Genomic DNA, 72,089 nt, shown 5'->3' with positions numbered 1-72,089 from the left:
GAGAGTCTTCTCCTGAACTTACCGCCGATATTCACGCTGTAGAGTCATCTACGGCCAAATCAAAAAACGGTGGAAAGAAGAAAGGAAAGAAGAAGGCTAAAGCAGACAAGGCTCCGAAGGAGAAAACAGAAAAGTCGGAAACCAATGACGAAAAGCGCAAACCTCGATATCCTTGTCTTATTTGTGAAGAGGATCATTTTACGAGAGATTGCCCTCATCGGGCCGAGGTAGTGAAAATAGTCAAAGGTTCTCCCACTCCTGCTGTGTTAAAAAATCCATTTCCGGAGCAGGAGAATAAGATGATAGGTTCTTCCTCGAATGCCAGTGAAGAACCCATTTTGATGATGTCTCATGTGAGGATTGCGACTCGATCGCAAGATTATGGTAGTAAGAATCCTGTTGATGGTAAGGAAGCAGAATCTTCTCATTCTAATCCATCAACCTCAGCTCCTGGTTCCGATCCACTACAGATCGAGAAACCTAACCCAGACTTAGTAATTAAACCGCCCACCAAGGGTGTACTTCGAAGGTCTGCTTTCAATCCACATGCGAGAGCGGCCCAGAATTACAACATTGTTGAGGACTTAGCTGTTTCACCCTCAGCAATGTCGGCGTTAGAAGTGCTGCAATCATGCCCAGCACAACGAAAATTGCTTTTGTCGGCTATAGGAGCTGTTGACGTTCAGGATCCGAATCTAATGATCTTCGATCTAGAAAATAGTACGCCGCGTCTCCCCCATCAAATGGCTTTCCAAATTCCAGTGATAGTCAAAAACAGGCCTATTCATAGGACTGTGATTGATGAGGGAGCTTCTACGTGTATTATGTCGATTCAATGTTGGAGATCCCTTGGTTCTCCTTCGTTGAACCAATCCCCCACCATCCTTAAGGCCTTTGATGGCCGTGGGTTCCGTCCGTTTGGTATTCTACAGGAATTGCCTATAGGGGTAGAAGGTAAAACCGTTAGTCTGGATGTGGAAGTGGTTGATGCCCCTCTAGACTACAACCTTCTTTTGGGTCGAAGTTGGTCATATGCTATGACATCGGTCGTTTCATCGGTCTTCAGAGTAATTAAGTTTCCACACAACGGTAAGATCGTGACTATTGATCAGCTGACATACTTTTCATCCGACCCAGCCTCTTCAGAAAGTATCCAGCATGTCGGTAAGACGACAATCCCTTATAGGGACGTTGGTGTAGGTTTAGTTAAGGATTCCGGTTTACTGGGAACTTTTCCTCTCCCTCCACTCAGCGTAGATCCTTCGTTTGCAACAATTCATATGATTACATCAGAAAACATTATTTATGATGATCCTTGGTTCGTCCCATCTGACTCTGAGATAGACTCACTCGGTAATGCTATGCCCTTGAGTCCATATGAAATTGCTTATGAAGCTCTCATGTCTTTTACCGACTTTCATTCAACCGAGGTCGACCAAATGAATGTGGTCAGTGAAGAGTCACTTTTCACCTCACCTTTAGAACGAATAGCGTTTCCCGAAGTCGTGTCATCTGACAAACAACTTCGCGAAATCCTAAGTGTAGACGATCTACCATGGGAGGATCTCCATCACAGATCTTCATTTTTACCTAAGGATGATGCATTTGAAAATGATTTTTCATCTATCTTTACCGCTGAATATGTCAAAGACGCTCAGGATCCAACGAAACATTCTGATTCAGAGTTGAATTTAGGGAATATTTCTCGTACTATTCCCGTTGATATTTCAGTGAAGCCCAGAATTGAGGAGAACATTCATATAGGTGCCGCATGTACTGAAGAAGAAATCCAAATTTACAAGGCCCTATTCCAAGAATTACGCGATGTGTTTGCCTGGTCTTACGAGGAAATGCCGGGAATCGATCCTGCCATTGTTGTTCATGAAATAAAGACCTACCCGGATGCTAAACCCGTCCGGCAACGGTTGCGTCAAATTCACCCTCGAAAAGCAGCTGCGATTAAAGCAGAAGTCGAAAAGCTGTTGAAAGCAGGTTTCATTTATCCGATCCCGTTAACGGATTGGGTATCGAATATTGTTCCGGTCAACAAGAAACAAGGAACAATAAGAATCTGTATCGACTATAGGGATATCAATCGAGCTTGTCCAAAAGACAACTATCCTACGCCTTATATCGATCAAATTATTGATGATTGTGCCGGAAGTGAAATGTTTTCCTTTATGGATGGTTTTTCGGGCTATAATCAAATCAATATTCTACCTGCCGATCAACCAAAAACGGCATTCATTTGTCCATGGGGGACATTTGCTTATTGCAAATTACCTTTTGGGCTTAAGAATGCCGGGGCCACTTTTCAACGGGCGATGTCTTATGCATTTCATGACATCAAGCACATTGTGCAACCGTATCTCGATGATTTGCCTGCTCATTCTTTACATCGAGCTGATCACCTTGTCCACCTACGAGCAATCTTTATGAGGTGTAGGCATTATCGAATTCGGTTGAATCCCCACAAGTGTGTTTTCTGTATAGAAACAGGTCGATTGCTGGGATTTGTTGTTTCAAAAGCCGACATTCGCGTCGATCCCTCGAAAGTCGAGGCTATCATCAAATTGCCTCCTCCTTCGAGTTTGCGCCAACTCCAAAGTTTGCAAGGGAAAGCGAACTTTTTACGCCGATTCATCCCAAACTACGCCGAGGTCACTAAAGGTTTTACACGGTTGTTGAAACAGAACGTTCAATTCTTTTGGGACGAGATTGCCCAACAATCTTTTGATGCACTTAAACACGCGTTGACCCATGCACCGTTGTTGCATCCTCCCAACTACAACCAGGACTACTTCTTATACCTCGCAGCTTCGCATTCCACCATTGGAATGGTGTTAGTTCAAGAAGATGAATTCGGAGCGGAACATGTGATATATTATCTCAGTAGGACCTTAAATCCCACTGAGTTAAAATATTCGCATGTGGAGAAATTGGCCCTGGCAGCCGTTCAAGCTGTCCAGCGTTTTCGTCACTACATTCTTCTCCGTAAAACTACAGTTATTTCGGATTGCAACCCTATGATTTACATTTTGACAAAACAATTTCTAGGGGGCAAGTACTCTAAATGGATCGTTATCCTGCAAGAGTTCGACTTGGAGTTCAAGAAGTCCAAGTCTAAGAAATCCTTAGTTTTCGTGGAATTGATGTGTGATTTCCCGAGTGCTGACACAGAGACTGTGGCAGAAGAGTCCATTGCGGACGAATCTTTGTTTCTTATCAGTACTGTAGATCCGTGGTACGGGGATATAATCATCTATCTCCAAACCCAAACCTTTCGACCTGAAGCTTCCAAAGCGGAACGTCGAAAAATTCGGTTTCAATCCCAGCCATACAAAATTATTGGAGATACACTTTATCGTCGGGGGGCAGACTTAGTTTTTCGACGTTGTCTAACTCACGAAGAGGCTGAGAGAGTTTTGAATGATTGTCACTCTGGAGCATGTGGCGGTCATATGTCTGGGTATGCCACAGCTCAGAAGGTGTTGCGCGCTGGTTACTTCTGGCCATCTATGTTTAAAGATTGTATCATTGCAGTCCGGAAGTGCCACAACTGCCAAGTGTTTGATCGAAAGATGCGCGCACCACCTGCTCCTCTCCACCCTATAATTGCCATTGGTCCATTCGCCAAATGGGGTATCGACTTTATTACTTGTAACCCTCACTCGGCCGGGGGGCATGCGTATATCATCCTCGCGGTTGATTATTTCACTAAATGGGCCGAGGCGATGCCTACATTCGACGCAAGCGGCAAAACAGCTGCAGTTTTCATATTCAATCATATAATAACTAGGTTTGGTGTCCCACAAGCAATCATTACTGACCATGGGAGCCATTTTCGAAACACCATGATGACTGAACTTACAAGCCAGCTTGGTTTGCGCCATGACAGCTCTACTCCTTATTATCCGCAAGCCAACGGCTTGGTTGAGTCTATCAACAAAGTTCTAGTTATCATGATCCGACGAACCATTGGTATTCATCGGTCGAATTGGCACAACATGTTATTTTCGGCGCTATGGGCATACCGAACCTCAGTGAAAACCTCAACAGGGTTCACTCCTTTCCAGCTAGTTTATGGCTTGGAAGCAGTGTTACCCATTGAATGTGAAATCCCATCACTTCAAATGGCTGTCGAATTACTTCCAGCTACTTCCGAAGAGGAGAAACGTTTATTGTACTTAGCTAAATTAGATGAGACTTGACGTGACGCTGCATTGGCAATCGAGACTCACGCGAAGCAAATGAAAGCTCAGTATGATAGAAATGTGACCCCTCGAAGTTTTTCGGAGGGAGACCTAGTGCTTTTATATGATCAAGCTAACGATAAGCTAGGTGCTGGAAAATTCGTTCCTATGTGGCATGGACCCTATATTGTAAAGCGAAAGCTAGCAAAAGGGGCTTATGAGCTGGTAGATTTTGATGGGGACTCTTTGGGTAAACCCAGAAATGGACTTTACCTAAAGAGGTATTATGCTTAAATGAAGGGTATGGAGAATTTTTAGTTAGGTTAGGTTTTCTTTCTAGCTAGTATGATTGTTAGTTAGTCAGTGTGCTTAGCTTAGTGAGTGTGTTTTTCGTCGTTATTCTGGCTTATCTTGGTTTTACTCTTGATATTACAGATGTCGACGCCTCTCCAAACATACATTGGATTTGCTGATGGTGCTTGTCGTAGTACACAGAATATCTCTTCCGCAGCTTGGGTTATCTATTCGCCCTCTGACGAGTTAGTTTCTATGCATGGGGTAAGCCTCGGTCAAACAACGAACAACATTGCAGAATACAGTGCAGTGGTTGAATTATTATCCGAATCTATTTCATTTGGAATTCGACGTTTGATAGTGAGGTTAGATTCTGAACTTGTTGTATTACAGCTTAATAGAGTTTATGCCATTAGAAATCCTGTGTTATTAAGGTTGTTTTTGAGAGTGCGTCTCTTGGAACGTGAATTTGATTACATTGAATATCAGCATATTCCAAGGTCTTTAAATACATTAGCAGATGCAATTGCTTCTCGAATGTTAGAGAGACATTTACGATAATCATGCAAGTAAATTTAAAAACATTTCATCATACATGTTAAACAAGATAAGCCGGTAATAGTGATATATATAGATAGGAGTGTGTCAAAAAATATACATCGTCTTCGATCATAGGTTTAAAAACACCTTATGATCGGCAAAAATGATAGAGTACAAAAAGTCAAAATGTCACATGTGTCTACAAAGTGACTAGCCAATCACTGGTGGTGCTCCCTGTATGACACCACCGCACGGGCTACCTTACGCAAAAATCTCCTAAACGGTCCAGGGACTGCGACTACAAAGCGCTGAAACCTGATAGGAATGTCATCCATAGTAGTCTCAGGCATATCTGCCGTCAGACGCTCTAGATCATGCTCCAACTCAGCTAGTACTTCTGCAGCCGCGTCCTGTGGGGCCGGTACCGGTGCAGCTGGATGTCTCCTTTCAAAAGGCCGGAGGTTGGCTGGACGCTGTGGACCAACATCTGCATTTTGAAACTTTTTCTGTCAGTTTTGAGACGATATATATAAAAACAAAAAATACATAATTTGAAAACTTGTGAAAAATAAAGTACCTCTGTCATCCCATTGTTCTCCCTGTGGAAGAACCATGTCCGGATCATGTCGAAAATCTACTCCGGCGTACGGAAAGTCCTGGATCGAGAAAACCTGGTCCTCCAACCAGTGAAAGTAACTATCAGAAAATCGAACAACTGCCACGCCCTCGTCAGGATGCCGGGCCATCACCGCAACCCATCGTACCAGCTTTGGCTCCCGAGGACCCAAGATATCAACAGTGAGTTACTGAGGGATCAGCATCGGAACTCTCTCTAAGGCAAAGCTCACGACTAAAGGCCCATATCCAAAAGTTTTCAGTCGTCCGTTCTTTGCCTTAGTCAGTTGGCTCTTCATATTAGCCGACACAGCATCACACCAGTTGAAAATGGTGCCTTGGTAACAGTCAATTGCCATCCGCATTTGGGACCTAGAAGCAATGTGCAAAGCGGCCGCGCCGCAAATTCTGGTAACCGTGAAAGCAATAACTTTGAGTTCACGCAGAGAGATGTGTTTGATCTCCACGCCTTTCGAATGGTGTGCCCCAGGTGTGCACCACTCTTCCCGGAGACTAACAAGGGATTGGCCACCCGGCCTAGTCCCGGCTAGATTGAGTTGCTCGCCTCTGTTTGGCAAGCTAGTGAGAAAGTATACATCCGAGGGCTCTATCTCGAGCTGGTGCCCTCCTATGTAAAAGCATTGCTCTTGAACGTTCCATCTCTCAACCAGCCATTCTAAGAATCTTACCTGAGCCCTCATGCCCGGTATGGCCCAGTATTTGTATAACCCGCATGCTTTTAGGGCATCCAGGGAAGGTTGGTGTTCTATTGCAGCTTCATCAACCTCTTCGTGCTCTCTTTCTCTCCAATCCAACATGGTGAGTGCCCTACACACCAAGAAATGATGATTAGAATTAATTTGGGGAAATTTGAATGGTTATTTGTGAGGATTGGGGTTTCAATTTCCGCGTTCCACGGAGGACGCACCCCGCGTTTGTAACACAGGGCGTCGGGATGCAGCTGGCCTGAAGGTGGGCTGCGTCCCCCGACCATTTTCCTGTATAGGAAAAAGTTGGGGGACGCAGGTCACCCGAAGGGCACCTGCGTCCACCGAGGAGCGCATTTTGAAACCTAAACCCTCCCAAAAAACAAAACTAAAACCTAAAAAACAATTTTAATCGGATAGAAATGAAGAGTAGGATGTTGTAAAATACCTGGAAGAGACGGCGTTCGATTCTGACGGTCGGATTTTCCGCAGCGACCACGGGAAGTTTCTTGTCAAAAGCTCCTTTTTCAACCTCAACAGTCAAACGGTAAAAATGACATGGTAAAAAGTCTTTTTATAGGTTTTTTGGATGAATTTGTTCATTTTTCACCATGGAAAGATGTTTTTCGATGTATTTTTGCCTATCTTAAACAGGTATGAGTAATGTGTCGCTTTTGTGCAGGACAAAGGGACTTAGAGAGAAATTGTCATTTTTTCACAAACAAAATATCAGAGTCATCTTTTAAGCCCTTTTCTGACTCCTAAAATATGAAAAGATTGCCGAGCGTTTCTTTTACACTCGTTAAAACGGAATTAAAAGACGGTCCCCTTATAGCTCTTTTCTGACCGTAAAATCAAGAAAAGATTGCCGGGTTTTTGTCGTTTCAAACTCGATACGGAAATAAAACGACGTGTCCTTGATCCCTTTTTACTTTTCAGGTCAGTGGCACTAATTATGAAAGTACTCCTTGGTCGCAAGATCAAGCGGTTCCCCTAGGTATTATTTTATACTTTTTCGGGCTTGAGGGACACAAATCTACGAAAAAGTTCAATTTGGAGTCTTCTTAAGTTTTTCAGACTCTCTAAAATTGAAAAACACCGAGTTTCTCCTATACTGGGCTTGTTAAACATTTCACAGTAAAGGACCTGTTCAATTACAAACAGGAACGAACCACTCCTTCCTAGGGTTCGAATCAAAACTAGGTTGGACTCATCCGAAGGATGAGCTTATAATCAAGCACATGTTATCCTCCTCAAGCTTGTTAAAAATAAAGAGGTACTTGCCAGAAATGGTGGGGGAAAAGAGAGAAGAATGAACCTGTTTGTTACCTTTTGTCTCAGAAGAAACTTTATTACCACTCTTGAACACGACACTTTTCATTCACCTGGGTTGGGAAATCTTTTACCTCACAGTTGATCAAACCACTTTGAAAGTCTTTAACCGGGTTCCGGGGATTAACTTTGAGTTATTCGTCACCAAGCCATCTGTCGTGTCATTATGTGTTCAAGAGGTCTGCAAGCAAAACTTTCATCTGCAAAATACTTGCCATCCATTTGACCATCCCTGAGTCAGTCCTTACAGCAACATTTCTTCAACTTGAACAATGATTTCGTGTTGCGGGCTTGCCTGCAACGGGTCGCTTTCTATCGACATCAGCACATTATCTAGAGAGATGACTTAGAAATCGTCAGTACCTTGAAGTCTGCATGCATCAATGGCAGGTTTCTCGCCTTTGACGTCAGTTTACATCATTGACTTTCGATCGAAGGATTCCGTGAAATGTTCGACATCAACTCATTCATTCACATCTCATGGATTGTACTGGGTACTTTGAGAACCATTGACATTACTGGTGGTCTCTCTCACGCTTGTTAACAATTTACATCATTGACTGGTAATCAAGTGGTTTCTACCATGTTCGACATCAACTCATTTATTCGCATGGCTAGAATCGTACCAATTCGGGAAGTAGAGATGAAGACCCTGGATCTAGTTTCCACCATCCAGGCTGCGAGGAGTTTTGTATTCATTATCTAAGTAGACTAATCATAAACAGATGGCTGTGTCCATACTGTGTCTACAAAAGTCTATGATTGTGATGTACTGCAAAATCATTCCTGTATCAGAGTAGTTAGTCTGTTAGTTAAAGTTTTGATCTGAGTATGGGAATGCCTACCTCAGTGATGATATAATCTTATACATGTATTTTGTGTTGAAAATTGCAGGTTCTGACCAGGCTCTCCACGAGATAATCCTTGAAATGATAAAGCGCTTCACCCTTCCTAGATATTACAAACCCTAATCTATTCCAGGCTTCGCACTTTAGGGGGCAATCTGTTACACTAAAAAATGTCACCATGACTATTTACAGTTAGTATGGCTCAATCAACAGTCATGCTACCCTCTTAGGCAAGTCTTATGCCTCTGCTCTCCATGTCAAACTCCAAAAAGAGAGAAAGTCTTGTATAAATGTATTTATCTCTGGGGACGCAGGTTCTCTCAAACTTACCTGCGGGGACGCTTCCAATGTTCACAAAAGCTGCGTCCAAAGACGCTCTGTATGTAAAGGGACAGGTGCGTCCCCCTGTAAAAGTTAGAATGCGCAAGTTTCATCTTTAAAAAGTTACTTGTGGTCATTTCTAGAGCATTCTAGAAGGTTGTTCGACGTGTATTGGGCGCCTCCAGATGGTTCATGCACTCCTATCAAAGAGGAACTTATCCCATCAATAAGGGAGTGATCCCATCCAAAGAGGGGACTATCCCATTGATGGTGGACCTGATTAACCTCCTCTTGAGTACTATAAATACAGGCATTGGGCCAGAAGGAGGGGAGGTTGAAGCTATACATTTTCTAAGGGTAAATGCTGCAGGAATTAGGACTCCCATTTAGAAGCTTGTGAGGAGAGATTGCCATCTTTGCTTGTTCTATTTGGAAGTGGGTGAGCTTTGTCAAAGTAGAGGAAGACTCTTGTGGACCCTGGAAGGAGCTTGCACAACACCAAGGCTCAGGTTGTAATGGTTCCTTTTGATTACCTTTAATGCAAATTGGTCCATTCTTCTCAATAACTTGTTGTTTATGGGTTATTTCATGTACTCCTTGGTCTATATGTTGAATATGCTTTGTTTTATGTTATAATCAGGTGCTATTTAATTGTTTGACTGTTGGTGATTGCAGGTTTTGGAGAAAAGGAGGAGCTCATCTAGATCAACAAAGCTTAGACTTCTACAACAGCGTTTGGACAAAGGTAAGAACGAAACACTTGATTTCTCATATCATAATGCATGTTTAGAGAAGGATAGCTCCAGTTTGTTTTGTTTGTCATTAGAATGTCTTAGACTTCTAGGAAGGTCGGTTGTGTCCGCACTTTTGACTGATTCCGTGTGACACATCCAATGCATTAAAACCTGTATTCCTCATCTTATTAACTAGGATCAAAATGAGTCTCTAATGAGGGAAATCTCATTTTTAGAAGTGGAAGACATAGTTATGACAATGCTGATAAATAAAGCATCGGGCCCCAATGGATTTACCACGTATTTCTTCCAAGCTTGTTGGTTAGTCATAGGTTCTAAATTGCATTCTTTGGTTGAATAATATTTATGCTTTCAACCAATATGGTTGGGTCTGAATGCTACTTTTATTACCCAAATTCCTAAAGCAGGCAAAGCAGAGGATCCCAATGGGTTTCGCCCCTTAGCCTTATATAATGCCACTTATAATATTATTTCCTCTATGATTATAATTTTTCTTAAGCCTCCGATGAACAACATCATCTCCCCCAAAAAGACTCGTTTTGTAGAATTCCATCAAATTCTTGATGGTATTGTGATTTCTCATGAGGTTATTCATTCTCTTACGAAATCTAAAAGAGTTGGCATGCTTATTAAAATAGATCTTTTGAAAGCCTATGACAAACTTAGTGGGACTACTGCCTTCATGTTGTTTGTGATTTTGGATTTTCCCCTATGTGGATCTAATGGATTAATTCCCTCATTCTATCCCCCTTTTACTCTATTATCCTAAATGGTTCTCCCTCCATGACTTTCAACCCTTCTTGTGGCCTCTACTGCACTTTTGCATGAATGGAAACTTAGGAAGCTTGTTTGGAGTCCCATTAGATGTTTTATTAGCAAGCTCTTTCCTAAGATATACAAGATCGAAATACCTCCATTAATCTAGAATTGGACAAACTATGATGGGGGTGTCAAACCAAAGGAATATTCACATTGAAGGAATCCTACTCACTGATAGATGGCCATCAAACACTACCCCAAGTGCCTTTCTGGAGGAAAATATTGATTAACTGAATATGTCCCAAAGTTTCTCAATTTCTCTGGTTAGTAGGAAGGTGCAAGATCTTGACATGGGAAAACATACAAAAAAAAGGCTTCCAAGGCCCATAATTTTTTCATCTCTATAGATAGTGAGGGGAAACTATGGATAATATTTTAAATACATGACCATATTTTGAGGAAATATAGTCTAAGGTTAGTGCTATCTTCGGTCATTTAGATCGATCCCTGAAGAACTTGATAGAAATTGTGGGGAAGTGGCACCCTAGCCTATTTTCCAATCCCTTAGTGCATATAGTCGGGTTGTTAGCAGCTAGATTTTTTATGTGGGCCTTTTGGAAAGAGAGGAATCAATGGATATTTAAGAACCAAAAATAAATAGTAGACTAGGTGTGGAAAATTATCAAACAAAATAGCTGAGAAACCATTTTGGTAGAGATCTAGTCCCAAGATGACTGAGATATTCAACTTCAGGAAGAAGTTATTTTAAATAAATTATATCTTTCACTGTCCATGCTTGTGCCTTCCTCTCTCAAACCTAATACCCTTAGCCAATCATCTCCTACATAATACTCTCCTCGTCTTGAGGGATTTGTGAAACTCAAATTTGATGGGGTTTTGAAAGGGAACCCAATGCCAACTAGTTACAAAGATATATTTCTTGATCATGGCCACAATATATTATAGATTTATCCCACTGATTGTGGTACTACAAGAAACAACATTGCAGAGTTTCTAGCTTTAGAGAGAGGCCTATAGATAGCCATATTAATCAATTATTCTAAGCTTCAAATTCATGGTGACTGTCAATTGGTTTGTTGGAAATTTGAGGCTCTGGTACTACTTGTTGGAAGCAATGAACAATACTGAGAGAGGTGGGTGAATCAGTAATATTCTCTACAATCAACTTTTACCATTTGTTTCCTTTCTTTTCACAAACCCCGATTCATTTATTCATTAGTAGCATATTATACGAACATATCTAAATATGAAAAAGTAAACCACATGAACAGTTACAACATAAGTAAATAACCATGAAAAGCAACACAACAAAGCACAACCACACATAAGAACACTAGATGTAAGATGGAAATCCAAAGGGTAAAAACCACCATCGACAGATAGTCTTTGTCTTTGTCTTTCTATTAATCACCAAATATTTATTTTACATGTGCATTGGCCGCCACCAGTGTGCAAGTCACAACTTGCCAATCATGTGAGCCACTACTCTCTCTAGGCAACTACCCATATGAACTTTGTAGGGCACCACCTACTCGAAGCCACCACTCCCTTGACTTTGTAGGCCACTACCTTATGGAATCCACCACTCCCAATAAGTCTCGCCCAATCACCATTGGACTACTCGACCACCACTCCCAATTTATCAGGTCTCTAGCTAAATAATGTCACTATACCTTGTCACAACAAGCCACAATTTGCCTCAATGAAGGCCCAAACCTTCAAGCTCCTCTTGTGGACCTCACTTCATAATGTTTCACGTTTGATCCACAATCTCTACATACAAACACTTGTGAGCTACACTTCACCCATTTTCATACTGGACTCACAATAAGCAATATTATCATATAACTGAATGCAATCTACAACAAAACAACCAATCTTCCCTCAACTAACTCAATAACACACACAACAAACAATAATACAAACTCGCATAACCTCAATAGCATACAAACATCAACCTAACAATCTCACTCAACCATAGACATACTGATTACATAGCATATACTTTGATTCAAAATACTTCAAAAAATCATCACAATCCTCTCACATACAAGCTAGAACAATATACAAACTGGAAACCATACACGGTATAGTAGATATTGAAGAATATGTAACCCCTGCAATAAAAAACATGTCAACAATTTGAACTCTGATCCAATATCTACAAAAGAAACTTTAGCAATAATCTGATCTCCATATTAGTAGCAACGAAAATCAATGCAATTTGCAACACAAGTATGTTGGACATGTAGCTACACTACAATTCCATCATCCTCTGACATAAGCACCAAATTTGATCTCTGATCTGTACACTATCTCGTTAATATTATAGCTCACATTGTCTGTCTTTCTAAACCCTTCTATTGTGCACACTATATTTTTATCAATGATGGAAGATGCAATCAATACACAACACTAATCCTCATCATCCTTGACTTGATCATCTTCTAGAATTAATATTAACTCAAGTCGACTCTATCCACCAAATTCCATGTGCAAATACCCTAGAAAATTCCCCTGGAATTCATGGGAGTGCACACGAAATGCGGAAAATTCTACTCAAATGAAGTAATGCACCATGTACACTTAGGAAGTGAATTATAACATAGGTGACAAACATGCTACGATGATTTATAACACAGGTTTTCCACCTGTTACCTAAGTTACCCTATATTCTCAGGCCAAACCTTTTGCAAACTTTTCCAACACTTTCTAAACCTAACCATGTTCCTTTGTAAGCATCTCCCAAACATGTAGATCCCATGCAAAACTCAGGAACTCCTTGGTATCATGCAATAAACCTATGATCATCATGAGAACACCTCCAAACTTTTCGACATCAATGCTAGCACAATCGATCCTCAATTGAATCCTCAGGTAGACGTCCTAGGTTGAATGCCAAAAAAAATTATATCCACAACTAACTGATTAGGTAGACATCCTAGGTTGACATCGATGCTAACACCATGAGACAACATGTCCAACATTCTTCCCCCTTGGCATTGATGTCAACCTATAGCCACAACACCAAACTGATCTCAATGAACTCAGAATTATTGATCTCATTCTCTTATTGTGGTTGTCACTCTCCCCCTTTGACGTCAATGGCAAAGGGAAAACAAGTATGGCTGAACCACATGCTAATATCAACTGATATGTAGATTAAAATTGATTAGCTCCTCATTCCAACATGCCAACACCATGCCAACAAAGCATGCCTCTATGCCAACACCAACACCATGCCTATATGTCAATACCATATGTTTTCTTCTACTACTAGGATGAACAACTCCCCCTAAACATGGAACGGGGTTGAAAACATATTTACAAGCTATTGTACATGCTATTTCATGCTACCAATGCCTCATTGTCACATACAAGAGGTTTTCTCCTCATATACCAAAAGATATGTAGTGATTTCACAACTTCATAGGCATAATACATGGCTACTAGAATGATATATCATGGTTGTACAATTCCTCCAAAATGTCGATATATGGATGAAGAAAACTCTCATGAATACATTGTTCAATGCATCCTTAGACAAAATGACTCTCAATCAATAGCCCCAATGATGAAATAAGAAGGTACAGGGCTTCATAAGATGAGTATATGGATATATTAAGGATATATAACAACCCATACATGTCTTAAACAAGTTACATCCAATAGAAAATCCATGGTTGAACAACTCTTAAGACTCTCTCTCGTGTATGAGAAAGACTCATACAACTCTCTCCAATGCATAGACCACTCAACCAATGATTAAAATAATAGTGATTACAATGTTGATCTTGCACACATAAGTGAACACATGGCTGAAGCAATACTCACTACAAAGCATTCCAACACATACTCTCTCTTTATGCATAGTTGTTACATCAATGCACTAAAAGGTGCTTTACATGGCCAAAATTATATCGCCTCCTAATGCATGCCAATGTCAAATGTTGTTGAACTAATGTGCCAAATAAAATGCATGTACATGGTCCATTTCAGCCATAATATTAAGGAAAACATGTAGAAACATATGGCTAAAAGAATCACCTTCCTCCACACATGGTTGCATCAATGATCTTCTTTTATGCATGGTTGTACATGAACTTTTCAACCAATTGTCAAAGTAAAATATACATATGTATGGTTGAAAATGTACCCTTTCACTCATGAAAACATATGTAAATCTACTACAAATGAATGAGTGAAAGAAATAGGAGAAATGCCAAGTAATACATGCAAAAATCAAACCATGCATAACCCCCCCTGAGCTCATTATACCTTCAATAGGCAGGCGGATCCTGTGCACCTAAATGTGCATGAGGCTCATGAACATACCATGTTGTTTCTACTCATCTCCATCAACTCATCAAGATGGCATGCGCTCCCCCTAAGGCTATGAACCTCTCACAAAATTCTAAATTATTCTATGAATATGAAAAAGGTAACCATGGACTGTAGAGGGTGTATAAATTATGTGTAGATTTTAAACTGCTTATGAATATTTTATCAAAATCACAAGACACAAAACTACTCTACTACTCTGCAGACATTAATTCACAATTTAGAACAAAAGTTTTAGACATGCAATAAGAAATCACATACATGAAAATACTACTTTTCCCGGGGATAGAAAACTTCTAAAAAACCCAATGCCTACTTGCATTAATCTTATGAATAGAGATGTATTACAATTTCTTTTCTCAATTGTGCACAACTTACAAGTGCATAACCTATCTCTCTACTCACTAAGAAGCTTTAACGCAAACTTAGTCAAAATTTTCCTCTTCTTGATCCCCTATTTTCTTGCACAATTCGTAAGGAATTAGGCCCTTGTTAATTAGAAAATTTCCTCCAATTGACTGCAAAATTCCTCAATGTTGATCACATGATCTCATGCAACACCTGTACACTCAACTATTTTACAACTGTTGGTTAACTGCCTTGGAAACTCCACAACAACTAGGAAACTTGTATTATTTGCATGCATGAGATAATTATTAGTTGATTGATTAGTTAACTAGATGATCTCTGAGTTAGAATGACGTGCCACTACTTAACCGATCACCAACTACTTCTATTAACAGTTAGAACTAGTTTAACTAATTATAACTAAAATTAACTCAACCTAGGCTCCTAAAATATAGGAATCACTACATACAACTAAATTTCATGCCCCTAACCCTAATTAACTGAGCTAAAGGAGTGACAGATCCATGTCACCTTAGTTAACTTCTCCAAGTTTTCTATTGAAGTGAAATTTCGAAATTTCTCAATTTAATCAAGGACAAATCAAATTGAGAATTTCTTGCTACATTTTTCAACACTCCCTCTCAGCAAGAAAGGGATTATCAATGACCCTTATCCTACACCTATGGAATGTATTGCATGAAACATCTCTCAATATTGTTACTGATGATATAACATTTGCAACTGAGAAACATTCAAAAAACAAAATGAATCAACTGTGTATGCAATTTTCTACTAGGAAAACTATGTTTCTATTGACTCTGCTACTGAGCCTCCTGCTCTATTTTCAGTACTACTATGTACTCCTTAGTATTTTATTGACAATGATCCTCCTGCTACTAAATATTGTGGGCCACCGTAGCGAGGTAATGATCCATGAGGAGAATGCCTTAATGGACCCTGCCAAATTTCTACAACTCTTTGACTAAGGATCTACATCACTTCCCCTCACTCATAGAGGTATAATGCATGTGCTCCCTCTGCCCACTTGGCTCAATTTATCCCCCTACTATAGATCTCTACTTTAGTGGATGTCTCCACACTTTCTCCTCTCTACCTCTCCATTTGTGGTTGCTCCACAACTTCCACTAGTTCCTTCTGAGCCTACATGTTGAGAGGTCTAACATGCTCCCTCTCAACCACCATATCTCTAGTATCTACCTTTCTCCTCAAAGTTGTGCACACATATTCTACCTCAAGTGCATTAGGTTCTTGAATCGAACCTCGATCTGCTTCACCTGTCTCGTGGCTGTGTCTCAAAAATGCTTTCCTTTTGTTGAAGATCACATCATAACCACGGTCTTCCAAAACAGCAATAGAGATGAGATTTTACTTTAGGCTTGGAATGAAAATGAAATCCTTGAGTCGAAGAGAGAATCCTAACTCCCTCTAAACAGTGATTGTACCAATCTTGGTCACGTTGTACCTTCCTTCATCCCCAAACTCAATATTCATCTGGAGATATTTCTCCTCCAGGTCACTTAAAAACTCCCTACACCTAGTCATGTGGAACGAGGCACCAGATTCCAAGTACCAAACACCCCATCATGGTGTTGGCCATGCATGAAATAAGGGTGAATTCAATCTCGAACTGTGAAGCCAAAGCTTCACCTTCTTCTCCTACTACAGGCTCCTTCTTGCTATACCTTTTGTGTGGACACTTTGTATAATAATGGCTAAATTCATGACAACTGAAGCATTTTATTTTGGAAAAGTCTTTCTTCTTGCCCTCTTGGCTGGTTTTAGCCTCACCTTGGGGCTTCTTTCCTTGTCTTTCATTCCTTTACTGACTAGATAAAAGTCCCCTTCCTCTTCTTTGGATGAGGTTCCATCCATGGTATTTTGCCTTATTTCTTCTTGTACCAAACCAAACCATAATCATTCGCAATTTGGTAGTTTCTCCCTCCCGTTCACTGAACCTTAATAGCTATGCAAGCTCTTGGGAAGGCTTAGAAGGTGTTATCACAAAATCAGGTACTGAAGGCTGCCAATCAGCAAGATTCTGTGTAACTATTTCAAACCAGGCTTTAGACTAAGGCTTAGCCTCCTTAGTCAGAGAGGGCTCTCTCACAGACTATGAATATTGACTAATAACAAGGAAAGATGGCTAACTCTTAAAACACATGAAAAATATGGCCAGCACATCAAAGACGTGGCAACCTGTTCTATTTTGAGTAATCAGAATTCATTAATTATGCTTCTTTGGATTCGAATATTGTGAAGCACATCAAAGTCCGACAAATAGGGGCCTATGTTCCAGGGTAACAGAAAAGATGTGTCATTGAAGACAAACATGGAGCATTAAAAATTCATCACAGCCACCGCCAGAAAGAGAGCAGATGTCAAAGAATGAAGTTCATGATAATTAAAGCCATCAAAGCTACCGCTGTAGTAATCCACTTGGCAGAAAATGAATCTTATTTGTAATAAATGCTATGTCCAGCATGATGTAGAATTAGAATCTTATTTGTTTTAGGTTTCTAGAGCTATCAATTAGTAGTAAGTGGCTTTTATTAGTTAGTTTAAAGGTGAATAGGTGTCATTAGAAAAGGACTTCGAGTTCCCCTCAGATGAATGGGAGTCAGGTAGAAGAACTTTATAAATAGCTGAAACAGAAATAAACAAAAGGTTGGATGTTTTGATAAAAGACAAGACTATTTTGGTTTATGTATAGCAGATTTCAGTAATACAAATGACTGTTGTTTCTTCTCAGGATTCACAATAGATCTAATGGTTCAAATGTATGATGGTTTATTCTCTTTAGTGTTCTTTTACAGTTTTGTTACTGCATAATCACTCAGAACTCATGTGTCATGCTCTGACTTCCTGTATGCCTTGGCAAACTGTGTTTTATGTAAGTTATATTTGAACATTAGATGTAAAGTGCCCTGATTTCTATGAAAGGATAGTGTTTTTTGTTTGCTGAGATGTGTGAGACTCCATAAGCCCAATGGGAATCACTTTGATATTTGTCCAGCCAGCTTATTTTTCATGTGTTTTTCAAGAGTTAGCCATCTTTCCTTGTCATTAGTCAATATTCATAGTCTGTGAGAGAGCCCTCTCTGACTAAGGAGGCTAAGCCTTAGTCTAAAGCCTGGTTTGAAATAGTTACACAGAATCTTGCTCATTGGCAGCCTTCAGTACCTGATTTTGTGATAACAGAAGGGATAGGCTTACCAAGTCATGTTTTGCAACAGTAAGACCAACTCCACCAAGTTCATCACGACATTGTTTGAACCTGCTCAGATACTTTGGGATAGTGTCATTCTTCTGCATCTTTATATTTTGAAGTTTATCCTTGAGCACCAGCTTCTTGTGGTCTCTACTATTTTGGAACAAATCTATTAGTGCCAACCACATTGCATAAGGATTTTCTTTCCCATGGAGATTGGTGACAATGTGGTCCCATACTCCCTCCAATATCATTCTCCTCGCCTTGGCTACATCTTTCTTCCACTGGGCAAGGTTTTGGGCATCAGATTTCAGTGGTTTTACAACATTTGTCTTGATGTATTATAGGAATCCATTGTCATCCAATACTTCCTCCATGTGATCCTTCCATGAAACAAAATTATAGGTTCCTTCCAAGGCATACTCTAACCTTAGTCCATTTAAGGCCATATTCTTAGCTATGAAGAGATCTTGCTGCAATGAAATCCAAATTTGAACCTCCTGAGAAACAACTTCGAAATTCCTACTATAATGTGAATCCAACTGTGATACCATGTATAAATTATGGTGTATATTTTCGATTGCTTATGAAGCTTTAATCAAAATAACAAGACAGAAACCTAATCCACTGCTCTACAGACATTAATTCACAATTTAGAAAAAAAACTATGGACATGCAATAAGAAATTACACACATTCAGATAGCATTTTTCCTGGGGAAATCAAACTACTAAAAACCCCAATGCCTACTCACATTAATCTGATGAATATAGATTTATTACAATTGCTTTTCTCAATTGCGCATAACCAGCAAGTGCATAAACTATCTCTACTCATTGAGAAGCTATAACCTAGACTTAGTCAAATTTTTCCTTTGCTTGAGCCCCTATTTTATTGCATAATTCCTGATAAATTAGGCCTCTATTAATTAGGAAATTTCCTCCAATTGATTGTGCAAATCCTCACGGTTGATCAACTGACCTCATACAACACTTGTACACTCAACTAGTTTATGAATGTTGGTTAACTGGCTTGGAAACTCCACCACAACTGGAAAACTCATATTATTTGCATGAATGAGCTAATTATTAGATGATTATTTAGTTAACTAGATGATCTCTGAGTTAGAATTATGTCCCGCTACTTAACTGACCACCGACTAGTTTTGTTAACAATTAGAACTAATTTAAGTTATTACAACTGAAATTAACTCAACCTAGGCTCCTATAATTTATGAATCACTACATACAACTAAACTTGATGCCCCTAAATGGAATTAACTAAGCTAACTGAGTGACAAGAGCCATGTCACCTCAGTTAAATCCTCCAAGTTGTTTCTTAATGAGGAATTTCATATTTTCTCATTTAATGAAGGCAAAATCAAATTGAGAATTTCTTGCTACATTTTTCAATAGAGGGGGCTGATCTCTCTACTTCATGAGTTACTACTCTTTCTCCCTCCACATGGTCCTAGGCTACTTCTTTTCTTGGACATTCTCCTTTGAATTTCTACCAAACCTACTCTGAATTTGTTGTTGCTTTTGCCATTTTTTCCTTGAGGGACTAAACAACATGCAATCTCTTGCCATGTGGCCAAAGTTGTGACATGTATAACATTCTACATGGCTGAGATATGAAGCAAGGGGATCAAATCATCTACTAACCATGGTAGATATTTTCCTTCCATAAAACATATCTCTCCTCCATGGGCTAGATTTGTAATCAACTGCATTGTGACCAAACAAGTTACATGAGAAACAAAATCCATTAAATGCATAATTATACCTGAAGGTTGATCTCCTTTGTTGCCCATATTATTGTGAGCTTTGCTGACTAGATTTATACACTCTTCTCCTACAGTTTCCTGCAATATGTCCAAACTTGTAGTAGTTGTAACACTCTACCTTATCCAGCAAAGGGATAAAGGGGCTTTGATTCCTTTCAAATTTGACATATCTACCACAATCTTCTCTTGGAGTGAATGGTCTTCTAAATGTAGGTGATCCTTGAGGTCTTCTTATTGGCTATTGATGGATCTGCTACTTGATTACTCCTTTTCTACTCTTTTTGTTGCTATTTTTATCTTTAGGCCTTTTAGGTTCTTCATTATTGTTCTTATCTACATGTGAGCTATACTCTCCCTTTTTAAAACCAAGACCATATCTATTCAATGGAGATCTTTGGTTCTCTAGAAAATTGTCCAAGTATATGGTGCTCTTCTCCATCTTGAGTTTGCTCCTCAATGTAATAAATTTGGCTTCAAGATTTCCAACTTGGCCCTCCTTTTATTTCATCTAACTGACCATAACATCCTAAATCATTTTGGCTTCTTGAAGATGGATATTCAAGCTAAGAACCTCTTGTCTCAGCTCATTTTATTTTTAATCAAAAATCTACGTCAACCTATCATCCTTGCTACATGCAACTATTAGTATACTGACTTCAAGAGATAATTTTTCAGTAACATCTAGAGCTAATTCATATTCTGCTTGAAGTACCATTATTTTATCACAATCATCATCACCATCTATCTCAACAAGGCTATCATCAGATATGTCTAGATCATAACTCAAAATTAATTCATCTATGTTTATGCCTTCATATTTATTGCATGGAAGCACACTCGATTCTGCTGAAGCTTCATTTTTTTATTTGTAAGGTGCACCATTCCATTAAAGAAATTTTGAGGAATAAAATGGGCATCAAAACAAAAATGTATAACCAAGATCAACTTTATAAGAACCAATAGGATTAAAGATGATGATTTCAACCATGGGAGATGATTCACCATTTTTGAGTTAAAAAGTAAAAAGATTAAAAAAAAAACCTAAATTTTTAACTCATATTTTCAAATTCTCACTACAATTTTACTCAAATTTCGAGCAGGAACACTCGTTTGAAGTGGAATTTAATTCCTTATCCAAGGAGTACCCATGTTGCATACCTTCAATGGACCTTGCTATACGGAAAATGAGAAACACATGAAAAATGTGATTGCAATCACGTTTTTCATGTATTTCTCATTTTTCTTATAGCAGGGTCCAATGAAAGTATGCAACATGGATACTTCTTGGAAGAAGAATTAAATTCTGCATCCAACGATTTCTCCCACTTGAAATTTGAGTAAAACCATAGGGACATAAGTTGAAAATACAAGTCGAAAAAGTAGTTTTTCCTTTTTTCCCTCTAAAATTTGATGATGTAATCTAACATTGTTTTATTATTTCCACTATTATTTTACAATATTCCTTGGGAGGCCCATTTCAGACCTCAAGATTTCTCTAATGCATAGTAGGGGGCCTCATCTTCTCAAGCTACTATATTCTTTCTTTTGTGAGGCCTTCTTCTTTTTCATCTTCTTACTCTTCTTCTCAACCTCTCCAATGCTACGGCCATCACCTCCAAACAAGACATCTAGTCTATCCCAAATATCTTTAGCATATTTTAGACATGTTATATTCTCTAGATCTGTATTATGGATATTTTCATAAATTATACATCTTGCTAGAGCATCCTTTTGCATCACCTTTGTTGAACTAGAATTATCTCCACATCCTTGAAAAACAAGTTTCCAAATGTCAAATCCACAAGATAATAATAGATAGTTGACCTTTTCTTTCCATACCTTGAAATTTTCCATTATGAGCAGAGACACTCCTTGAGGATTCATCCTAAAAGAAAAAATCATTTTTTTTCCAACACTCCTCGGATCTACTCTCTAGTGATTAAGTTGCAACCAAGAGCCCCACTCTGATACCACTTGTTCAAAAGTTGAGGCTATGATACTACTTGTTAGAAGCAATGAAAAATACTACCGGGGTGGTGGTTGTGGGGGGGGGGGGGGGAATGAATCAGTATTATGCTCTATAATACATTTTTTACCAATTTTTTTCCTTTATTATCATAAACCCCAATTCTTTTATTCATTAGCAGTATAGTATATGAGTAGATCTAAATATGAACAAGTAAACCACATGAGTATCTACAACATTAGTAAATAACCTTGAACAACAACACAAAAAATCACAGCCACACATAAGAACAGTAGATGTAAGGTGGAAACCCAAATGCTAAAAACCACCATCGACAGATAGTCTTCGTCTTCGTCTTTCTATTGATCATCAAATATTCATTTTTCATATGCACTAGCCACCACCAGTGTGTAGGACACAACTTGCCAATCATGTGAGCTACTACTCAATCCAAGCCTACCTATTGGAATCCACCTCTCCCTCGACTTTGCATACCACTACCTGTTAGAATCAACCACTCCTAATCTACCTTTCCTAACCACCATTGGAATATCCATCCACCACTGGATGGAAATCACCACTCCCAAGTTCTCAAGACCCTACCTGAAAGATGTTGCTACACCCTATCATAGCAAGCTACTACATGCCTCAATGAAGGCCACAACCTTCAAGCTCCTCTTGTAGGCCTTGCTTCATAATGTTTCGTACTATATCCACGATATCTACATGCAAACACTTGTGAGCCACATTTCGTCCATTTTCATATTAGACTCAATATAAATAATTTGCTCATATGACTGAATGGAATCTGCCACACAACAACCAACCTACCCTCAAGTAACTCAGCATCACACCCAATAAACCATCATAAAAACTTTCATCACCTCAATAGCATACAAACATCAACCTAACAATCTCACTCACCCATAGACATACTAATTACATAGCATATACTCTTATTCAAATTGTTGCAGAAAATCATCACAATCCTCTCACATGGAAGCTATAACAATATAAAAATTGGAAGTCATACAAGATATAGTAGCTACTGAAGAATATGTAACCCATGCAATCACAAACATGTCAACAATCTGAACTTTGATCCAATATCTACAACAACAACTTCATTAAAACTTGGATCTCCATATCAGCAACAACTCGCATCAATTCAATCTACAACACAAGTATGTTAGACATGTAGCTACACTACAAATCCATCATCCTCTGACATAAGCTCTGAATCTAGTCTCTGATCTACACACTATCTTTTCAATATTGTAGCTCACATTCTCTCTCTATCTAACCCCTTCTATTGCACACTCTGAATTTTTATGAATGATGGAAGATGCAATCAATACACAACAATAATCCTCAACATCTTTGACTTGATCATCTTCTAGAATGAATATTAACTCAAGTCGACTCTATCCAACAAATGCCATGTGAAAATACCCAGGAAAATGCCACTGGAACTCACTAGAGTGCATACAAAATGCAAAATATTCCACTTAGAAGCATTAATGAACCCTAAACACTCGGGAAGTTCATTATAATGTAGTGACAATCTTGTGAGGGTGAATTATAACATAGGATGTCCTCCTATTACCTGAATTACCATGTATTCTCAAGCCAAAACTTTTGCAAACTACTCAAACACTTCCTAAACATGATCATATTCCTTTGTAAGCATCTCCCAAACATGTAGAGTCGTTGAAAACCTCAAGAATTCCTCAGTAGCATGTAATCAAACCTATGATTATCATGACAACACCTCTAAACTTGTTGACATAAATGCCAACATAATCGATCCTCAACTAACTCCTCAGGTAGACATCCTAGGTTGAATGCTAAGAACAATTTCCTCCATAGCTAACTCATTAGGAAAACATCCTAGGTTGACATGCTAAGTTGACCTCAATTCTAATACCATGAGACAACATGCCCAACATGGTTATAATGACTTCCAAAAAAGTAATTGATGTAGCTCTACTAGAAACGTTGTCCAAGAGTTGGAGGCTAGAACATCTCATCGCCTACATCTGAGTGCTACTTCTATCCATCAACTATGTTATTACTTTTCATTCTCAAAGAACAGGTAAAAGAACTACATAATTATTAGCCAATTTGAGATGATAGTAAATAGCAATATGTTTTGATGTGTTGGTTGTTCGCATGGGGTTCAGTCAAACTAGCATAACTAATTTCATTTTTTTTTGGATGATGAAAAAATTTCCCCAATGGGGGTGAGAAATGCAGAAGATAATGGTGTGTAACATCCCCTCCCCACATTTAATTGGTTTTACAAGCCCTCCAGGTAAATTTGAAGACAATTGAAACTATGAGATGACCTGACCTACTAGCTCTAGTTAAGGAAGTGGGGCCTACAAGAGAGACTTACTGACCACAGATTAACATCCTATAGGGCTTACAGGACGTTGAGGGGCCAAAGAACCACCCTAGGTAACCAAACCTTGAGATGGATTGTTTTTTCATAGACCTAGACTCCTAACTACATTCATAATCCTGCAAGGGTATGATTATAGGGCTCCAACCGCATGCATGGCATTGCTTCCATGTGATTATAGAGAAAATTTTCCATTTTAGAGGGTGCAGTCCTAAGATCTAAGCCAAAATTATAGGACAACCTCTAGACCAATGCCCAGAACTGTTTGTAAGTTCTAAGAATGATGAATGACATAATGACAATGACATTCATACAAAACCTGAGCAAGAACTTAACCTAACCAAGCCTAACCATGAAAGTCATTTCGTCAAACATATGGTGAACATGTAAGTTGTAGGTCATGAATGCATATCTAATCATAGGAGTCTTAAACTTATCTAAGAATCATCAAGAAGGTCTAATTCCATCTCATAATAGTTGCAATAGCACTTGTTAGCCCATGCATTTGATGAGGCTCATCAATAGGTATATCACAAGGGTCATAATGCCATAATCCAACTTTAGAATTATCTATTTCTCACATTTATTTACAATTTTTGTTATATTATGCTTAGTGAGGAGGATAAAATATGTGTTGCTATGTCATGTGGCCTAACATGGTTTAAATGCAGGAATTTGGAAAATTTTGAGATAATTTCAATGCAGGAGCTCGGAGTAGACAATAGGGAGAGATTCTAGGAGGTTTTCTACATCCTTAACTCCTTTAATCAACCAAGATTGCCTCTTTGTCTCTCATAAACTCGAAGTCATTTATAGCCAAACATCTCTATTTTCTAGGGAGTTGTTGGTAGCTACCCTTTTGTATAAATAAAAAATCCAAGGAACTCATTAGGATTTGAATTTCATTTGGAGCTAAGAAGCTATCAAGCTCAAGCACTTGTGATTGCTATTTTTGACTTATTATGTGATGTATTTGACATTTCTGTAAAGATAATGAGAAGTTCCTTATTGATCCATCATTGAGTTAGTTCATAGGGCTGAGGCTCTTGGGTTTGGGCCCAACCCTAGTGGCTTAGGTCCCTCTTGTGTATTGATATTATTATCTAGCTTAGAATGTTTATTAGTTTCTACATTTTAGTAGAATATAATTACTCAAAAAGCCTGGGATTGTGCCTCTATCTCATCTCTCTCATGGGAGCCTAACTAGAGGAATCCATATTCGCAACCCAAAAATGTTATGTGATGATTTATTTCTTATGATTTCTTAGAAAAATATATACATTATTTATCTTGTTTCTCATATGATTGTTGTAGCTTAGAAGTTAATTCATTGCATAGATTATAGGTTTTAGCATCAGTTAGATAGTTTCCAAATTCAACTCATCTTTTCCACCATTGATTATAATATTTTGCAAATGAGAAGAAGAATAGGTGCATGTGATGTTGTAGGATTGTTGACACTACATGAAAGGGACCTTTTCACCATCCCCATCTAGAACTTGTCCACTCTCTTTTCATGAATCCCAACCATTGTCTTCATCTATGTTTTTTGGTCACCATGAGAAACCCTCTTAGTCCAAAGTTGGCCTTCCTGAAGTGTTGAGCTTGGCTAGGGGTGTTGGTCACCTTCCATCCATCCACCACAACCTTCATCCATCTTTCCATCACTTTATCCCATCATCCTTACCCTCCAAACCCTCTCGGAAAACTTCCTATAGCATTTCAGGACTTCCTGTAGCAATATAAGAATCTTGTAGCATCTTCCTGTAGCATGCCTGTAACAGCCTATTTTTACCTTATTTTTACCTATAATGTTAGTGTAGCTTATTTTAGGAATATTTTTACCCCCCATCTTGGATTCCATGATTAGAGGTACCACCTAGGCCATCCCTTCCATTCCTTTTCCTTCACTGCAAGAGAAAATAACATTAGTTTCTTCATCACAAATTTGGCAAACAGGACATTACTTAATATGCAAGTGTGAATTAGATAAATGATGCATGAAATATTGAGCTGTGAGTTGGTGGAATAATCTTTTGTTTTCAAGTGAATTTAATAGCTATATGATTGGTTGCAATTAGTGTAGTTTCCTTTCTGTAGGTAGCATAACTCTTGTGGTTTTTTTCCATGAATTAATTTAGTAGCATTTACAAGTGGATATCTTTTACATGTTGGATTGGAAAAGAATTTACTTTTTCTACACTAGGGCTAGCTTTTGAATTGAACTTTCAGTAGTTAATTCCCCCTAATTCAGTAGAATAATGGTCGTGGAACTCTAATGATCAAATGACATAGTTGAGGGTGGCATGAGTAGAATTCCATCTACTATGTATACACCAATGTCACCTCGAAGTTTGTAGGAACCCCGAGTTGATAAATAGATTTGAGGAGCCTCTAGGAGTTGTAGCACTCTTGAGGAAATACTAGGGCTCACCACTTTTTGGTGTCGTTGTCAGGAAGGTGTCTAGGTAGATGTTATTTCTACTTAAGCATGTATTTATGTTTTGCATTCACTTTTGAAAAAAATCACATAAAAGAAAGAAAAAAATGTTTCATGCCTCGTAGGAATAGAGATACTCAAGGAAAATTCTTACCAAACACCCCCACACCATAAAACAATCAACCTTCACTCTTCTTCGATGACTTTCAACTTCCCTCTCTGACTACATGGGATGTTACATAAAATATTGTCACCATGACTTTCTGTAATCAGTGTGGGTCTATCATCACTCATACTGACCTCCTATGCAAGTCTCAAACCTCAACTCTTCATGTCAAGCTTTAAAAATGAGAGAAAGTCCTTAAAAATCAATAAAACTCTGGTTTCGCACTTTCTCTTACTATTACCTGCGGTCCCGCACCCCTTGGTCATGTTACCTGCGGACCTGCCCGCTCTGTCTCTAAAGGAGTGGGTGCAGACCCCTGTGAAAGTCAAAAAGGCGCAAGTTTATTCTTAAAAACTCACTTTGGGTTAATTCTAGACGCTTCTAGAAGGAATCTTGACGTGGTTGGTTCGCTCCTAGGTGGTTAATGCATCCCATAGCTAAAGGAGCTAACCCCTTGATGAGAGGAGCTTATCCCTTTGAAGGAGGACTTATCCCTTTGAAGGTGGACCTAATAACTTCCCTCCTCTGCTCTATAAATTGAGGCATTGGGTTGGTTGTTAGGGAGGTTAGAAGCTGAACATTTTTTAGGGTAAATGCTGTTGGAATTGAGACTTCCTAGTTAAGCTTGAGAGGAGAGATTAGATACCTTTTGGCTTCATTGGGAAGAGAGTGAAACTTGTCAAAGTAGAGGAGATTCTTCTTGGACCCTGGGAGGAGCTTGTACAGCATCAAGGCACCAAGGTTGTAAAGTTCTTCTTTGATTAAAGTTAATACAATCAAATTCATTTTTCTCAATAAATTGTCTTATATGGTTTGTTTCATGAATTCCTTGATCATCATGATAAATATGCTCTATTATATTGGTTTTTCAGGTGCTATTTAATGTGTGTGCTTGTTTGTGTTTGCAAATTCTTTACAAGGGAGTTCATTTGGATCAACAGAGCGTGGCTTCCACAAACTTGCATTAGACCCGAGGTAGGCCTAAAAACACCTGTTTGCCTTTATTTATAAATTGCATATTTAGAGAAAGATAGAATTTGTTTGGTTTGCTTGTCGCTAGATATCATTAGATACTAGGGAGGTCGGTCTTGTCCGCAAGAACGACTTATCCAGCCGACAAAATGGCGACTCCGCTGGGGACTGGTTTTGGTTTTTAATTTGTCTTTGCTTTGACTTGAGAAACTTGAGTTTTGGTTTCTGATTTTTGCTTGATGTGTGTGGGATTGGGTACTTGTTAGATCCTAGTTTGATTTTTATTTTTTGGATTTTTGGAAGAGGACTGCACCTTCTGCGTTAGGTGCAGTGCGGACCTATCTGCACTATTACAGTATAACACAGAGCGGTACCGCACCATTTTCTATTGGGAGCCTACGGACCCTGTCAAAAATTTGAAAAACCTAAGAACTTTCCGCCCAGTTAGGTTTAATTTTTGTCTATAGCTATTAGTTTATGCCCAGATCTGCACGTGTCTTGTCAAAAGTTCCTTGTGAGTTAAGTTCCATTGGCATTCTTGTTTTAAGCTTTTATCAATTGGGTGTTTTGAGTCTATTTTTTGAGAAATTCTTAATTTGATTTCCTTTGGTCATTACTTGGAGGTTTGTCTTAGTCTTTACACAATTTTGCATCTTTTTGCTTTTGTTTTTGCAAAAAAAATTTCCCCCTCATTCGCCGAGGGGGCATAATTGTGTATGAGTGTTAATCGCCTTTGAGTGTTTTTATTTTTTGATCTTTGGAACTCTCACCCAATTTTCTCGACTTGCACTTGATTGGTTCTTAGATTACATTAGAATCATCTTGTGTTTGAGAATTCTCTTGCATATATCACATTTGCATAATTAGAATTCTCATTTTCAGAATATGAATGAAAAATGTGCATAGATTACATTTGCATACTTTTCAAGTGAATTGTGCATAGATTACAATTGCATAGTTTACATTCTGAAAAATCAATCGTAGATTTAGATCAACTTTCTTTGATTTGAGTTTACATATTTTTATGCTTGTTTTAACACACAAAAATAAAAATAAAAACTGTTTTGGAATTGGTTTTCATTAGTTTTTCTTGATGAAATTAGTGCATTAGAGAATTTGTTATATTTTCTCTTAGTGATCATTTTTTGCATTGTTGGAAGTGAATGGAAACTCTCTCCTTACTTTAGTTAGGATTCATCAAATTGAAAAGATTACATTATCATATTCGATTGCATTCAATTTTGGGTCGGGTCATAACACCATTGATTTCATATCCATTTACCCTTTTGAGTAATAACAGCCTAAATAACACAGCGCTTAATTAAAATTCATCTAGTAATTTTTACATTTTTAGGGCTCTTTCCAACAATTTAGCTTAGGCTAGTGTCTTGGAATAGGTTTTAGTTAACTCTCCAAGACAGTAAAACAAACAAGTAGCTATATCTTGCGATAGGAGATAAATTCCAATTGTTACATCTATGCTTTGGAAATCTCCTCTTAAAGGAGTCAAGCACGAGGTCATATCCGAACCAGTGGGGTAATCAATCCTTCCTCATTGGGAACAATAGCAGATATACACGTATTAAAAACGGTAAACCTCGAATTAACCATTGTCGAGGAGCCTGGGGTCACTTGTTGGTAAACCTTGGATTATGTCAAGGAGCCTTCAAGGGGATTGAGCTTTGCTACTCTACCCTTGCGTGTGTAACGGATCACAGACTGTTCCCCCAGGTATATTTGTTTCTGTTGGTAACCATAGTGACCATAATCTATAGGATTCTTTCCTAAGGTGACGGTGGCGGGAAGATCCCACTGTACCTGGAGCAGACGTCTACTAGACTCACTTGGATTTTCTGGGGGGTTGTCTTCACTCGAGACGATTTAGTGGAGAAACTTGTGCCAGTCTATTCATTAAGCAGGTTGTCGGGGTAACTGTTCCAACCGCCATTTCTGTATTGAATTTTGTGACATTGAATTTCACACCAACTAGTGTTTTCGATATGGAAAGTCACTGTTTGTGTGTGGTTTGACTCCTAGATTTGATAGCGCATGTTAATTTGTTTGTTTTTACTTTTAGAGACCATAGGTGTGAATTGTGAATTTTAATTGTTAGGTGTGAATTGTGAATTGTTAATTTTAGTTTTAAATTGTTAATAAAATTCACTGAAGTTGAATATAATGGCAAATGTTCCAGAATTTACCAACCAAGGAACCCCTCTTAACGAGAATCCTAGTACTTTTCCTTACTTTGGAAATGTTGGTCCTCCTTATATGGCTACTTTGTCATTACCTGGATTTACAATAGGTTTACTGATATGGTTATTTTCAACTTCTTTGGCCCCAAATACTCCAATTGTTCCACCTCAACCGAATGCTTCACCTCAACAGAGTTCACCATCTCAGCATCACCAACCTTCTGTTGACCCTTTACCTTCTTCGCCTAACTTTTCTTCCTCCATTTCTTCCTCTTCGCTTGGTAAAAGCCTTGACGCTAGTAACCAGGTGGCTAAGAAGAAGAAGAAAGGGAAGAAGAAGAAGAAGAAGAAGAAGCAAGATAAGAAAGAAGTCAACCAACCAACCACGACTGTAAGTGTTAGTTGTGTTGAGGAAAACTCCGACATGCATCGTTAACCCAAATACCCTTGCAGGCTTTGTAAGGGTGACCACTTCCTTATCAATTGTCCTGGTATTCCAAAGGTCTTGGAAGTATGGTCAGAAAAATCTCATCAACTTTCCATTGATCCATCAACCAGTGATAGTTAGGTTCCTGGGAAAAAAGGTAAAGTTAGGTTTCCTTGTAATTTATGCAAAGGGAGTCATCAAACTCACATTTGCCCTCACGTGGATGAAGCCTCGAAATTGTTGGAAAAACTTACTGTTCCACAACAAGAATTTCCAACTAGTTACCGTAAAATTTCTCCCAACCTACCGTCAATTGACGGAGTGATTGATCTAATTTCAAGTACACTTGATCCCACTCTTCCATTGGAGAGTGAAACTCATATCACTCAGGTTGATGATCCATTAGTTGATCAAGTGGTCGATTCAATTTCACATTCAATCGATCCCACTCTCCCTTTAGAGAGTGAACTTTGTTGGCATTATGGCAGCAGGTTTGGAGCTATGGCACAGGTGTTGTCCTTGATGGCAACTCTCTTTGGTAACAGATCTCAGTGCAGGATTTCAAAATGAAGGAAAAGACATATACGCAGGTTCATCTAGACGAATACGCGTATACATGCAGGTTAGATGTTTCAAAGGCGCGTATGCGTATACACGCACTTTCATGCAAGGAAAAGTGCGTATATGTTGGAGAACTTACCTTTGGTCCATGGTAGTTAGTCCTTGGTATTTGAACCTATGGTTTTGGACCATGGTACCTCGTCAGACGTGTTGATCCCAAGTATTGGGTTCGTGGTATTGGTTTATTATGGTTTTGGACCATGGTATTGTGGAAGGCCTAAAACTATAAAAGAGGAAGGAGATCATGTGGCAAGGGATCATCTGAATTGTTATTGAATATCTGATAAAGTGCTAAATATCTGATAAAGTGCTAGATCTGGAATACTGGTAATTGGGTTATGGTGCAGATCTGGATCTAAATGAAGGAGGAACCTTAGTGCAAAGAGATGGATAAGTTCTATTGATGGATCATAATCCTTAAGCTTGAATGATAGTATCTTTGTATGATTTTGATCTGTTATATGTGGTGCTTGCTTGATCTATAAAACTGATAATCTGGGTTAAGTAGTGTTTGAATATCTGAAAGAGCGAATTATCCTTTATAGATCTGTACGCAGGTTCAGTAAAGTGAAGGCGCGTATACACGCTGTCTCAGTGAAGTAAAACAACGTATACGCAGGTTGTTCCAAACGCAGAAGCGTATGCACGCAGGTTTTAGGCTGTTAAAGTAGCGTATATATTTTGAGTTGTGATCTTGCTGCTTCTGTTTATTGTTGTAGTGTTCTGGGTTCAGATTTGGTGTGTGGTTACTGTTACTGTGATCTGGGTACAGTCGTCAGAGAAGTGTTTATTTTGATTCAGTTTTGATTGGTGAAAATGTGATTGGTTGATGCAGAAATTCTTGATGTTTGATTGATGCTATTTTTGGATCTAGTCTGAAAATTCATGAAATGTGGTCCCTGAAAGAAAGAGAAGGTTATAGCCTTCTGTAGGCCAGCACCTACGTACTAGTATCTTGGCTAGTGCAAGAGCTGAGGGGGTTGTAGCTCCCTTCCAGGAGAAGCTGGACAACGAGAGAGGGTTGTAGCTCTCTGCAGGTTGCAGCCTGCGTACTGGTAAAGGACTGTACCAGTACAATTGTAAAAAGAAGTTTCTAATTAAAGAAAAGATAGAGACGAATTGCAGCAGGTTGTTTTCACCCACATTAGGTTTCCACCTTATATCTTGTGTTCTTGTGTGCGATTGTCTTTCTGCTCTATTTTACTATTTCTGGTTACTGGTTATCAAACACAGATTAATAATCATCATGAGAAAGATAAAGTCATTTAAAAGTTTGCATTGTATACGCGGGTTTCCTTCTGCATAGTTGCGTATATACGCGAATTTAATTAACTGAAGTAGCGTATATCATTTGATTTTGAGAAAGGAGTATTTGACTTGATAATACTGATTCAGCCCCCCCTCTCAGTATTATTTCCAACAATTGGTATCAGAGCAGGTCCTTCAGAAGAAGCTTGATCACTTGAAGGAAGATCTTTCATCATGAGCAACTACGAGAGGGAAGCATCAATCAGGCCACCGATTTTTGATGGGATGAACTTGGTATATTGGAAGGTAAGAGTTACTGCCTATCTTCAATCTCTTGGTACAGAAGTCTGGGATATCATAGAATCAGGGTATACTTTTCCATCAGCAACTCCTACAGATCCCGCTGAGAAGAAGAAATATGAAACAAATGCAAAGGCGGTCAATACTCTATTAGGATGCCTATCTCAATTAGAATTTGTCAAGGTAATGCAGTTTAAATCCTCAAAAGAGATATGGGACAAGATTGTTCTGAGCTATGAAGGAGATGATCAGGTAAAACGAGCAAACTTCAAACCCTCAGGATTCAGTATGAAAATCTCAGGATGTATAATGATGAAAGTGTGGCTAACTATTTTCTTCGTGTAGATGAGATTGTTAATTGTATGAAAAATTTGGGTGAAGAAATAAAAGAGGCTGTTGTGGTTGAAAAGGTTCTAAGATCTTTGTCCCCTAGGTTTGAATCTAAAGTTTCTGCAATAGAAGAAAAAGAGAATCTACAAAACCTTAAAATGTCACAGCTGCACGAAATTCTAACTGCTTATGAAATGAGGAAAGGAGGTCCATCAGACAAGAGAGAAGCTGCCTTCAAGGCTTCAGGCAAAGGAGAGTACTATGAGTCAGGACACGTGTCAGAAGAAGAAGAAGAATCAAATTTTGTCAGAAATCTTCAACGGGGTACTGGACGGTTCCGAGGTAAGTTACCTTTCAAATGCTTTGCTTGTGGAAGAGTTGGTCACTATGCTGCCAAATGTCCTCATAAGGATAAGGTTGACAAAGGAAAGGAACCTGTTAGATGGAACAAGAAATAGAATGCAACTAAGAAAAGTTACTACACTCATGAAGACAGTGATGGTCTATCAAATAGTGGCGAAGATGAACGAGGTACTGATTATAAACTTTTAATGGCTTTCGAAGATGATGATAACATGGATGCTATAGATGTAGATGGTTTTTATGAAGAGATTTCTAGACTCAAAACATGTTTAGAAGAAAAGAATATGATCATTGATACTCTGCAATTCCAACTTGATGAAAAATAAAAATTTCTTGAGAAGTTAGAATGTGAAATTGTTGGCCTTAGAAAAGAAATTGAGAAAACAAAGGCTCTTAATCTTAAATTTGTTAAAGGATCTGAAACTTTGGATGAGATTATCAATGTACAACGTTCTCCGCTAATCAAGACAGGTCTGGGGTATAATGGAGAAGCATCTCAAGCATCCACCTGAAAGAGTTATCTTGATGCAACAAGGAGGAATGAGCAAAAGCCCAATGGAGATCACCAGGTAAAATAGGGACGAATTACATCAAGAATAAACAAAGACCACCAGGTAAATTAGGGGTAATTCATCTTATGGGTGAACAAAAGCTACAACCAGCCACAGGTAAAAACTTCTCAATTTTCTTCAAGAATGGATGACAATCAAACTACAATCATTTGGCTGGTAGATTTGGTAATCACAGAAGTTTCTTCAATGGCCAATGTTTCTCTTGCCATAACTTTGGTCACAAAGCAGCTCAATGTGTTGCCTATAAGACAATCATGACTAGAGAAGCTCAAAAACAAAGAAGTATGACTGGAATCACAAAAAGGACTTATAACAACTTTTCCGTCCTTGAAAATGAAATTGAATGTTCTATTTGTAATAACTTCGGTCATGAAGATTATGAATGCAGGATCAGGATTTGGAAGACAATTCAGAAGGAACAAACCTCAAGTGCCAGAACATGGAGAATAAAGGAACTGCAACCAGAAAGATGTGGGATAGCCTTTTATGCAGAAGGACAGAAAAATATATGGTACATTGACAGTGGATGTTCGAAGCATATGACAGGTGATTAAGAAAAACTTGAATCATATACTGCTTTAGAAAAGGGAAAGAAAGTTTCTTTTGGAAATGATACTCCTGCAGCCATAAAAGGAAAAGGCACTACTCAATTGAAAGAAAAGGTCAAAGCTGGAAATGTTTTGTATGTTGATGGCTTGAAGCATAATCTACTGAGTGTCAGTCAGATGTGTGATCAAGGAACCGAGGTAATATTTCGATCAAATGGATGTAGTGTTCGTGATCTTGATACAGGAAAAACAGTGATCAAAGGCAAAAGAACTCCAAATAATCTATACATATTTGAAGAAGGACAACAACAATGCTATTTGAGCAAGGATTATGAACACTGGTTATGGCACCAAAGGTTGGGGCATCTAAGCTTTTCACAATAAGGAAAGCATGCAAATACCAGGCAGTTCGTGGTCTTCCAGATATAAAAATTTCAGACAACACCATATGCAAATCATGTCAGTTTGGTAAGCAAACCAGAACTAACTTCCCTGAGAAGGAAGGATCACCTAGCAGGCCTCTTGAACTAGTCCATACAGATGTATGTGGTCCATTTAGGACAAGGTCACCTCGAGGGGAAGAATATTTTATATTATTCATTGACAACTTCTCCATGATGGTTTGGTTAGGACTTATGAAGCACAAAGACGAAGCATTCGAAAAATTCAAATCCTTCAAAGCCTTGGCCGAAAACGAATCAGTACACAAAATTAAGTGCCTCAGATCTGACAGAGGTGGGGAGTTTACCTCAAACGATTTTTTCGATTTCTGTGAAGAACATGGAATAAGAAGGGAATTCTCTACAGCTAGGACTCCTCAGCAAAATGGAGTGGTGGAAAGGATGAACAGAACGGTCCAACAAATGGCTCGTGCTATGCTTGATGAGTCTGGAACTCCCGCCACCTTCTGGGGTGAAGTTGCATTTGCTGCAGTTGTTATTCTCAACAAAACAAATGTCCGAGTGAACAACACTCAAACTCCTCATGAGCTCTGGTATGGTGAGACTCCTTCAGTAAAGCATTTCAAAATTTTTGGAAGCAAATGCTATATTAAGAATAATGATGAACAGCTTGGCAAACTTGAACCTAGAGTAGATGAAGGCATTCTCCTTGGTTATTCTCCCCACAGCAAAGCAAATAAGTGTTATAATAAAAGGCTTGGAAGAATTGTTGACAGCATTGATGTAGTGGTTGATGAAAAAAGATACATTCCTAGGCAAGTAAATTATGAAAATATCGAAGAGGATGAAGACTACTCTCCAAATCAGACGAATGATGAAGAAAAACCTAAAGAGGCACTAGAGGAATAGATAAGGATAGAAGAGAAGACTCCATCCAGGTACGTTGAGGAGAATCATCCAGAATCTCAGATTTTGGGGTAGAAAGAGGCAGGTGTACAAACAAGAAGAACAATTGCAGAAGCCTCAAGCTATTTGGCATTGCTCTCCTCCACTGAACCACAAAATGTAAGAGAGGCATGCAAAGATGAATGCTGGGTCAAGGCAATGGATGAAGAACTTGAGAAGATAAAAAAGAACAACACTTGTGAGTTGGTTCCTGGACCAAAAGATAAGAATGTCATAGGAACAAAATGGATCTTCAAAAATTAGTTGAATGAAAATGGGGAAGTAATTAGAAACAAGGCCAGACTTGTTTGTAAAGGGTATGCTCAAAAAGAAGGAATAGACTTTGAAGAAACTTTTGCTCCCGTTGCTAGACTTGAGGCCATCCGAATGTTCCTTGCTCTCTCAAGCTTTCAGAAGTTCAAAGTATTTCAAATGGACGTGAAATCAGCCTTTCTGAATGGAGACTTAGAAGAAGAAGTGTACATTGAGCAACCAGATGGTTTCATCCTTGGGAATGATCCAAATCTTGTAGCAGACTAAAAAAGGCTCTCTATGGTCTTAAACAGGCTCCAAGGGCTTGGTACTATCGTTTGGACAAATATCTTCATCTACAAGGTTTTTCAAAGGGATCAGTAGATAGCAATCTTTATATAAAAATTGAAAATGACAAATTGCTAATACTTGTTGTGTATGTAGATGATATTATCTTTGGCAGCAATGAAGAAGCTATGAGTCAAAGCTTTGCCTTGGAGATGCAGAAAGAATTCGAAATGTCCTTGCTTGGAGAACTGACATACTTTCTTGGATTGCAAATCCAACAAAATGAAGGTGGTATCTTCGTGTCTCAAACCAAGTACCTCAAGCAGATTCTGAAGAAGTATGGCATGGAAGATTCAAAACCAGTATGTACCCCTATGGTTACAGGATGCAGTCTCAGTGCAAATGATGAATCAACAGTAGTGCATCAACCAACCTAAAGATCCATGATTGGAAGTCTACTTTATTTGACAGGTACCCGACCAGACATCATGCATGCAGTGGGAATAGTTGGAAGATTTCAGGAAAATCCAAAGGAAACTCATCTTCAGGCAGTGAAGAGAATTTTCAAGTACCTTCAAGGAACTCAAAACTATGGCTTATGGTATCCTAGAGATACAGATCTCACACTTCATGCTTATACAGATGCAGATTGGGCCAGAAGCGTGGATGACAGGAAGAGCACAAGTGGTGGTGCATTCTTTATGGGTTCCAGATTAGTATCTTGGTTCAGCAAGAAACAGAGTTCGATTGCTTTATCTACAGCTGAAGCGGAATATGTGGCTGTTGCATCTTGCTGCACTCAACTTCTTTGGATGATGCAAACCTTGCAGACTTTCAAATCACTTGTACACCACCTATCTCCATCTTATGTGATAATACAAGTGCAATCAGCATTTCAAAGAACCCAGTCATGCATTCAAATACCAAGCACATACCGATCAAGTATCACTTTCTCTGGGAACAAGTGTTGGAAAAAAAGGTCAAATTGGAGTATGTTCCTTCTAAGGAACAAGTTGCTGATATTCTCACCAAACCACTGCCCTGGGAGACATTTGAATACCTCAGACAGAAGCTGGGAGTAGTTGATGCATCATCTTGCTGTTAAATCTTGTTTGTTTCAGAGAAAAATGGGTGTACGCGAGCTTACTAAGGAGGATCTGCATACATACGCAGGTTTGTGCAGAGACAGTTGCGTATATGGAGGTTTGATGGATATCAGTAGGGATAGGCTCTGGTTGAACATATTCTGATATGGGTCTGACAGAGACCATCCGACACAAGTTCAGGGGGAGCAGATAATCTTCTAATAATGCATTGTTTGCATTATCTTAAAAGCTTTTGGTTCTAGTTCACAGCTGTTGTGTGGTTTCAGGTGGAACAGAGGCAGAAGGAGAACAGAAGGAAATCTTGGTTGCTGATCTGAATGATGATGGAAAGATACTACTGCTATCAGTTATTGGTGACTTTCATAAGTCTTGTTCTAGATACTTCATCACTATGTCATGTATCTCTTTTGTGGTATCTCTTTTATGGTGTCAAGGTCATGTAACGGCCTATTTTGGTTTCCCCACTATGCCTGGGATGAACATGTAATGATCTTGGTTGTCATATGTAAATTTCTGATGCATCCCACTTGGTTGGGTGATGGATGTATTTATTGATCCTTTTGGTGATAGGAAGGTCTTTTATGATGCTTAAGTCATGGTTCTTCTTGAAGAACATCTTTTACAGATCTTGCCTACAGTCAGGGGGAGCATGGTCAGCACAGTAGGGCAGAAATTTCAGCATGTACTCAGGGGGAGCCCAACCCTTTGCCCTTGATGACAAAGGGGGAGAATGACTTTGAGGATTTTGGGTTGCCATCAAGTCCAAAGGGGGAGATTGTTGGCATTATGGCAGCAGGTTTGGAGCTATGGCACAGGTTTTGTCCTTGATGGAAACTCTCTTTGGTAACAGATCTCAGTGCAGGCTTTCAGAATGAAGGAAAAGACATATACGCAGGTTCATCTAGACGAATACATGTATACACGCGGGTTAGACGTTTCAAAGGTGCGTATGCATATACACGCACTTTCATGCAAGGAAAAGCGTGTATATGTTGGAGAACTTACCTTTGGTCTGTGGTAGTTAGTCCTTGGTATTTGAACCTATGGTTTTGGACCATGGTACCTCATCAGACGTGTTGATCCCAAGTATTGGGTCTGTGGTATTGGTTTATTATGGTTTTGGACCGTGGTATTGTGGAAGGCCTAAAACTATAAAAGAGGAAGGAGATCATGTGGCAAGGGATCATCTGAATTGTTATTGAATATCTGATAAAGTGCTAGATCTAGAATACTGGTAATTGGGTTATGGTGCAGATCTGGATATGAATGAAGGACGAACCTTAGCGCAAAGAGATGGATAAGTTCTATTGATGGATCATAATCCTTAAGCTTGAATGATAGTATCTTTGTATGATTTTGATCTGTTATATGTGGCACTTGCTTGATCTATAAAACTGATAATCTGGGTTAAGTAGTGTTTGAATATCTGAAAGAGCGAATTATCCTTTATAGATCTGTACACAGGTTCAGTAAAGCGAAGGCACATATACACGCTGTCTCAGTGAAGTAAAACAGCGTATACGCATGTTGTTCCATACGTAGAAGCGTATGCACGCAGGTTTCAGGCTATTAAAGTAGCGTATATATTTTGAGTTGTGATCTTGCTGCTTCTGTTTATTGCTGCAGTGTTCTGGGTTCATATTTGGTGTGTGGTTACTGTTACTGTGATCTGGGTATAGTCATTAGAGAAGTGTTTATTTTGATTCAGTTTTGATTGGTGAAAAGGTGATTGGTTGATGCAGAAATTCTTGATGTTTGATTGATGCTATTTTTGGATCCAGTCTGAAAATTCATGGAACGTGGTCCCTGAAAGAAAGAGAAGGTTGTAGCCTTCTGTAGGCCAGCACCTATGTACTAGTATCTTGGCTAGTGCAAGAACTGAGGAGGTTGTAGCTCCCTTCTAGGAGAAGTTGGAAAATGAGAGAGGGTTGTAGCTCTCGGCAGGTTGCAGCCTGCGTACTGGTAAAGGACTGCACCAGTACAATTGTAAAAAGAAGTTTCTAATTAAAGAAAAGATAGAGACGAATTGCAGCAGGTGGTTTTCACCCACATTGGGTTTCCACCTTATATCTTGTGTTCTTGTGTGCGATTGTCTTTCTGCTCTGTTTTATTGTTTCTAGTTAATGGTTATCAAACATAGATTAATAATCATCACCAGAAAGATAAAGTCATTTAAAAGTTTGCATTGTATACGCGGGTTTCCTTTTGCATAGTTGCGTATATACGTGGGTTTAATTAACTGAAGTAGCGTATATCATTTGATTTTGAGAAAGGAATATTTGACTGGATAATAATGATTCACCCCCCCTCTCAGTATTATTTCCAACAAATTTCATACCGCTTAGGTTCTTCTTGTTACATCAGATTCTTCTATGCCAGGGGGCATTTCACCTATTTCTACAGAACCCCCTCCAAGTACTGAGGTATTTTCCTTTGATTGGAATAAACTGACAAAACCTCGTCTTCCTTCCTCCATCCCTTTCCAAATCATTGTCAAGGTTGGTGGCAGGGACATACACCACACATAGGTAGATGAAGGTGCTTCTGTTAGTATTTTATCCTCAACTGCTTGGAAAGCTTTGGGTTCCCCTTAGCTTGTGCCTATTACGCAGAATCTGAAACCTTTTAACAGAATCATTAGTGAACCTTTAGGGATCCTTCCTAAGTTTTCTATTACCTTGGAAGGTAAAACTTTCTATATTGATCTTATGGTAGTTCGAGGTCCCTTGGATTTCAATTTACTCCTTGGGCGAGACTATGTTTATGCAATGAAAGCTGTCGTATCTACACTCTTTCGCGTGATGTCTTTCCCTCACAGTGGGAATATTGTGACTGTAGACCAGCTTTCGTTCCCTAGTCTTGTTTCAACTACCAATAATATGACACCCCTAAATGTTCCTGATTCTAAAGTGGTATCTACCTCGCCACGGGTTAATTATGTGGCAACTGGTCCCATGTTTTCAGTTACCGATGTAAGTGAGCCTCTCACTGTTTTCTCATCTTCCTTTGATTTAGATCCAGTAATTGACATGGAAAACTATATGGGATTACTTGAACACGATGTTCTTATCCCTTTTGAGTCCCTTAACATGTGTTCCTTCCAGAGAACTATTCTTCCTTCTGATGAAGACCTCTTGGAAGCCATGATCAAGGTGTTTCCATTGACATGTCTTTCTTCCAGTTGGAAGCCATGATCAGTGACTTGAGCATAGTTTCTTGTCTTGTGTCAAGCTCGTTAAAAAATAAATCAAGGATTTTAGAGCATAGTTCCTTGTCTTGTGTCAAGCTCGTTAACAAATGAATCAAGGATTTTAGAGCATAGTTCCTTGTCTTGTGTCAAGCTCGTTAAAAAATGAATCAAGGATTTTTGAGCATAGTTCCTTGTCTTGTGTCAAGCTCGTTAAAAAATGAATCAAGGATTTTAGAGCATAGTTCCTTGTCTTGTGTCAAGCTCGTTAACAAATTAATCAAGGATTTTAGAGCATAGTTCCTTGTCTTGTGTCAAGCTCGTTAAAAAATGAATCAAGGATTTTAGAGCATAGTTCCTTGTTAGATAGATTGTAGAGAGTAGTTATGAGCATAGTTCTTTGTCTTGTGTCAAGCTCGTTAAAAAATAAAACAAGGAATCATGAGCATAGTTCCTTATCTTGTGTCAAGCTCGTTTAAAAAATGAAACAAAGGTTTTGAGGATACTTCTTTTCCTGTGTTAACCTCACTAAAAAATGAAACAACTCCCTGTCTTTCCAAGATCTCGAAAGTGAACCTTCATTCCATCCACCTCGTTGAATGCAATGAAGCTTGGGGGGCATGTACCTCGATTTGCATCATATGCTAGGGGCATGCGAACTTATAACAAGCATAGTTTTGCGTTTCAAGCTTACGTAAACATGAAACCGAATCTGAGCATAGTTCTTTTCTTGTGTCAAGCTCGTTAAAAAGTGAAACAAATCCTCCTCTAATTGAGTCGAGAGTTTGACTAGATCTCATAAATGTTAAGTTGTATAGTTAGGTTATTTATTTCAGTTTGTTGCATAATTTTCTTACAGTTTTAGGTCGGGTCTTTCATATGATCTTGTAAATGAACCTTCATTCGATCCAGATATTAATTACTAGCAGTGTACTTAGTTGAATGAAATGAAGCTGGGGGGGGCATGCGCTCTAGCAATTACGCTTAGGGGGCATCAAGCACAATTTTCTCTCTGTTTCAAGCTTGTGTAAAAATGAAACTACTTTGAAGCATAGTTTTTCTCTGTTTCAAGCTTTCGTAAAAATGAAACCTATCTTGAGTCAATTTCAGTTATTTTCAAGACTCGTTAAACTCATGAAAATCCCGAGATTATTTTGCTATCTTTCATTCTCGTAAAACAAATGAAAATGCTGAGTTCTTTCCGTCTTTTCCTGCTCGTAAATTAAATTGAAAGTCGGCCATATGAGTACATTTTTATCATTTTTTCAAACTCATTAAAACTTACGAAAAAGTGAAAACCATGAGTACATTTTTATCATTTTTTCGAACTCGTTAAAACTTACGAAAAAGTGAAACATTAGAGTCACCTTTAAGATCTTTTCTGACTCCTAAAATATGAAAAGATAGCCGAGTTTTTCTTTTTAATCTCGTTAAAACGCAATTAAAAAGACGGTCCACTTACAACCCTTTTCTGACCGTAAAAACATGAAAAGATTGCCAGATTTTTGTCGGTTCAAATTCGATATTGGTTATAAAATGACGTGTCATTGATTGCTTTTTTAGTTTTTCGGATCAAAGGCACTAATTATGAAAAGTACTCCTTGGTCGTAATGATCAAGCGGTTCTCTCAAGTATTATTTTATACTTTTTTGGGCTTGGGAGACAAAAATTTACGAAAAAGGACAACATGGAGTTTTCTTAAGTTTTTTCAGACTCCCTGAAATTGAAAAACGCCGAGTTTCTCCTATACTGGACTCGTTAAAATTTAACAGTAGAGGACCTGTTCAATTACAAACAGGAACGGACCACTCCTTCTTAGGGTTCAAATTTAAACTAAGTTTGACTCATCCAAAGGATGAGCTTATAATCAAGCAAATGTTATCCTCCTCAAGCTTGTCAAAAATAAAGAGGTACTTGCCAAAAATGGTGGGGGAAAAGAGAGAAAAATGAGCCCGTTTGTCATACTTTGTAACCACTCTTGAACACGACACTTTTTGTTCACTTGGGTTGGGAAATCCTTTGCCTAACAGTTAATCAAACCATATTGAAAGTCTTCAGCCGATTTCTGGTCATTATCTTTGGGTCAATTGTCACCAAACCATCTATAGTGTCGTTATGTGTTCAAGAGATTAGTGCAAATAAACCATTCATCTGCAAAATATCTGTCATCCATCTTGACCATCCCTAAGTCAGTCTTTGCAGCTATATTTCTTCAAACTTGATCTATGATTTCGTGTTGTGGGCTTGCCTACAACAGATCGCTTTCTATCAACTTCAGCTCATTATCTAGAAAGATGATCTAGAAATCGTCAGTACCTTAGGATCTACATGCCTCAATGGCAGGTTTCTCGCCTTCAATGATAGGTTGCATCATTGACCTTCGATCAAAGGATTTCGTGACATGTTCGACATCAACACATCTATTCACATCTCATGGATTATACTGAGTACTTTGAGAGCCATTGACATTACTGGTGGTTTCTCTCACACTTGTTAACAGTTTACATCATTGACTGGTAATCAAGTGGTTTCTACCATGTTTGACTTCGACACATTCATTCACATGGATAGAATCGTACTATTTCGGGAAGTAGAAATCAAGACCCTGGATCTAGTTTCCACCATCCAGGCTGTGAGGAATTTTGTATTCATTATACAGTGGACTATTCATAAATAGATGGCTGCATCCATACTGTGTCTACATGTGTCTATACTTGTGATGTATTGCAAGATCATTCCTATATCAGAGCAATTTAGTTAGTTTTCTAGTCAGTTTTGATCTGAGTATGGGAATTCCTACCTCAGCGATGATATGATCTCATATATATATTTTGTATTGAATGTTTTTACAGGTTCCAACCAGGCTCTCCACAAGATGGTCCTCGAAATGATAAAGTACTTCACTCTTCTTAGATGATAAATGAAATCCTCATCTACTACAGACTTTGCACTTTAGGGGGCAATCTGTTACACAAAATATTGTCACCATGACTTTCTGTAACCAGTGTGGGTCTATCATCACTCATACTGACCTCCTATGCAAGTCTCAAATCTCAGCTCTTCATGTCAAGCTTTAAAAATGAGAGAAAGTCATTAAAATCAATAAAACTCTGGTTCCGCACTTTCTCTTACTATTACCTGCGGTCCTGCACCCCTTGGTCATGTTACCTGCGGACCTGCCCGCTCTGTCTCTAAAGGAGTGGTTGCGGACCCCTATGAAAGTCAAAAAGGCGCAAGTTTATTCTTAAAAACTCACTTTGGGTTAATTCTGGATGCTTCTAGAAGGAATCTTGACGTGGTTGGTTTGCTCCTAGGTGGTTCATGCATCCCATAGCTAAAGGAGCTAACCCCTTGATGAGAGGAGCTTATCCCTTTGAAGGAGGACTTATCCCTTTGAAGGTGGACCTAGTAACTTCCCTCCTCTGCTCTATAAATTGAGGCATTAGGTTGGTTTCTAGGGAGGTTAGAAGCTGAACATTTTTGAGGGTAAATGTTGTTGGAATTGAGACTTACTAGTTAAGCTTGAGAGGAGAGATTACATACCTTTTGGCTTCATTGGGAAGAGAGTGAAACTTGTCAAAGTAGAGGAGATTCTTCTTGGACCCTGGGAGGAGCTTGTACAGCATCAAGGCACCAAGGTTGTAAAGTTCTTCTTTGATTAAAGTTAATACAATCAGATTCATTTTTCTCAATAAATTGTCTTATATGGTTTGCTTCATGAATTCCTTGATCATCATGATAAATATGCTCTATTATATTGGTTTTTAGGTGCTATTTAATGTGTGTGCTTGTTTGTGTTTGCAGATTCTTTACAAGGGAGCTCATTTGGATCAATGGAGCGTGGCTTCCAAAAACTTGCATTAGACCCGAGGTGGGCCTAAAAACACCTGTTTTCCTTTATTTATAAATTTCATATTTAGAGAAAGATAGAATTTGTTTGGTTTGCTTGTCGCTAGATATCATTAGATACTAGGGAGGTCAGTCTTGTCCGCAAGAATGACTTATCCGGCCGACAGGGGAGTTAGAGGACCCCTTAGGTGAACAACCTAGAGCTTTTTAAGAACCTATTGGGGAAGAAGAAGAACCCATTTCACCTACCATGGCTAAAAACAGGAATTAGGAGGTTTTCCCTATTAGAGAAACTAATGGAGAGGTCAAAATGAAGAATATAAGCCCTACTACCCTTCCTCATTTCCATGGCTTAACCTCTGAGGAACCTGATACTTTTATGTTTGAGTTTTTTGTTGTCTGTAGGACCTATGAATATACCTATGATGACCAGAAGCTAAATTTATTCCCATCTACCCTTAAGGATGCAACCTTATGCTGGTTTATGGGTCTACCTGGGGATAACATCAATACCTGGGCTCAAATGCAATAATACTTTAGCAACAAGTATAGGGACTACTGTATGTCCAAATAAACAAAAGAAGAAATATTTTGAATGGCTCTTGGATCTGATGAATCCTTAGAGAACTATGAGGAAAGATTCTATCTCAGTTATAGGAGGGCCAGATCCACCCTCGATCCCGAATCACTCAAATTAGTCTTCTCTGAGGGATCAGTGAGGATATTCTGGAAACCCTCAATATGATGTATAGGGGAGAAATCTATTAGTTATCTTATGAAGACATCAAGACAATGTTCAAAAACCATTCTAGGGTTGCTAGGAATAAGGGTAGGGCTAGTCAAGCTTTGGCCAGTTCCTCTCCCTCCACAACATCCATCAAGAATGCAATTGGAAACTTGTTGGGGGAATTTAAAATTGAAATGTTTCATACCTTTGCTTTGCAAATGGATACCATGCAGATCAAGAGGAGATAAGAGGAAGCAGAGCAGGCCTTAGCTATTTTTTTCCCTAAATGCACTAGAAGGCACCCCAGAAATGAATGTCCATTAAATTTCATAGAGGTTTGTTCATTATATGAGGAAAAACATGCCACAGATAAGTGTCCTTTGCCTAGGTTGAAATTTGTATACCAAGTGGTAGAAGGTGGGCTGAGCAACTCTATTTTATCAATCAAAGGAGGCCTCAAGGACCTCGGCCATACCAAAAGGGCTTGCAAGGTGCATCTTTCTCTTATTACCATCCTAGCCAGAATGCACCCTCGAAACCTTAGTACTCTTCCACTCATCCATCATGGTCCACAACTCCTTCTTGGGCTTATGCACCTCAATATCCTCCCCAACCTATCAATCAACCATTTCATCCATATACTTATCCACATCCTCATTAGAATAACCCATCACAAGGGTGGAGGCCTGAACTCAACCAAGCTCCTTCTTTACTACCTCCACCTCAATCTCAACAACAACTCACTAATCTAGCTCCACCCAAGAAACCTCAGATGCCTGCTCAACCCAATCTAAACCCGAATAACAAGTAGGCTCTATAGGTATACAATGGAGGGACATCTTACCCTGCCTTTGTTATGGAGATTCAAGAAATCAACCTAAGTCTGGAAGAGTGCTCCCAGATAACCAACCTCCATCTACACCTGAGGAACTTGAAGAGTAAAAGTAAGAGAGTAGCCCTAAAGTAAATCCACATCATTTTCCTAAGAGATTTAACCAACATACCCCAGAAGAGACTAAATTTCTGGGAGAATTGAGAATATGTGTTTTAAGATACCCTCCTCCAAGCTATTAAGGATGTTCCCATCCAGAATATGCTTATCAAAGAGAAATGTTTCAAACACCATGGGAGGATAAAAAGAGACACCCCCATCATTAATGCTATTGGAGAATTATCTAATTTGATGCTGGTGAGAGTGATTTTTCCAAAATATCTAGACCTTGAAAATCATGTGGTAAATGTGCACATTGATGGCATCATTTTCCCTGACACCTTGATTGATATTGGGGCTGCCATCAATGTGATGACTAAAGAAACCATACTAAAACTAAACCTACAAGGATCCTTGAAAAATACCACTACAGTGCTGCAACTTGCAGATAGATCTATAGTGGATCCCGAGGGAGTTGTTGAGGATGTAATGGCCTCTATTGACACCTGGAAGTATTTTACTGACTTCTTAGTTCTCCAGCAAAAAAAAAAACAATGTTTATCCTCTCATCCTGGGAAGACCATGATTAGCCACTACTGATGCCTACATAAGTTTCAGGGCTAGGGACATGACCATTAAGAATGGGCATTTGTCTAAACAGTTGGTATTTTATGCCCCTGCTCAGCCATCCATTGAGCATGACTTATACCTATTGTTAGATGAGGAGGGGTAAGATTAAGTGTATCATACAACATCCCATCCAATTTGTACCCTAGATGCTATTATAGGAGGGGGAAACTTGACAAAGATGACCTCATTGACCAAATCCTCCAGAACCAACCCCCCAATGCCATGCCTCTTGTTGAGCGTGTGATGGAATTTGAGGGTAATACCTTGACTGAGTTATGCCTAGTTGACCCAAGTCCTACACATGTCAAATTTGTAGAATGTAATAGCCTTGGTGAAAAGTTCATGTAATAAAAGTTAATAAAGGCAAAATAAGACCACAGTTAAGGGACACTTATTCCAAGTTGAATGTTGGGCAAAGATATCCTAGTGGGCATCACTAGATGTGTGTTTTGGCTAAGGAAAATTGGAAAATGCTAAGGCTAAGGCAAAGGAATTAAAAGGAAAAAAGGCATTTTGGCACATTTATTTATGAAAATAAGGGAAATTAGGAGAAAAGTAACGTGAAAGGTCATAGGTTGCATGTGAGGAAGAAATTGAAGGAAAATCATGTAAATTGAAGAAAATAGAGGTCTCATTCATCAAAAGGCTTCTAAGGATCAGTTGGTAACATTTTGTCAGTTATAGTTTGAAGCTCTCTCATTATTCTCTCTCTCTCTCTCACTCTTGGTCACTTAGAGTTTTCTTGGAGCACTCTAGTTTTGGATCAAGGAAGGAAAAGCAAGGAAAGGAAAGGAAAGGAAAGAAAGGATCAAGGAAGGAAGAGCAGGATCAAGCATCTTTAGAAGGAATACTTGCAAGTAACATTTTGCATGTGTGATTTCCTAGCTGGTTTGGACATGCATGGATTTGCATGTTGTTGTATGGTTCTCTTGTTGTCGGTGCCATAGTTTTTCCTTGTTATGATAATGGTTTTCATCCTAGTTTTGACTTTTTCCAAATACCATGGTATGTTGGGATCTTTATATCTATTTTGATATTTGATTTTTCGTATGGATTTCAGAATCCGGGGCAGAGGTGGTCTCAAGGTTCATTCCCAAAGGCCTAAAAATCCCTTGACTAGTTTTGGCAGGATACACAGTAAGCTTGGGGTACAAGTCTCAGTTTGGATGGCGGTAATCCTGAGATATTGGTCTTGGTTTAGGGCCTAGTGATCCAAGATTGGATTGTGGTAAAACCTGAGAGACAAGGAGACAAAAAATTCCTCAAGGATAGTGATGGATTTCAGATGGCATTCCATGTTTGGTTCGGTTTTGATCGGAGCACAGGTTTTGGTTTGATCATGGTTTGATGAGGTGGAGGTGGTTTAACCTCTAGATTCCCTTGGTTGTACTTGGATTGGTTGTTCTATCAGATCCCACATTCATGCTTAGAATATGGCACGAGGGTGACTGGCTGAAAGAGAGATTTGGTTTAGCCATCTCTATGGTCAACTAGTACGTGGAAGTCTCGAACCTGTTCGAATTTGTCTATTATTAATAAAAGCTAAGTTCTCTTACTTTTTCACTTGTTTATATGTGGATTTAATGGATGTCATATCTCTAATATTTTTATGGTTTTATGTTGGTTATAAGCATGGTTATATGATTGGTTCATGTCATGGTTATTTCATGTATTTACCTGTAATTTTTAAATGGATGGATGCAAGACCTAATTGATTTTATAACAGTTCAATATTGGAGAAGGTGGTGATCCTTTCGATTATGTTTCATAAGTTCTTTTAGTCATTCATGCTCTGACTTTTATCCTAGACCTATAGGTTGAATTTCTACCAAGTGTTTCACAAAATGTCAGTCCCGATTGGGGATGCTCAAGCCTGATCCTGAGGTTGATTTTGATAACTAGTATTCACATCATGTCTTTGATGGATTCTGGAGGTTGTAACAAGTTCTGGGTAGAGGCTGAGATTTTGGGCTATAAAAGTGGCTCAGATTCTGGGGACGTTGGCAAAGTTCTGCTAAAAAAAGTCCATGGGCATTCGCACATAGGTCTGTGAGAGAAAATTTGGGTTTCTGGACGTTGTCATGCCTATAGCATGAGAGAGACAAAGGCTTAAAAGGCTTAAAAAATTAGTGGGACTCGGGGACAGGATGTCTGAGTGGCTGACATGTCTCTTGAGGGTGTTGTTGCTGATGTGGATGGGTTTGTTTGATATGTTCCGTTGACTCCATTTACTTAAGGTCACCAAGGAGGTTGAATCCCTTATAGTGACCTCTCTCGTCACATGTTTACCCCGACTGGTCAGTTGCTTGGGTAGACCTGGGAAAAGGGGGTGTTATAGATTGGTATTAGAGTGTGGTTGCACTCTCCTTGGGTGAATGTGTTGGTCATGCATGCATGTTAGTTGCATGTGTGTCTCTTAGACTTACATTCCCTGTGCTTGTTGCATTACATCATGTTGATCATGCTTGTATTAAGGTTGTCATGAGTAACTTGAAGTTGATTTTGTGGAATGCATCGTCAAAAATATATGACTGGTTAGATGATTATATGTAGCTTGATTACATCCTTGTATGTTAGGTTGTATTCTTGGTTTTTTTATTACATGTATCAGTCTTGTATGTTTGGTTACAAGAATTGATCACTTATGCTCGACTACTTTCATTTATGTGTATATGTAGTTGATTAGGCATTGCTTATGCATGTTGATGGTTGCATGTGGCAATGTGTACAATGGAGTAATGGTTGTTGTCATGCATGAGGTCATAGCATGAATTGTTGATATGGCTTTGCACTGTTGACTTGACCTTAACTAGAATGATGTTTATGCGTCGATACACTTATTCAATATATGTCTATATATTGTTATGTTTATGTTATACATGTATCATGTTGATTTCATGGTCTCGCAGACAAGGTATCCTCCCTGAATTATGATAAGGTACATTGTTTTATTGTGATTTGGTTTAGCTGACATGGTATGCCTTGCAGGAAAGAGATCAAATGGCTAGAAAGGTGGTAGACTACAAAGACTCTCCCTGTGAATCAAATGAGTAGCATGGTGTTGGACACTCTTTTGATTTGGAAAATTCATTGAGAAGCTTGAAGGAAGAAAGGGGTTGCAAATCAGACAATGAAAAAATCATGTAGGCACAAGAGAAGCAAGTTGAGGTGAATGTTATACTTCTTTAGAGTTTGTCAGAATTGTAGCGACAAGGGCCACTTCGGATCAGCCATGGACATGAGGAAGGAACTAATGGTGCATATGGTAGTAGGTATCCTAGTAGACACAGGTTGGTGTTGGCTTAATGGGACCTGACCGAGGTTCAGTGTTATCTCCGCCAACCAACAAAACCCTAATTGTTGGCCCTTTTGGCAACAACCTGCATAGTGCAGGCTGCAATCTCACCTGAAGTAGTATTGGGGGATGATAGAACTAGGTTTTAGCATCTAGATGCCCGTGTGATAGGTTTTTTTAGTCCTAGGGCTTAGGTCTACCTTCGCGAACCCTTAACCCTTCTGAATAGACAATTATTGTAAATGTATTTAAACAACTTCTAGATCTTCGCGAAGTCTCTTAATCGTTCATAACATGCATAAATATTACTAATCTACTATTTTTGTACACCAGATAAGCATTAATTCATATAAATTATAACACAAAGAAACATTATAGAAACTTGCACAAGTAAGAAAGAAGACACAAATGCATCAAAATTGGCTCAAAACTGTTTTTATTAAGTACAATCAATTTAGTACAAACTTATTTTCCCTGCGTACTCAGCTGCAGGGGCCCACGCATTCATCCTGTGGACTTACCAAGGTCTCCGCACACTCAACTGCAAGAACCTTCCCCTTTCGCCCAAGTACAGAAAACAAACATTTCCTACCTTAGATTACTTGCCCTTACAAAATTTCTTCTTCATTAGATACCTCTTAGACTCACTATAACTCATCTATATATATCATTTTTCTTACAATAACATGGTCCATGGACCATGGGTAGGTCTCAAAACCTCCCTATCACTTACCTACTTAAGGGACTAAATCCCCTTTGACTCATACTATCTTCACGCTCCACTTCCATACTTCGTAGAGACTTTACATGCTTACGAAAATATATTACAAAATTTACCCAACTTTGACCAAAACTTAACCCCAGGGACCTGTTGTGCTGTACAACAAGCCCCCATTTCATAAAATTTTACTTTCAAAACTATAATATGAAATGGGTCCCTTTTAGATTAAATTGGTATCAACTTATCATTCCTCAAAAGGTCCAAAAAGAAACAAAACATTATAAACCTTTTGAGACAATATATAATCAGTCTTATAATAATAAATGAATAATTCTTTATTATTGCGATAAAGTGATCGCAAGATCGCATATCGCAATAACAAAGGATGCATAACAAAATACCCCGATGCGACAAGCACGAATAACTATCGGATATCGGGAAGGTAAGCAATCATAACAAAAGGCCCCTCCCTTTGCTCCAATGCGATATCGCTATCGGCGAACGGGGAATGTAACATGCATGCAACTAAAAGCTCTCTTCTAAAAAGCTCCCGATACGAATTAGCGATATCGCTATCGACGATCAAGGATTCCGTAATGACACCAATATAACTACTTAAACATTCCTCCGATCCCCGATTGTGATAAATCTAAGCGCGACTTTCAAAAAGGATTTATAACACTTGGGTATATTGTGTTGAATTATTATTAAAAGCCTTTCTCTTCCCGATAGTGATTCACTTGCGCCCAACTGTCAAAACATCAAAGCCACGCTTAACTGAATTATTTGGCCAATAAAAGACATGATGAGCATTTAAATGATTGATAGGTTTAAAAGGTCAATTAATGAAGCAATTATGCCAAAATCTCTTCAGAGATTGTATCTGCGGCAGTCTTATGTTAATCCTCCATTATTCATTGATTGATATAACTCTTTCATACTTGGTTTGCGCCGCCTATTCTCCCCATTATGTTCATTTTATCTCCTGTGCAGAGCTCCTCTAAAGCAGCGAATTTAGGCCAAATGGGGAAGAATTCTAAGAAATCTGGAACAGCTTCAGCTTCCGCAGTAACAGGACAACACACTTTCGATCCGGGACCAAGTAAAAAATGATTAATCTCAGACACCGCATGTCTTGGTCTCGGTAATACTACTTGGCAGAGCATCTATAATCTGGTTGAGGCCGAAGAGCCTCAGGAAACATCAGTACAAGCTACAGTAGACCCGAACCGGAAGTCTGAGGCAAGTCTAAAGGATTTGGCCGATTCTTACCTACATCGGATAGCGGCTCAAGAGAAAATTCTTCCATACACAGATGTGGTAAAATGGGCAGTTGAGTAAATTCCAATTACAAACAGAACATTTTGCACTATCGATGGGAGAGTATTCAGTTCATTTCAGCCCGATGATTTGAGACAAATGTACCATTTTCCCGAACCAGAGAAGAAGTATAACAAAGTATTTTTGGAGAAGTTTAGAGATGAAAATGAAATTGAATCAGCACCTATACGGGAATGGAGGCAAAACCCAACGAAACACAAGTATGAGTCCTCGGGTAAGTATTCTGATGATTCCTTGTGTTCTCCTTATTGTTATGCTGGAGCGATGATGTGTAGGATTTGGGGGTTGCATGATTCCACAAAATTCTCCATAAGGATGGTACCTTTAATGGATGCAGCATGCAATAGCGAAATAATGGATTGGGGGAATATATTATCTGATAAGTTAGCAACATCTATTCTTGAGTTCAAAAACAAATCCCGCATTACTGAAAGGTTCATTCCTCCATTTTACTTTAGTGCCTACATCTTAGATACTCTCTGTTTTAACTCCGAATTTCCTGTGCTTGGATGGAGATGGACTCCACAGGACCCCATGCCCATTCATATCTATCACCAGAAGTTGTGAAAATCCCATTATAAACACCACCTATATCAAGTTTGCAATGGATTTATGTTATCCATTTACTATGCAATTTTTGACAAACCTGCTCCTAAGATTTCCTCACAAGCAGAGATTGACTTGACAGCCTTAGGAACCTGGTTCCGAGAAGAAAAATTTACATATGTAAGAGTTTTCGGCAGTCATGCCAGGCCTCATGTCCTCCCTTTGTATATACCTGGCAAATTATTGGCTCGAGAGATAGCATATCAGCTTACATCCGCAGGAGTTACAAAAACTCTAAGGAATTCAAAGAAGCAAGTCTGGCCTCCTTTTCCTCTAAGGTGTGGCGTTTACACTCTGCATGACTACAAGCATGCAAAGAAAGAAGTAGAAAATATAAATACAATGAATCTCACCACTCTTCCTAACAGACGATTTGATCCAAACAAAGTCATCTATAATGTACTAGAACAGGCAAAACTCACTAAATTTGAACATAAAAAAGATGAGTTTGATGACCTATTCTCCTCGATCGAGTCATTATTTCAGGTTCAAGCGCTAGCTAAAATTAGATATCATGACGACGGGTTAGTCGAATTTAACAAACTTAGAGAGCAGAGGTTACAAACTCTGCCTCTAGATTTGTTAGCCACTGCCCTGATGACACAGTCAAGCGAGCCTGAACAACGACTTACCAACGAACCTCCTGCTACATCAGAAATTTTTGAAGAAGTCCAAATAAGAGAGCGGGAGGAACTCCATAGGAAAGAGCAGGAGGAACTCTAGAAGAAAGAACAAGAGGAAGTGCAGAGGAAAGAACAAGAGAGAATATGTGAAGAGGAACATAAAAGGCAGCAGGAGCAGAGTAGCAAGGATGTGAATGTCGATACCCAGATTGACCCAAGGTTGCTCCAGGAATGGCAGAAATTCAATTCAATCATAAGCAATCTAGAAAGCTCAAGAGAAGCTGATACATCCAAAGCGGCTGATACACAGGATACAACATCAAAAGAGGTTCCAAGCGAAGGAACCAACGGTCTACCCCTTACTACAGACTTAGAAATAATTCCCAAAGATCCTTCGGATCAAATCATTTTTCAAGTGGAGGATATACCTCCATTGGATGTCTTTTACAGCCCAAAGCACAGGGCCGTAGTAAAGCAACAATGGAAAAGGAGAAGGATTGATCAACCTTCCCTGTTCCCTGAACAAACAATGACAGCCAATGTAGTTTGGAAGGAGGAGTTAGATCCTTCTGATGACCTAACAAAGTTGTCCCAATATGCTGGAGCCTATTCAATAGCCACCATGGACAAGGCATCGGAAGTGAGTAATTTGTTAAAAGAAAAAGACCAGGCAATCGCTTCGTTACAAGCACAGCTATCAGAGGCACAGTAGAAAGCAGAACAATTACAACAACAATTGTCCACGTAGCAATAGTTAAATAATCAATTGAACAAGCAGTTGCATGAAGAGAAACAAAGGGTAGATTCGAGTGCGATTCAAAAGCAGAATGAACCATCGGAGGCATTAGCAAAATTGAAGACAGTGAATGAACAGATGGTAAAGACAAAAGATGAGCAAATTGCTCAATTATTAGGTCAAATAGAGAAGTTCAAGAGTCTTCCACAGCCTGCCGATTTCAGAGCAGAAGCACTACAGATTAATAAGGCACTGGTAACACAAATAAGATTATTGTGTCATAAAATTGCTCAAGTTGAACCCCTGTGTGACATAACAACATCAATAATCGATAAATCAGACGATGCTAGACAAGACTTAGAGCAGGCCAATGAGACCTTAACATATTTTCTTACTTGGCAGGACACTAATGAGGGACAGGTAGCAAATTTGCCTAAAATCCTAGAATCCCATAAAGAAATTCTATTTATGGAATGGCAGTCCCAATTGATGAAGGAAGAGAGAGCAGTTTCTAGATGCAAATTATCCACAAGTAATTTGATTGAATTAATTAACAATACTCTCTATTTATCTAATATGATCTCTCAATGTACACCAGGTAAATTACTATCGGCCAAAACATTGGAGCAATCATGTTATCAAGAGCTGGAAAAGAATGGGAGATTGATCACAGGTATTAAAAGTTTAACTTGGGACACCTATTGGTTGTTCCTAGTAAAACCATACAGCCAGAGAGCCACCCTCAAGTGCCTAACAGATGCAATCGGGTGTATCATTCCCGATATACACGATGCCACCTATTCTGCTCAACTCAATTCTCATCTCAGCCACCCTCAAGAAGTGGAACCGATGCTAGCGATATGCCAACTCAGGTCGAAAGGAAAACAGCCAGAGTGATGAATCATGTTGCCGACTACCAGATTGCTTTGGGGGAGATATTCAAGATCAAGTTGTACCAATTTAGTAGCATTTTAATTTTGTAGTTAGTTAGTTTAATTAAGTATTTATAGACCCTTTCATGTATTTAGAAAGGGTCGTAAGTTTTTGTATATGACTTAAACCTGAAGTTGCACTACTGTACTTCAGGTATATATTTTTTATAAAGACTGGGCCAATTATTCCAATTTTCATAACGAAGCTTTTATGTGGATGCACACTACTGCCTTTATTTAAAAGTATTTCTGAGTCGGAAGAAGGAATTCAAATTACGATTGATGTTGGGAATGATTTGCAGCTCATATGGTACTACTATCTATGTCTGAATTCATTCTTTTTATGTGAATTGTTATTTGATCATTCTTGCTATTATTGAATATATGCATGTGTTTTAACAACATTCTTTATACTTTCCACTATTGGATGTTTACAGCGTGCTTTTTTTCTAATCATACATGTATCGGTAATATAAAAAGATAAGTGTAACAATGTTCTATTAATTACTTTGTTCAACTATTTGAACAAAGAAATTATTATATGAATGAATGTCTATGTTTATTGAATAGAGTCATCTATATGCCTATTGATGAACAGAGACCATCAAACGTTGCACTTAAGAATAGAAGCTTCTCGGGATAGAATAGTCATTTTTATTTTCGCTTTTAGATTAAGTCATCCATTCATTATCACTTATTAGAAAACCAGTCACTCATCCATCCCTTTTATTCATTACTGGGAAACTGGTCCCATTATCTCCAGTCAGAGCCACCATCCCAAACGGAAAAAGGAGCTGTATTAAGGTCCGGACGGAGTGGTTATCCCCCAATGTTGATGTAACGATTTTCGAGGCATCAACATTTTTGGCACTAGAAGGAGGGCCTGAACTGTGAATGGCGAGCAAACCCAAATCTACAATCCATTCTGAGAGTAAACCTCCCTCCACATCACCTTGTACTTCCCAATTGTGTGCTGGTTCTCCAGCATCCAAGCGAGAAGAAGAGGAATAAACTACCACTGCTCAAGCCCACAATACTCCAGAACGATTAAGTCCTGAGTCTCCTGAAGTTCAGTTACTTATCCATAAACTTCAAGGCTTCTCGATATCACCACAGAAATCTGAGGTATCTCAAGGCAGTGAGACTTCGCAATTCAATCTACCTCATCCTCTCACCTGACTTCAGAGCGGAAAGCTCGGTATTGAACCTACTGAGTTGCCCTTACCTAAAAAGAAAATGGCAAAGAAGAACACTGAAGGATCTGACAGTGAAGCATTCTCATCCACATCCTCCATCTCATCTTCCCTAGTGTGAAGTCAGCCATCCACTCCCTCATTACATATTGTTGTTCATCAGGGATTAGGAACTTCAACATCCCAACCTGCTCAATCCTCAATATCAATTCCTTCCCAAACATCTGGAATTTCATCAACAATCTCATCCACTACTGGTGTTTCAATGGAAGATCCATGGAATAGTCCTGGTGCAGTCAATATGCCTACACCATTACATGCATTGCCTGATTCTCCTGAAAAATGGCTGTTACACCAAAAAATGTCACCATGGCTATTTACAGTTAGTATGGCTCTATCAACAGTCATGCTATCCTCTTAGGCAAGTCTTATGCCTCTGCTCTCCATGTCAAACTTCAAAAAGAGAGAAAGTCTTTATAAATATATTTATCTCTGGGTACGCAGGTTCTCTCAACCTTACCTGCGGGTACGCACCCAATGTTCACAAAAGCTGCGTCCTTGGATGCTCTGTATGTAAAGGGGCAGGTGCGTCCCCCTGTAAAGGTCAAAATGCGCAAGTTTCATCTTTAAAAAGTTACTTGTGGTCATTTCTAGAGCATTCTAGAAGGTTGTTCGACGTGTATTGAGCGCCTCCAGATGGTTCATGTACCCCTACCAAAGAGGAACTTATACCATCAATAAGGGAGCTATCCCATCCAAAGAGGGGATTATCCCATTGATGGTGGACCTGATTAACTTCCTCTTGAGCACTATAAATACAGGCATTGGGCCAGAAGGAGGGGAGGTTGGAAGCTAAACATTTCTAAGGGTAGATGCTGCAGGAATTAGGACTCCCATTTAGAAGCTTGTGAGGAGAGATTGCCATCTTTGCTTGTTCTATTTGGAAGTGGGTGAGCTTTGTCAAAGTAAAGGAGAACTCTTGATGGACCCTGGGAGGGACTTGCACAACACCAAGGCTCAGGTTGTATTTGTTCCTTTTGTTACCTATTAATGCAAATGAGTCCATTCTTCTCAATAACTTGTTATTTATGAGTTGTTTCATGTACTCCTTGGTCTATGTGTTAAATATGTTTTATTCTATGAGATTATCAAGTGCTATTTAATCGTTTGATTGTTAGTGGATGCAGGTTTCAAAGTGAAGGAGGAGCTCATCCGGATCAGCAGAGCTGGACTGCTACAACAGCGTTGGACTACAGGTAGGATCTAAACACTTGATTTCTTATATAGTAAATGCATGTTTAGAGAAGGATTGTTCTTGTTTGTCTTGTTTGTCACTAGAGAGTCTTAGGCTCCTAGGGAGGTTGGTTGTGTTCGCACAATCGACTCTTTCCGCCTGACAAATTGGCGACTCCGCTGGGGACTCCATTGATGTGAAAGTCTTTTCCTTTGTATGCAACTTTGATCTGAGAAAAGTCATTTATTTTCTGGTTTTTGGCTCTGTGACTTTGTTTTTGGGTGGGTTAGCTTAGGGTTAGATTCAATTTAGTTTTTCTTGAATTTTCCAGTAGGACGCACCCTCTGAGTATTGCACAGTGCGTCCCTAGACGCACTGTCTCTGTGTGCACAGAGCGGGCCCGCACCTGTCTTAACGGGTTGCCTGCGTCCCCTGCTAAAATTTAAGAAAATTCCATTTTTTGCATTTTTTCTCTTAGATTTTGCTTTTTCTTAGTTTTTACTGCCCAGATCCATTAGTCTCTTGTCAAATATCTTCACCTGAACTTGTTTCGATAGCATTGAGTGTTTTAGTGGATTTCATAGAAGTTTAAGCCCTAGGGTTTGATTTTTGAGTAGGTCTTGTAGTGACTTTGGTGGTAGAAGTTGTCAAGCCTTAGATCTCTCTGGTTTTGTCAGCATTCTTAGAAGTCAGACCTGTCATAAAGTCTACCTATGAGAGCAACTTACCATTGAGTTGTCTCTTTGGCAAATTTCGAAGTGCTTGTTGATTGAGTATTGAATTCCATTTTACAAAAAGAACAAAAAGATTTGAGTTTTGTTTTGACTGGTCTTTTGATTCTGCATCAGATGGTCCTTGACTTGATTGTGGTCAAGTAAAACAACCTAGAATCATCTTTGTAGGCTCTTGCCTCGTTAGGTTTTCTTAATGTAAATTTCTTTTTGATTTGCTTGTGAGTCAAGTTTTCATAGATTTTATAGCTTTTAAGATTGATTTTCGTTAAAATAGATTTATATGCTTTATTAAATAAGAGAAAATACAAAAACATCTCCTTTGAAAAGTTTTGTTTCAAGTAGCTTTGAGGCATTTTGAAAGAAAAAGAGTTTTTCGTGCACGTAAGGAGTGGTCATATTTGTATGCTTGAAAAGATAAAGAGAATTGTTTCTTTGATTGTCTTTACTAAGAAAGTTGTTTTTTATAAAATTTGCATCTCTCAACTCTCTTAGTTAGGAATTTCATTGAAAGAGAAAAGTAGCGTAAATCATCTTAGGTGCATCTTTGTAGTGGTTTGAGTCGAGTATACACACCATTGGTTTCACTTCCGCTACCTTTTGTCTTTAAGAAAAACCATAAAATTAACGCTTAAAGTAAAATCAACGTAGTAACTTTTATTTACTAGGGCTCTGAAACACCAATTTAGATCAGGCTAGTGTCTTGGAGTAGGTGAGTAATTAACTCTCCAAGACAACAAAACCAAACAAGTAGCTTATCTTGTGATAGAATAAATCCAATTGTCTCATTTGTACTCTGGGAAAGCTCCTCTTAAAGGAGAAGCACGAGCTCGTGTCCGAACCAGTGAGGGGATCAATCCCCCCTCGTTGGGAACGACGCCAGACACGCACGTATTACAAACGGTAAACCTCGGATTAACCATTGTCGAGGAGCCAGGGGTCACTTGTCGGTAAACCTTGGATTATTGTCAAGGAACCGGCAAGGGGATTGAGCTTGATACTCTGCCCTTGCGTGCTGTCGGAGTGTAGACTGTTCCCCCAGGTGCATTTGTTGTGGTTGGTAACCTTAGTGACCATTATCTTTAGGATTCTACCGAGGTGACGGTGGAGGGAAGATCCCATTGTACCTGGAGCAAACGTCGGCTAGACTCACTTGGATTTTCCGGGGGGTTCACTTCACTCGAGACGGTTAAAGTGGAGGAACTTGTGCCGGTCTATTCATTAAGCAGGTTGCCGGGGTAACTGTTCCACCCGCCACTTCTGTACTGAATCCGGCGATGTTGGGTTTCATCTCCAACTAGCGTTTTCGGTCTGGAAGGCTACTGTTTGTGCTTGGTTTGATGCCCTAGATTCTTTAGGCGTGTGATTCAAATTTGTTTGGTTCTTTAGAGACTTTAGGTGGTTTGATTTGAAATTTTATTTTGTTTTCGTGTGTAGTAGTTAAAAGTTTTAGCTGTGGCGGAATTACCGAGACAGTCCCGTAGACTTCGGGGCCAGTCTCCTGAAGTTGTTTCTGTGGCCGAATTGTTGAGAAGATCCTGTAGACTTCGGGGAGAACCTCCTCGAGACGACCCTAGTAATTTAGAAGGTTTAAAGGTCCTTGTAACTCCTCCTAGTGGCAGTAGAGTAGGTTCACCTGAAGAAGGAGAATCTTCCTTGGTAGTCCATTCAGATTACCAAGGTTTAGAGACAGGTTATAATCCCGAAGCTGTTACAGTTTCTGAACTTGTTGGTAGTTTTTCGTCTGCTAGTGATACAGGCGAAGAACCTGAAATATCTGAACCTGTTACTCCGACTTCTAGTGTTCCAGATTCACCGAGAGTAGAACGAGTTATCACCGAAAATCTTCCTACTGGTCTGATTGCTATTGAAGAACTTGCTCCAGAGGAAGAAATAGGCGTCTCTAACCTTGAATATCAACTTACTATTGATCTAAGGGAGCGTGAATCTATCTTTTACAGTCCTCCTAGAAGTACTACTTGGTACCTTTCGTTAACCAATTATTTAGACAACTCAGGGGTAGGTTTTTCTACACCTCGTACTCCTTTTCCACCTGGAGGTATTTATACTCCTGTAAATATGTCTGGTCAGTCGTCCGTGTTTACTCAAAGTCTTGAATCTTTCTTACACGGCGGTCCTTCTGTTCCCACCGGGTATCAATCACTTTCTGGTACCTTTGCGGGGGCATCTCCTCAACCCATTGATCATGGGTTATTTGCTGGAAACAATGGTAATATACCATTGGGTGTAGGAGACATTTACATGATGTCAGGTTCAGTTCCCGTTTCCCAACCTCAAGGTGGCCAATTACCGCCTGGGGGGCAACCTCAGTTAACGCCTGGGGGGCAACCTCAAGGTACACAAATCGTGTCTGGGGGGCAACCTCAAGGTCAGTATGTACCTATGGTGCAATACATGCCTCAAGGTCAACCCCAGCCTCAATATGTACCCCAGGGTCAACCTCAGTATCAATATCAACCTCAAGGATGGCAACCTCAAGGATGGCAACCTCAAGGGTATCAACCCCAAGGGTATCAACCTCAAGGGTATCAACCTCAAGGTCAAGGTCAACCCCAGTATCCGTATTTAACTCAAGGTTATCAACCTCAAGGTCAATACTCGAGTCAAGGTTATCAACCACCTCAAGGTCAGTCATATGTTTCAGGTATGGGAACTGCACCTTTCAATTATCAATCCTATCCTCAATCCGGTTATGGATCTCAGTATCCTCAACCTGTTACGGGTCAATACCCCGGAATGTTAGTGTGGGATCCATCACAAGGTCAACAGGTGTTGCAGCCAAGTTTACAGTTGGTACCTCAAGCTGGACAACCCATAGTTTCTGGTCCACCCCAGCAACCGCAACCTGTCCAGTCAAATGTTCAAACTTCTGTAACTTCGGTAGTTACTCAGCCGCCAATTGCACCTAGTACTCCATCTCAAACGGCTGCTGCAACTACCGCTACATCTACCGCACTTACTTCTGGAGTATCGACAGCTCCGGTTTCTACTGTCTCTATAACCACTCCTCAGACATCTTTACCGTTGTCCGGATCTACGATTCAAACCACGGTCCAGATGCCTACAGGTCAGCCTGGTATAAGTACGGTTGTCACTACTCAACCTCAATTTGTTCAACAACCGTACCAGGGACAGTACCAACCTGGACAAGCTATCCAACAGCCAGTTTACCAGTATCAACCGTATCCTGGGTATACTTATCAATAACCTCAACAACCCCAGTACGGTATGGTTAATCCTGGTTTTCCAGGAGGATATAATATCCCAAATGCGACTCCTGTTCCTAGTTATCCTGGATATCCTCCTCCTGGGACTGGTCTTGTGACCCAGAGTTTTAGAGATCCTAACCGGCAGTTACCATTTATCGCAACTTTGGATTTACTAGACTTGACGCGCCTAACGAACGATCCAATTCAATATCTTCCGTTCTGGCCGCCAATGCCAAATAAGTTGCCCAGTGATATACCCAAGTTCGAAGGTAAGTCTGGAGAGGATCCGTCCAATCATGTGATGACTTACCACCTCTGGTGTGCTTCAAATTCTATCTCGGATGATTCGATCCGCTTACGTCTTTTCCAGCGTACACTCATTGGTCTCACGGCCAAGTGGTACATTGAGTTACCACGGGCCTCTTTTTACAATTTTAGCCAGTTAGCTACCTCGTTCTTAACTCACTTTCAGTTGCCAGTCAGATACGATAATGGCACGGAGTTATTAACTTCACTAAAACAATCAACGTCCACGTATATTTCTGATCACATTCATGAGTGGAGACGTCGAAGAAGGCTAGTGAAAGTTTTTATCCCGGACCAAATCTTAGCTGAATGGTTTGTTAAATCATTATTACCGAAGATTACTGAAGATGTAGCTAAGGCCGGAGTAGTTATTGAGGAGCAAGTCATTGCTCAGGCGCAGTACCTTGACTTAGTTTACACTCAGTCGGGTACGTTACACGAGAAGATTCCAAATCTTCCAAAGTCGAATCAAATCGCTGCTGCTCCTTCGGGATCTCATGCCGCTGATGGTATGATTGGTATCGTGAATACAAATAGCAAGAAGAAGTCTTCCAAGGCTTCAACTACTCCTATTATCACTTTGCCTGATTCCCCGACAGGAGAGTCTTCTCCCGAACTTTCCGCCGATATTCATGCTGTAGAGTCATCTACGGCCAAATCAAAAAACGGTGGAAAGAAGAAAGGAAAGAAGAAGGCTAAAGCAGACAAGGCTCCGAAGGAGAAAACGGAAAAGTCGGAAACCAATGACGAAAAGCGCAAACCTCGATATCCTTGTCTTATTTGTGAAGAGGATCATTTTACGAGAGATTTCCCTCATCGGGCCGAGGTTGTGAAAATAGTCAAAGGTTCTCCCACTCCTGCTGTGTTAAAAGATCCATTTCCAAAGCAGGAAAGTAAGATGATAGGTTCTTCCTCGACTGCCAGTGAAGAACCCATTTTGATGATGTCTCATGTGAGGATTGCGACTCGATCGCAAGATTATGGTAGTAAGAATCCTGTTGATGGTAAGGAAGCAGAATCTTCTCACTCTAACCCATCAACCTCAGCTCCTGGTTCCGATCCACTACAGATCGAGAAACCTAACCCGGACCTAGTAATTAAACCGCCCGCCAAGGGTGTACTTCGAAGGTCTGCTTTCAATCCACATGCGAGAGCGGCCCAGAATTACAACATTGTTGAGGACTTAGCTGTTTCACCCTCAGCAATGTCGGCTTTAGAAGTGCTGCAATCATGCCCAGCACAACGAAAATTAATTTTGTTGGCTATCAGAGCTGTTGATGTTCAGGACCCGAACCTGATAATCTTCGATCTAGAAAATAGTACACCGCATCTACCCCATCAAATGGCTTTCCAAATTCCAGTGATAGTAAAAAACATGCCTATTCATCGGACTGTGATTGATGAGGGAGCTTCTACGTGTATTATGTCGATTCAATGTTGGAGATCGCTTGGTTCTCCTTCGTTGAACCAATCCCCGACCATCCTTAAGGGCTTTGATGGCCGTGGGTTCCGTCCGTTTGGTATTCTATAGGAATTACCTATAGGGGTAGAAGGCAAAACCGTTAGTCTGGATGTGGAGGTGGTTGATGCCCCTCTAGACTACAACCTTCTTTTGGGTCGAAGTTGGTCATATGCTATGACAGCGGTCGTTTCATCGGTCTTCAGAGTTATAAAGTTTCCATATAACGGTAAGATCGTGACCATTGATCAGCTGACATACTTTTCATCCGACCCAGCCTCTTCAGAGAGTATCCAACATGTCGGTAAGATGACAATCCCCTATAGGGACGTTGGCGTAGGTTTAGTTAAAGATTCCGGTTTACTGGGAACTTTTCCTTTCCCTCCAATCAACGCAGACCCTTCATTTGCATCAATTCATATGATTACATCAGAAAACATTATTTATGATGATCCTTGGATCGTCCCATCTGAATCTGAGATAGACTCATTCGGTGATGCTATGCCTTTGAGTCCATATGAAATTGCTTATGAAGCTGTCATGTCTTTTACCGACTCGCGTTCAACCGAGCTCGACCAAATGAATGTGGTCAGTGAAGAATCACTTTTCACCTCAACCTTAGAACGGATAGCGTTTCCCGAAGTCATGTCATCTGACGAGCAACTTCGCGAAATCCTAAGTATAGACGATCTACCATGGGAAGATCTCCATCACAGATCTTCGTTTTTACCTAAGGATGATGCTTTTGAAAATGATTTTTCATCTATCTTTACCGCTGAATATGTCAAAGATGCTCAGAATCCAACGAAACATTCTGATTCAGAGTTGAATTTAGGGAATATTTCTCGCACTATTCCCGTTGATATTTCAGTGAAGCCCGGAATCGAGGAAAACATTCATATAGGTGCCTCATGTACAGAAGATGAAATCCAAACTTACAAGGCCCTATTCCAAGAATTCCGCGATGTGTTTGCCTAGTCTTACGAGGAAATGCCGGGAATCGATCCTGCCATTGTTGTTCATGAAATAAAGACCTACCCGGATGCTAAACCCGTCCGGCAACGGTTGCGTCAGATTCACCCTCGGAAAGCAGCTGCGATTAAAGCAGAAGTCGAAAAGATGTTGAAAGCAGGTTTCATTTATCCAATCCCGTTAACGGATTGGGTATCGAATATTGTTCCGGTCAACAAGAAACAAGGAACAATAAGAATCTGTATCGACTATAGGGATATAAATCGAGCTTGTCCAAAAGACAACTATCCTACGCCTTATATCGATCAAATTATTGATGATTGTGCCGGAAGTGAAATGTTTTCCTTTATGGATGTTTTAATCAAATCAATATTCTACCTGCCGACCAACCAAAAACGACATTCATTTGTCCATGGGGGACATTTGCTTATTGCAAATTACCTTTTGGGCTTAAGAATGCCGGGGCCACTTTTCAACGGGCGATGTCTTATGCATTTCATGACATCAAGCACATTGTGCAACCGTACCTCGATGATTTGCCTGCTCATTCTTTACATCGAGCTGATCACCTTGTCCACTTACGAGCAATCTTTATGAGGTGTAGGCATTATCGAATTCGGTTGAATCCCCACAAGTGTGTTTTCTGTATAGAGACGGGTCAATTGCTGGGATTTGTTGTTTCAAAAGCCGGCATTCGCGTCGATCCCTCGAAGGTTGAAGCTATCATCAAATTGCCTCCTCCTTCGAGTTTGCGCCAACTCCAAAGTTTGCAAGGGAAAGCGAACTTTTTACGCCGATTCATTCCAAACTACGCCGAGGTCACTAAAGGTTTTACACGGTTGTTGAAACAGAACGCTCAATTCTTTTGGGACGAGATTGCCCAACAATCTTTTGATGCACTTAAACACGCGTTGACCCATGCACCGTTGTTGCATCCTCCCAACTACAACCAGGACTACTTCTTATACCTCGCATTCCACTATTGGAATGGTGTTAGTTCAAGAAGATGAATTCGAAGTGGAACATGTGATATATTATCTTAGTAGGACATTAAACCCCACTGAGCTAAAATATTCACATGTGGAGAAATTGGCCCTAGCAGCCGTTCAAGCTGTCCAGCGTTTTCGTCACTACATTCTTCTCCGTAAAACTACAGTCATTTCGGATTGCAACCCTATGATTTATATTTTGACAAAACAACTGCTAGGGGGCAAGTACTCTAAATGGATCGTTATCCTGCAAGAGTTCGACTTGGAGTTCGAGAAGTCCAAGTCTAAGAAATCCTTAGTTTTTGCGGAATTGATGTGTGATTTCCCGCATGCTGACACAGAAACTGTGGCAGAGGAGTCCATTGCGGACGAATCTTTGTTTCTTATCAGTACTTTAGATCCGTGGTATGGGGATATAATCATCTATCTCCAAACCCAAACCTTTCGGCTTGAAGCTTCAAAGTCGGAACGTCGAAAAAGTCGGTTTCAATCCTAGCAATACAAAATTATTGGAGATACACTTTATCGCCGGGGGGCAGACTTAGTTTTTCGACGTTGTTTAACTCACGAAGAGGCTGAGAGGGTTTTGAATGATTGTCACTCTGGAGCATGTGGCGGTCATATGTCTGGGTATGCCACAACTCAGAAGGTGTTGCGCGCTGGCTATTTCTGGCCATCTATGTTTAAAGATTGTATCATTGCAGTCCGGAAATGCCACAACTGTCAAGTGTTTGATCGTAAGATGCGCGCACCACCTGCTCCTCTCCACCCTATAATTGCCGTTGGTCCATTCGCCAAATGGGGTATCGACTTTATTACTTGTAACCCTCACTCGGCCGGGGGGCATGCGTATATCATCCTCGCGGTTGATTATTTTACTAAATGGGCCGAGGCGATGCCTACATTCGACGCAAGCGGCAAAACAGCTGCAGTTTTCGTATTCAATCATATTATAACTAGGTTTGGTGTCCCACAAGCAATCATTACTGACCATGGGAGCCATTTTCGAAACATCATGATGACTGAGCTTACAAGCCAGCTTGGTTTGCGCCACGATAGCTCTACTCCTTATTATCCGCAAGCCAACGGTTTGGTTGAGTCTATCAACAAAGTTCTGGTTATCATGATCCGACGAACCATTGGTATTCATCGGTCGAATTGGCACAACATGTTATTTTCAGCGCTATGGGCATACCGAACCTCAGTGAAAACTTCAACAGGGTTCACTCCTTTCCAGCTAGTTTATGGCTTGGAAGCTGTGTTACCCATTGAATGCGAAATCCCATCACTTCAAATGGCTGTCGAATTACTTCCAGCTACTTCCGAAGAGGAGAAACGTTTATTATACTTAGCTAAATTAGATGAGACTCGACGTGACGCTGCATTGGCAATCGAGACTCACGCGAAGCGAATGAAAGCTCAGTATGATAGAAATGTGACCCCTCGAAGTTTTTCGGAGGGAGACCTAGTGCTATTATATGATCAAGCTAACGATAAGCTAGGTGCTGGAAAATTCGTTCCTATGTGGCATGGACCCTACATTGTAAAGCGAAAGCTAGCAAAAGGGGCTTATGAGCTGGTAGATTTTGATGGGGACTCTTTGGGTAAACCCAGAAATGGACTTTACCTAAAGAGGTATTATGCTTAAATGGTGGGTATGGAGAATTTTTAGTTAGGTTAGGTTTTCTTTCTAGCTAGTGTGTTTGTTAGTTTGGTTAGTGTGCTTAGCTTAGAGAGTGTGTTTTTCGTCATTATTCTGGCTTATCTTGGTTTTACTCTTGATATTGCAGATGTCGACACCTCTCCAAACATACATCAGATTTGCTGATGGTGCTTGTCGTAGTACACGGAATATCTCTTCCGCAGCTTGGGTTATCTATTCGCCCTCTGACGAGTTAGTTTCTATGCATGGGGTAAGCCTCGGTCAAACAACGAACAACATTGCAGAATACAATGCAGTGGTTGAATTATTATCCGAATCTATTTCATTTGGAATTCGACGTTTGATAGTGAGGTTAGATTCTGAACTTGTTGTATTATAGCTTAATAGAGTATATGCCATTAGAAATCCTGTGTTATTAAGGTTATTTTTGAGAGTGCGTCTCTTGGAACGTGAATTTGATTACATTGAATATCAGCATATTCCAAGGTCTTTAAATACATTAGCAGATGCAATTGCTTCTCGAATGTTGGACAGACATTTACGATAATCATGCAAGTAAATTTAAAAACATTTCATCACATATGTTAAACAAGATAAGCCGGTAATAATGATATATATATATAGATAGGTGTGTGTCAAAAATATACATCGTCTTCGATCATAGGTTGAAAAACACCTTATGATCGGCAAAAATGATAAGTACAAAAAGCCAAAAATGTCATATGTGTCTACAAAAGTGACTAGCCAATCACTGGTGGTGCTCTCTATACGACACCACTGCACGAGCTACCTTACACAAAAACCTCCTAAACGGTCCAGGGACTGCGACTACATAGCGCTGAAGTCTGATAGGAATATCATCTATGGTAGTCTTAGGTATATCCACCGTCAGACGCTCTAGATCCTGCTCCAACTCAGCTAGCGACTCAGCAGCCGCGTCTTGTGGGGCCGGTACCGGTGCAACTGGATGTCTCCTCTCAAAAGGTCGGAGGTTGGTTGGGCGCTGTGGACCAACATCTGCATTTTGAAAATTTTTACTGTCAGTTTTGAGATGATATATATAAAAAACAAAAAAAAATATATAATTTGAAAACTTGTGAAAAATAAAGTACCTCTATTGTCCCATTGTTCTCCCTGTGGAAGAACCATGTCCGGATCACCTCGAAAATCTACTCCGGCATACGGAAAGTCCTGGATCGAAAAAACCTGGTCCTCTAACCAGTGAAAATAACTATCAGGGAATCGAACAACCGCCGCGCCCTCGTCAGGATGCCGGGCCATCACCGTAACCCATCGTATCAGCTTTGGCTCCCGAGGACCCAAGATATCAACAGTGAGTTGCTGAGGGATCAGCATCGGAACTCTCTCTAAGGCAAAGCTCACAACTAGAGGCCCATATCCAAAGGTCTTCAGTTGTCCGTTCTTTGCCCTAGTCAGTTGGCCCTTCATATTGGCCGACACAGCATCACACCAGTTGAAAATGGTGCCTTGGAAACAGTCAATCGCCATCCACATTTGGGACCCGGTGGCAATATGTAAAGCGGCTGCACCGCAAATTCTGGTAACCGTGAAAGCTATAACCTTGAGTTCACGCAGAGAGATGTGTTTGATTTCTACGCCTTTCGCATGGTGTGCATTGGGTATGCACCAATCTACCCGGAGACTAGCAAGGGATTGGCCACCCGGCCTAGTCCCGGCTAGATTGAGTTGCTCGCCCCTATTTGGCAAGCCAGTGAGAAAGTATATGTCAGAGGGATCTATCTCGAGTTGGTGTCCTCCGATGTAGAAGCATTGCTCATGAATGTTCCATCTCTCAACCAGCCACTCCAAGAATCTCACCTGAGCCCTCATGCCAGGTATGGCCCAGTATTTATATAGTCCGCATGCTTTTAGGGCATCAATGGAAGGTTGATGATTAATTGCGGCTAAATCAACGTCCTCGTGCTCTCTTTCTCTCCAATCCAACATGGTGAGTGCCCTACACACCAAGAAACAAAGATTAGAATTAGTTTGGGAAAATTCAGATGGTTCTTTTTGGGGTTTGGGGTTTCAAATTCCGCCTTTCGCGGGGGACGCACCCCGCGTTTAGGACACAGAGCGTCGAGACGCAGCTGGCTTGAAGGTGGGCTGTGTCCCCCGACCTTTTTCCTGTGTGGGAAAAAGTCAGGGGACGCAGGTCACCCTTAGGGCACCTGCGTACCCCGCAGAGCGATTTTTGAAACCCAAAACCCCCCAAAAATCAAAACTAAAACCTAAAACAAACTTTTAATCGGATGAAATTGAAGAGGAGGATGTTGTGAAATACCTGGAAGAGACGACGTTCGATTCTGATGGTCGGATTCTCCGCAGCGACCACGGGAAGTTTCTTGCCAAAAGCCCTTTTTTTCAACCTCAACAGTAAAATGGTAAAAATGACATGGTAAAAAGTCTTTTTATAGGTTTTTTGGATGAATGAATGCTAGGTTTGTTCATTTTTCACCATGGAAGGATATTTTTCAATGTATTTTTGCCTATCTTAAACAGGTATGAGTAATGTGTTGTTTTTGTGCAGGACAAAGGGATTTAGAGGGAAAATTGTCATTTTTCACGAACCAAAATATCAGAGTCATCTTTTAAGCCCTTTTCTGACTCCTAAAATATGAAAAGATTGCCGTGCGTTTCTTTTACACTCGTTAAAACGGAATTAAAAGACGGTCCCCTTATAGCCCTTTTCTGACCGTAAAAACAGGAAAAGATTGCTAGGTTTTTGTCGTTTCAAACTCGATACTGGAAATAAAACGACGTGTCCTTGATCGCTTTTTACTTTTCAGGTCAGTGGCACTAATTATGAAAGTACTCCCTGGTCGCAAGATCAAGCGGTTCCCCCAGGTATTATTTTATACTTTTTCGGGCTTGAGGGACACAAATCTACGAAAAAGTTCAACTTGGAGTCTTCTTAAGTTTTTCAGACTCTCTAAAATTGAAAAACGCCGAGTTTCTCCTATACTGGACTCGTTAAACATTTCACAGTAAAGGACCTGTTCAATTACAAACAGGAACGAACCACTCCTTCCTAGGGTTCGAATCAAAACTAGGTTGGACTCATCCGAAGGATGAGCTTATAATCAAGCATATGTTATCCTCCTCAAGCTTGTTAAAAATAAAGAGGTACTTGCCAGAAATGGTGGGGGAAAAGAGAGAAGAATGAGCCTATTTGTTATCTTTTGTCTCAGAAGAAACTTTATTACCACTCTTGAACACGACACTTTTCATTCACCTGGGTTGGGAAATCTTTTACCTCACAGTTGATCAAACCACTTTGAAAGTCTTCAGCCGGGTTCCGGGGATTAACTTTGAGTTATTCATCACCAAGCCATCTGTCGTGTCGTTATGTGTTCAAGAGGTCTGCAAGCAAAACTTTCATCTGCAAAATACTTGTCATCCATTTGACCATCCCTGAGTCAGTCCTTACAGCAACATTTCTTCAACTTAAACAATGATTTCGTGTTGTGGGCTTGCCTGCAACGGGTCGCTTTCTATCGACATCAGCACATTATCTAGAGAGATGACTTAGAAATCGTCAGTACCTTGAAGTCTGCATGCATCAATGGCAAGTTTCTCGCCTTTGACGTCAGTTTACATCATTGACTTTCGATCGAAGGACTCCGTGAAATGTTCGACATCAACTCATTCATTCACATCTCATGGATTGTACTAGGTACTTTGAGAACCATTGACATTACTGGTGGTCTCTCTCACACTTGTTAACAGTTTACATCATCGACTGGTAATCGAGTGGTTTCTACCATGTTCGACATCAACTCATTTATTCGCATGGCTAGAATCGTACCAATTCGAGAAGCGGAAATGAAGACCCTGGATCTAGTTTCCACCATCCAGGCTGCGAGGAGTTTTGTATTCATTATCTAAGTAGACTAATCATAAACAGATGGCTGCGCCCATACTGTGTCTACAAAAGTCTATGATTATGATGTACTGCAAGATCATTCCTGTATCAGAGTAGTTAGTCTGTTAGTTAAAGTTTTGATCTGAGTATGGGAATGCCTACCTCAGTGATGATATAATCTTATACATGTATTTTGTGTTGAAAATTGCAGGTTCTGACCAGGCTCTCCACGAGATAATCCTTGAAATGATAAAGCGCTTCACCCTTCCTAGATAATACAAAACCCTAATCTATTACAGGCTTCACACTTTAGGGGGCAATCTGTTACACCAAAAAATGTCACCATGGCTATTTACAGTTAGTATGGCTCTATCAACAGTCATGCTATCCTCTTAGGCAAGTCTTATGCCTCTGCTCTCCATGTCAAACTTCAAAAAGAGAGAAAGTCTTTATAAATATATTTATCTCTGGGTACGCAGGTTCTCTCAACCTTACCTGCGGGTACGCACCCAATGTTCACAAAAGCTGCGTCCTTGGACGCTGTGTATGTAAAGGGGCAGGTGCGTCCCCCTGTAAAGGTCAAAATGTGCAAGTTTCATCTTTAAAAAGTTACTTGTGGTCATTTCTAGAGCATTCTAGAAGGTTGTTCGACGTGTATTGAGCGCCTCCAGATGGTTCATGTACCCCTACCAAAGAGGAACTTATCCCATCAATAAGGGAGCTATCCCATCCAAAGAGGGGATTATCCCATTGATGGTGGACCTGATTAACTTCCTCTTGAGCACTATAAATACAGGCATTGGGCCAGAAGGAGGGGAGGTTGGAAGCTAAACATTTCTAAGGGTAGATGCTGCAGGAATTAGGACTCCCATTTAGAAGCTTGTGAGGAGAGATTGCCATCTTTGCTTGTTCTATTTGGAAGTGGGTGAGCTTTGTCAAAGTAAAGGAGAACTCTTGATGGACCCTGGGAGGGACTTGCACAACACCAAGGCTCAGGTTGTATTTGTTCCTTTTGTTACCTATTAATGCAAATGAGTCCATTCTTCTCAATAACTTGTTATTTATGAGTTGTTTCATGTACTCCTTGGTCTATGTGTTAAATATGTTTTATTCTATGAGATTATCAAGTGCTATTTAATCGTTTGATTGTTAGTGGATGCAGGTTTCAAAGTGAAGGAGGAGCTCATCCGGATCAGCAGAGCTGGACTGCTACAAC

This window comes from Pinus tabuliformis, chromosome 4_2, assembly GCF_031772625.1.
Source record: "Pinus tabuliformis cultivar Carrire ecotype Pingquan chromosome 4_2, CPIR1, whole genome shotgun sequence".
Taxonomy (NCBI): Eukaryota; Viridiplantae; Streptophyta; class Pinopsida; order Pinales; family Pinaceae; genus Pinus; species Pinus tabuliformis.
This window is presented reverse-complemented; position numbering follows the sequence as displayed.